This window comes from Ailuropoda melanoleuca, chromosome 2 (assembly GCF_002007445.2).
Source record: "Ailuropoda melanoleuca isolate Jingjing chromosome 2, ASM200744v2, whole genome shotgun sequence".
NCBI classification, from domain to species: Eukaryota; Metazoa; Chordata; class Mammalia; order Carnivora; family Ursidae; genus Ailuropoda; species Ailuropoda melanoleuca.
In genome coordinates, this window is record NC_048219.1 from 122,459,231 (window position 1) to 122,531,319 (window position 72,089).

At 39.1% G+C, this 72,089-nt stretch overlaps 2 protein-coding genes and 1 long non-coding RNA gene across 10 annotated transcripts in view; all 3 read right to left on the minus strand.

The window, feature by feature from the left end:
* Window positions 1–26,177: 26,177 nt before the first annotated feature.
* RBM43 (RNA binding motif protein 43) lies at window positions 26,178–40,053 on the minus strand. Of its 3 annotated transcripts, none has more exons than XM_034654563.1 (5): window positions 37,438–40,053; window positions 35,635–35,770; window positions 32,037–32,247; window positions 29,605–29,693; window positions 26,178–28,518 (listed from the first exon to the last, which is right to left on the minus strand). In XM_034654563.1, the coding sequence occupies exons 2-5, from the start codon at window positions 35,692–35,694 to the stop codon at window positions 27,769–27,771; spliced, it is 1,110 nt and encodes a 369-aa protein (XP_034510454.1). In that variant the 5' UTR covers window positions 35,695–35,770; window positions 37,438–40,053; the 3' UTR covers window positions 26,178–27,768. The 3 variants fall into 3 exon arrangements, with proteins under 3 accessions (XP_034510454.1, XP_034510453.1, XP_019659345.1); XM_034654562.1 differs by lacking the exon at window positions 37,438–40,053 and adding an exon at window positions 35,852–36,055; XM_019803786.2 differs by lacking the exons at window positions 35,635–35,770; window positions 37,438–40,053 and adding an exon at window positions 35,139–35,626.
* A 4,172-nt stretch (window positions 40,054–44,225) lies between these two features.
* Window positions 44,226–60,713, minus strand: NMI (N-myc and STAT interactor). Of its 4 annotated transcripts, none has more exons than XM_034654565.1 (9): window positions 60,414–60,713; window positions 56,352–56,386; window positions 55,472–55,561; window positions 54,141–54,236; window positions 51,733–51,895; window positions 48,689–48,795; window positions 48,415–48,601; window positions 45,408–45,514; window positions 44,226–44,645 (listed from the first exon to the last, which is right to left on the minus strand). In XM_034654565.1, the coding sequence occupies exons 3-9, from the start codon at window positions 55,553–55,555 to the stop codon at window positions 44,442–44,444; spliced, it is 948 nt and encodes a 315-aa protein (XP_034510456.1). In that variant the 5' UTR covers window positions 55,556–55,561; window positions 56,352–56,386; window positions 60,414–60,713; the 3' UTR covers window positions 44,226–44,441. The 4 variants fall into 4 exon arrangements, with proteins under 4 accessions (XP_034510456.1, XP_034510457.1, XP_034510455.1 ...); XM_034654566.1 differs by lacking the exon at window positions 60,414–60,713 and adding an exon at window positions 60,107–60,325; XM_034654564.1 differs by lacking the exon at window positions 56,352–56,386.
* Window positions 60,714–64,871: 4,158 nt separating this feature from the next.
* LOC117801076 overlaps window positions 64,872–72,089 on the minus strand; it is a 99,768-nt gene continuing 92,550 nt past the window's right edge. The window contains exons 5-6 of one of the 3 annotated variants that reach the window (XR_004623467.1): window positions 70,451–70,523; window positions 64,872–64,918 (exon numbers count right to left, since the gene is read on the minus strand). This is a non-coding gene — a long non-coding RNA (uncharacterized LOC117801076). The remainder of the gene's footprint in view (window positions 64,919–70,450; window positions 70,524–72,089) is intronic. The other 2 variants (XR_004623468.1, XR_004623466.1) reach the window with 2 other exon arrangements.

Genomic DNA, 72,089 nt, shown 5'->3' on the forward strand with positions numbered 1-72,089 from the left:
GTGCTCTCTCTGTCTCCCTCTCACTCTTTCTCTAATAAATAAATAAATAAATAAATAAATAAATCTTTTAAAAAAAAAGTAATTAACTCTTGATATGTAGTATCAGGACTGCTGTCCATATTCTTTAAATTTTTCTTGGCTCAGGATCCCGAGTTTCATTGGATGGATAGATAGATAGATAGATAGATAGATAGATAGATAGATAGATAGATAGATTAAAAACAGGGGCACCTGGGTGGCTCAGTCAGTTAAGTTTCTGATTCTTGGTTTTGGCTCAGGTCGTGATCTCAGGGTCATGAGATCAAGCCTTGCATTGAGCTCAGCCCTCAGCAGGGAGTCTGCATGAAAGAGTCTCTTCCTCTGCCCCTTCCTTCATGTGTGCTCTCTCTCTCTAAAATAAATAAATCTAAAAACAAAAACTCTATTGATATTTTCATTCAAATTCCTTTGTTTATAAATTAATTTGGGGCAGCTATCATATGGTATTCAATAACCTTACCCATCCACAGAGAGTGCTTTTCATTTATTTAGATCTTCTGTCATACTTTTCAATAAAGTTTTATAATTTTAGAAATAAGATCTTGAGTACCTTTTGTTAAATTTACTCCTAAATTCCTTACCATTTTTGTTGCCATTGTGTATGGGATCTTTATTCTAATTACATTTTCTAATTGCTTTTTGTCACTGAATAAAATGCCATTAGCTGTTTTATAATTTTATTGTATCTAGTAAAACTTATTGCATTTTCTTATTGGTTCTAATTCTCTTGGATTGTCTACACAGACAATCATATAATCTATGCATGCCAACCATCTGTTCTTCCTTTTCAATCTTTATACCTGTTATATCTCTTTCTTGATTCATGCAACAGCAAAAGACTCTGTATAATATTTATACAACAATCATTATCTTGTTCATAAGTTAATAGCAATACCTCTGTTATGAATTTTCCCAATGTATTATATGGATATATGGATAATATCTTGTATGAAATGTATATATAATCAGATTAAAGAATGAATTTAAGTTGGAATACTCTAAAATATAAGCAGCCTGTCTTTGTCTAAATGTCAAAACCAAATAGCTAGTACTGATATCTGGAAGTGCCTGAATGAACTGCTCGACACCTAGGAATAAACTATCTGTAGATCGCAGCTCTTCTGACATGAGCTGCAGTTTAGTATAAAAGTTTTCAAATATATAGCTGATATACAAAAGAGAACATTCTTCAATCATCCTAACTAGACCCCAGACAAGCAATGTGCTTGGCAAGTGGAGTGCAGTCTATTTTCTTTTCAGATGTATCAACACTAAGCATGATACTTGCTGTGAGTTTGACAGATTTTTTTTTCAGCTTAGGGAGAGTTTCTGGTTTAAAATTACATTTTATGTAATGTTAATGTCTTTTATTCCTGGAGTAAAATCAACTTAGATGAGATACATTTCAGATGATAATCACTTGCAAATTTGTTTGCTGATATTTTTTTGTATTTTTATATCTATGTTCAAAATTTTCTTTCCTTGTATTGTCCTTATACATTTTTTCTAAAGAGTTATTTATTTGAGAGAGAGAAAGATAGCAAGAAAAAGCACGAGCGAGGGGTGGGGTGGGGAAAGGGAGAAGCAAACTCCCCGCTGAGCAGGACCCTGGGATCATGACCTGAGCCAAAGGCAGACGCTTATCCGACTGAGCCACCCAGGTGCCCCTCTCTGGCTATCTTCTAGAAGAATGCTGAATTTACTTCTTTAAAAAAAAAAACAACCTCCTTTTTATTTATTGCAATAATTTGTATACAGGTATTCTGCTTCTGGAGGGTTGTTAGCATTCACACTCAAACCATCTGGGCCTTTATTCTGTACTTTTTATATGTAATGATTTTATGTTACTCGATGTTGTTAATGAATCTTCGTCTGTTCCAGTATTCTATTTCTTCCTTAATCCAATTTGAAAACTTTTTTTTTTAGAAAATTGTTCCTTTAACGTAAGTTTTCGAATGTATTGGTAGAAAATTGTTCATGATAGTCTCTAAACATTTGTTTAAATTTATCATGTAGTTAAATCTTCTCCCTATCCCACTAATATTGTTTTATTTTGCATTCTCTCTTCTTAGTGACATACATGTATCTTTCAGTATTTCTTAATAATGTTACAGGAGAATTAAATTACCTGAGTCTTTCTCTGAAAATGTCTTTACTTCACACTTTCTTGAATGAAAGTTTAGCCTGATACAGAATTTTAGGTTGAAAGCTTCTCTTAGCACTCTAAATATATTGTTTCACCATCTTTTGGCTTCTTTTTCTGGTAATGTGAAATCTGTTGTCAATCTACCTATTGTTCCTTTGTGAGTAATATTTTTCTCTCAGGTTGCTTTGCAGATTTATTTTTGTCTTTGATGATGTGCAGTTTTACAATAATATCTCTAATGAGAGGAAAAAACTTAAAAATTAGAAAAATGAAGGAGCTATATTCAACTAAAACAAAGGTAGGAAAATTTCTGGAACTGATAAAAGGCATGTTTCCTTAGATTAAAAAATATATAACAATGTCATGAACAGAATAATTATAAATAAATCTACTACATAGAATATCAAAATACATGGATATCTAAAGTTAAAAGTGAATAACAAAAGAACTTAGCAAGGTCACAAGATATAGGTCAATATTTTAAAATCAATTGTATTTCTATATGAGCAATAAACTTTAGAAAAATATAATTTATACTAGCATCAAAAAATATCAAATGCCTAAAAATAAATCTAACAAAAGATGGCCAAGACCTCCATGCAGGAAGTACCATGCTCATGGTTTAAAGATGTGCTATTATAAAGATGTCAATTCTCTCCAAATTGATCTATAGATTTAAGGTAACACCAATCAAAATGCTAGCAATTTGGGATAAGATAGGGGGAACTTAACAACCTGATCATAAAATAGCCAAGATGTTCAAGAAAAGGAACAAAGTAGAAGGACTTCACTGCCAGATATCAAGACATATTACAAAGCTACAGAAATTAAAATGTATTACTGGTACAAGAATAAACAAATTAGACCAATGGAAAAATGGAGCCTAGAAATAGACCTAGACACTTAGAGTAACCCAATTTATAATAAAGGTATCAACCATAATACTGGAGAGAGTGATCCTATCAATAAATGGTTCTAGATCAACCGGGGTGGGGTGGGGGAGGGAATGTTGATCTCTTCCTCACACCATATATATAAACACCCATTCCAAATGAATCACAGACCTAAATGTGAAAGGCAATGCACTAAACCTCCCATAAGATTACATAGCTCAGTTGGTTAAGTCTCTGAATCTTGATTTTGGCTCAGGACATAATCTTGGGAGTCTTGAGATCAAGGCCCCGGTTGGGATCTGTGATCAGCGGGGAGTCTGCTTGAGATTCTCTCTCTCCCTCTCCGTCTGCCCTATCTCCCTCTCTCTCTCCCTAAAGTAAATAAATAAATCTAAAAAACAAAAAAGATTACATAGGAAAATGTGTTCCTGATCTTAGCTTAGGCAAAAATTTTTTTCAAAGGAACACAAAAAGCACTAGTATAATTATAGGAAAAGATGAATAAACTAGACTTCATTTAACTTTACAGTTTCTGTTAATTAAAAGGCACCATTAAGAAAGTGAAAGACGGGGGCCCCTGGGTGGCACAGCGGTTAAGCATCTTCCTTCGGCTCAGGGCGTGATCCCGGCGTTATGGGATCGAGCCCCACATCAGGCTCCTCCACTATGAGCCTGCTTCTTCCTCTCCCACTCCCCTTGCTTGTGTTCCCTCTCTCGCTGGCTGTCTCTATCTCTGTCGAATAAAGAAATAAAATCTTTATAAAAAAAAAAAGAAATAAAGTGAAAGACAGGGCGCCTGGGTGGCTCAGTCATTAAGCGTCTGGCTTCGGTTCAGGTCATGATTCCAGGGTCCTGGGATGGAGTCCAGTATCAGGCTCCCTGCTCAGCAGGAAGCCTGCTTCTCCCTCTCCCACTCCCCCTGCTGGTGTTCCCTCTCTCGCTATGTCTCTCTCTGTCCAATAAATAAATAAAATCTTTTAAATAAATAAATAAATAAATAAAAATAATTTAAAAATAAAGTAAAAAATTTTTAAAAAAAGAAAGTGAAAAGACCAACAAACTTGGGGATTATTCCCATTACCATTATTATTACTATTGCTTTGTCTTTTTATGTTAGTCGCTAGTTCTCATTTTCCACTTTATATAAATAATTAAATTTCCTTCTGTTGTCTATTACTATGTCAAGTAAAAAATACCTAATCAGACTGTTACCAAATTTGGACTTATTTTTGGAATCACTTGGACATAAAAAAAATAAGTTATATGATAGTATTCATTAAATGTGTTTGGGGAGAACCTGGAGAGCACAGCAGAAATACAGACTATAGGGGCGCCTGGGTAGCGCAGTCCTTAAGCGTCTGCCTTCGGCTCAGGGCGTGATCCCGGCGTTAAGCGACCGAGTCCCACATCAGGCTCCTCCGAAGGGGCTTGCTTCTTCCTCTCCCACTCCCCTGCTGTGTTCCCTCTCTCGCTGGCTGTCTCTCTGTCACATAAATAAATAAAATCTTTAAAAAAAAAAGAAATACAGACTATAATTCTTAAAAACAACTGAAACTGAAGTATAAAACACTAACTTGCCTAATGGTCAATGAAAAAAAAATCTCATACATATTAAAATTCTTTGAACAGAGAAAATAAACTGTAGTTTCAAACATGAACTGTAAATTAAAAGTCATAAAGGCAAAGAGTATAAATAATATAGGCATTGGTTTGTGATGGGGCTGCTTGTCATGGGGGCAAACCCTATGAGTTGTGATCCAAGATGAGTAACAGCAGGGATTTATTCATTTGAAGATGATTAAAGATGTTCCCTGGCTGAGATGAGTTTACCAGCTAGTAAGAAAAATTTAAAAGACACTTTGCATTGTTGTATTTTTTCTAAAATGTAGTTTTCTTATTATTCTAATTTTTCATAATCTATACTGATACAGTTCCTTGCATTATGTTTTGCTCACAGTGCATAAATCAGACATCAGTAGTTACCCCTAAGAGTCAAATTCTTAATGTGCATCTTAAGAGTTTCATAAATTTTACTGAAAAGGATACCCCAATGTAAATGGATTTGGTTAAAATTAATTATCACTTAATATCCACAATAATGCAAAAGCAACATGCTGGCATTTCATTATAGCCAATATTTATATTCTTTGAATGTTTGAGTATTTCTGACTAAAAAATATGTGGAACAGTTCCATAAGTTGAGACTTCATGATAGAGAAAAATGAATTACTTAAAATGAATCAAAACACCTTTATGGAATATGCACATACATATATATACACACACATCCCATATCCAATACTCTATATATACGGTTTGTATATTTAGGAATCAATTACTATGTAAATAATCACACTGTCTACACAGGCCTACAGCCCCTTATATCATCTTTGGAGATCTGGGCAATAAATTCCTTCCACGTAAAGTACTACTAGTAAGTTTACCTTGAAATAGATCAGTAAGTTCCTTCCTATTTCTCTTCCATAGCAACGGAAGCAAGAAACAAAATAGGCCTATTTAATGTACAAAAGATGTACTTCGCTTTTAAAAGTTACTACTCGAGAAAAGAAGCCATTTTTATTTCAATACTTTCAAGTCTTAAAACATTTTCTTGGGGGGCCTGGATGACTCTGTCAGTTAAGCTTCTGACTCCTGATTTCGGCTCAGGTCATGATCTCAGGGTCCTGAGATCAAGCCCTGTGTGGGGATCTGCGTTCAGGGGAGAGTCTGCTTGAGATTCTCTTCCTCTCCCTCTGCCCCTCCCCCTGCTTACACTTGCTCACTCGCTCTCTCTCTCTCTCTTTCTCTCAAATAAATAAATATATCTTAAAAAAAAAACAAACATTTTCTTTCACTACTCTATATGGCAGTCTACAGTCTTCATATATCATGTCTGCCAATTACCCCAAGTGAATATAAACATATACCAATGCTTTGCATAAAGATAAAAGCAAATACCTTCAAGTCATACTAGATTTAAATCCTAGCTTCACCAATGTTCAGTCACTTGATTTTATATCCCTTAGTATACTCATCTATAAAATGAAGGCAATAATAATAATTGATAATAATATCTTTCTCTTAAGTTCACTACTGCAAACTGACCCAAGCCAAACTGGCCATTCAACAATCACCAGTTTCTTTTGGTAAATAACAAAAGCCTCTTTGATAAATTCCACAATTAAAAGTAAAGGGGAACATTTTCCCTCTATCCACAATTTCCTTCTTGGTAGAGTGTTATAATGAAAACAAGACTTAGGCAAAATTCCACAAAATGCATCAACAATTACTAGCAAGCAAACACAAAAAGGCCACATGGTCTATTGAAAGTTTGAGAAAGGCCCACTAACTGTGTTCAAGCCCTCCAAAAATCACCTTGCAAGAAAGGCTCACTCTGAGACCAATGCAATAATTGATAATTTCTAATGGTAGGATGCCAACCAACCGCTCAGAATAGACAAAAGAGCCCTCCAAAAATCAGAAGGATGCTGCAACATAGCACAAAGCTAAGTTACTCTAGGATAAAGTATGCACTGTATGCCAGTTAGCTTTTATAACCACGTTGAGAAAGTCTGGTTATAAAGACTGCAAATTACAGGTCCTAAAACACAAATGAGGAAAATGGTTTTACAGTGGATTATGGAATGGATCCATACAGAATCCTCCATTGTTTATTCAGTAGATATCTAGTTGAGATCTATTTTATTACATTCTAAGTAGAAGTTTTTAAAAGTCATGGACTAACAAAAGAAAACTCCAAATGAGGCAGTGAGTAAATATTTATTTAACATTACCATGTGCTTAGCACCATGCTAAGAGTTATTCAATAGGCAAAAAATATTTTTTCCTACTTTCAAATGATTTATAATCAAAATGATGCAAGGAGCAGTGCCTGGGTGGCTCAATCTTTAGCAGTCGTTAAGCATCTGCGTTCGGCTCAGGGTGTGATCCCAGGGTCCTGGGATTGAGCCCCACATCGGGCTCCCTGCTCTGCTGGAAGCCTGCTTCTTCCTCCCCCACTCCCCCTGCTTGTGTTCTCTCTCTCGCTGGCTGCCTTTCTCTCTGTCAAACAAATAAATAAAATCTTAAAAAAAAAATGATGCAAGGAAAACATTAGTGAAGTAACAGCAAAAGACTGAATTATATATATATAAACATAGATATAAAAGTTGTGTATGAAATCCACAAATGTTTTAGAAGGTCCTGAAGAAACAAAACAAAAAAAACAAAAGGCAGGGTCATTAAAAGTAGTCTCAGATAAGAGGCAAAATGTGAGCATGAACCTTAAATAATGAGTAGGATTTAGATGGTTTGAAGAGCAGAGATTCTCAGTAAGAGAACACAAACAAGGGCACACTAGTTTAACCAAATACAGCCTGCTCACAAAAGAGTTTAAATGAAAGAAAGAAGCTAAAATTAGAAAGAAGGGATGTGATGGGTAGTAAGGAGGGCACGTATTGCATGGTGCACTGGGTGTTATACACAACTAATGAATCATCGAATTTTGCGTCGGAATCCGGGGATGTACTGTATGGTGACTAACATAATATAATAAAAAAAAAAAAGAAAAAAAGAAATAATGGATTAAGCATTTTACTTATCTGAGAATGAATATATATTTCCTATTAATGTATTCTTCCACAAGTCACATTTTAATATTAAAACCTCACTGAAACTAAAAAAAAAAAGAAAGAAAGAAGGGATGTTTCCAAATATTAAGGTTTTTAAACATTAAACTAAATATGGATTTGATGTGAGAAGTAGGAAGCCAATGGAGATGGTTAGCTGGAGCCGTTTTAGTTAGTAGGCTCAATATGAATGAGTATACAGTAAGTTAATAATGGCCCACCAAAAATTCCATGTCCTAATCCCGGGAACTGGCAAATATGATACCATGAACTACAAAGGGAACTTTGCATATGTGATTAGGTTAAGGAAATTGAGGTGGAAAAATTACCCCAAATTATCCAGCAGGGCCTAATGTAATCACAGGGGTCCTTTTAAGAGGGAGGCAAGGGGGTCTGAGCCAGATAACTGTTTATCGGCATTACTGAGGAATAATGGTCAGAGTGATATGACCCCATTGGTCAAGTGATGCAGGCAGTCCCTAGAAGCTGGAAATGGCAAGGAATGGATTCTCCCCTAGATCGCCAGAAGGAACCAGCTCTGCCAAGACCCTGGTTTTAGCCCAGTCAGACACGTTTTGGGCTTCTTCTGACCTCCAGAGCTATAATACATCTATGTGGTTTTAAGCCACTAAATTGCTGTTAATTTGTTATACCAGCAATACAAAATTAATACAGGGCAAACACACTTCCCTGAACTCGGGAAGGCTAGTTGCAAGGCTTTTCCTTGTAATGTAGAGGAGACTAACTGAGAATTGTCAAGGTCTTGTCCCATCAGACACACACGTATTTATTCGTGCCCACCTTCTCTCTCAAGGACTGCATTCAGGATTTATCCAGAGAATTCTATTTCGGTAAGAAAGCTACTATCTCAAGTTTACTTGTTGCCAGAAAACTCAAAATCCTGATAAAAACCAACAAAAAAATCCATATACACTTAGAATTCAAAATCTTGTTCACATGAATATGCTTTGGGAAGTTACAGATTATTTCAGAGAATTCAAAAGTGTCTAGCACTGAAGAGAAATTATGCATGCAGTCTATAATCATGCAAGAGACTTCAAACATGTGACGACCTTAAAATTTAAGCACAAAATTACAAATGAGAGGGTTTAATTTGTCTTTCATAGATCTCTCCCACAGTCTAAAAAGAGTCTAAATTTTAGTTATACAAATCTACAAGAGTGGAACAGATTTTCATAGCTGAGCGCAGAACTGCAAAAAGGCACCATATCATACATAAAATGTGAGCATGTTTGTAAATATCTTTATATATGATGTGACATATTATATGACTTGTTTTTCTGATCACCATAAATACTGAACATAGGAAAAAATACACCAAGAAATTCACAGTGTCAGAGAAAATTAGGAGGATTGCTTTAGCTATAGCTTCTGGACTAATGGTCTTACCTGTCACTTTCAGTGGGTAATCAGAATTTAATGATACAAATAGCATGACAAATCTCTCCTCCCATTTGGCCTCAACCCCACCAAAAACGAAGTCCTAATCTAAATTTAAAAAGAATAAGACCGGGGCGCCTGGGTGGCACAGCGGTTAAGCGTCTGCCTTCCGCTCAGGGCGTGATCCCGGCGTTATGGGATCGAGCCCCACATCAGGCTCCTCCGCTATGAGCCTGCTTCTTCCTCTCCCACTCCCCCTGCTTGTGTTCCCTCTCTTGCTGGCTGTCTCTATCTCTGTCAAATAAATAAAATCTTTTAAAAAAATAAAATAAAAATAAATAAATAAAAAGAATAAGACCATTCAGCACCTTCTAGAACATAGTGGAACTTATTAGGACAGAGTCAATTGTTTGAATCGCAAAGAAGCTGAGTGTTCCAGAACTCAAACAACTGATCTCACTGACCCCCATTCCATGTTGTAACATATGGCAGTTACATGTCAAGACTTGAGCAAAAGAAGATGGTGACCAGAGGTTTACTTAACCCACATCTTCCTGAATTGTTTCCAGCCATATTGAAATGATTAAGTGAAATGCTACATGTAAAATAATTATCGCAGTGCTTGATACAGAACAAGTTTTCAATAAATAGCAATATGAAATTCGGTGATGACAATAATTACTGGCATGGAGATAGAATACTGTATCTGGGTCTTGAATAAACTAGACTTTCCCCAACAACCTACCTCCAGGAGAAATGATCTAAGTATAGAGGGAAACTTCTATGATGGCTATTGGTCCCTGGAGCCCAATTGAGCTTTTTCCTAAGGTAAATGGCTGCCCTAAATACTGTGATAATTGTACCACCGCTGTCCCAGGACTTGAGAGCTGGTCCAGGAAAAGCTTCCAACTCAATACTCAAAGGTTCCAGGAACTACAGACTTACTTTCTAATCTCTTTCACATTCACTGTGACCCAATACGTTTGATAAACACAAAGATGCATGACCCAGATTACCCTTCAAGGAAGAACTTCCCTTGTCACCAGCAGACAGCCTCCAAGGGTTGGCTCTTTCAGAGACTGCCTCAGCAGCAGAAAGCTGCTGTAGGCAGTGTCTATTCAGTGAAGGAATAAGGTGGGGTTATAAAACCTTGACCGTTCTGGCTCAACACAGGATAACTTTGATGGCAATTGGCTTTGAGTTGGCCACGGCTTTATCAGACATGCATCAAAGTCCAAGTTTTTTCTTTGTCTGTTCTTGCTTCCTTCCTCAGGTGTTAATCCCTAAAATCTTTGCATCTCAACCTGACTCTCCGTGCCTAATTCCAGAGAACCCAACCTGAGGCAGTTAAGATGCTATGATAAGCAAAATAAAAGTCCCCCAGAGATGTCCACATTCTAGTCTTCAGAACCTGTGAATATGTTACCTTACATGGCAAAAGGGACTTTGCAGGTGTGATTAAGCTAAGGATTTAAAGTGGAGAGACTATCCTGGAATATATAGGTGGGACCAGTGTGATCATAATGATCCTTATAACTGAAAGAAGCAGACGAGAGTCAGTCACAGAAGGAGATGTGACAATGGAAGCTGAGGTTAGAGCAATATGGTTGCTGGAAGGGAGGTAAAAGCTAAGGAATATGAGAAAGGAGCTTTAGGAGCTGGAAAAATTAAGGAATAAATTATCTCTAAGAGCACAGAAGAAATGCAGCCCTGCTGATTCTTCATTTTAGCCCCATGAGAGAGATTTCATACTTAACCTCCAGAACTATAATAAACTTGTGCTGCTTTAAGTCACCAGGTTTTTGGCAATTTGTTACAATAGAAAATAGATGCAAATTTTGGTACCTAGAAATAAGATGCACTGTTAAAAAAAAAATGTAGAAGTGGCTTTGGAACTGGGAAATGGACAGAAGCTAGAAGACTTTTGAGGGGCACGGTAGAAAAGCCTAAATTGTCTACAGACCGTTTATAGAAATATGGATGTTAATGATTCTGCTAGAGAAGTCTCAGAAGGAGGGGGGTGGCCACGTACAGAAAACCTAAATTGTCACAAAGAGACTGTTGGTAGAAATATGAATGTTAAAGGTACTGCTAATGAGAGCTCAGGCAGAAATTAGGAACTCATCATTGAAAACTAGAGGAAAGTGGATCCTTGTTATATAGTGACAAAAAGTGTAGGTGAATTGTGTCCTATGGTTATATAGAAAGCAAACTTATAAGTGATGAACTTGGATATAAGGCTGAGATTTCTAAGCAAAGTGCTGAAGGTGTGGCCTGGTTTCTTCTTGCTGCTTATAGTAAAATGCTAGAGGAAAGAGACAAGTTGAAGGAAGAATCATTCAGCCAAAGAAAAACTAGGCCTAGATGATTTGAAAAACTCTTAACCTATCCAAATATCAAAAGGTATTTGGAGATTTGAGAATCTCCTAATATTAGGAGATTCACTTGTTAGGAAATCATGCTCTAGAGAGAAAGCTGAGTGTATAGCTGAACAACCTTCAGAGAGATCAATAAGTCTGAGCGTTCAGTCCCAGAGAGTTCTTTGACTAGATGAGGCAGATAATTCAAGGATCCTCTCAACTATCTCAGCAGAAATCAGGAATGAGGACCAGAGATTGCGTTATCCAAGAAGTATCTACAGAGAAGCTTCCTATCTAATGGAGTAAATCCCCATGATATACATAGGAGATCCACAAGGTTCATGAGAAACACTGCCAGCTGAACTAAAGGGGATGGAGAGAAGATGAAATGAAATAAAGTTGTCAGATTCCCAAAATTCTACAAGCAGGAAACAGACTGATAAAACTACTCATTTGTAAACGCTCACTCTCCTTCATGAAGAAGGAAGGATGACCAAGGCCATAGTCTCCAGCCTAGGGGGTGAAACTATGAACCACAGAGGTTTGTTTCCAGGCCTTGAAACCTAATGTTTGCGCTGCTGGACCTTGAAGTTACTTGGGACTTGTGACTACTTCACTCTTTCCATCTTCTCCCCTTTTGAATTAGAACATCTATGCCTGTCATCTTGTGCTTGTCCCACCACTGTATTTGGGGAGGTGGTAACTTGTTTCTTGAGTTCCACAGGTTAACAGATAGAGATTAATCGTGCCTCAGAATTACCCAGAGACTCACCCATACCTGATGAGATGTGGGATTTTTGAGCTGACGAGATTTGGGACTTTCAGTTAATGCTATAATGGGTTAATACTTTTTGAAATGTTGGGATGGGGATGAATGTATTTTACATCTGGTCAGAAGTAAATCTTCATGAAACAGAGCATAGACTACGTTAGACAGAACAATGGACCCCAAGGATGTCCATATCTTCATCCCCAAAATTGTGAATATGTTATTTTATGTGGCAAAGTGATTTTACAGATACAATTGTGTTCAAGATCTTCAGATGGAGGGCTTATATGGATTATTTGGATGGACCCATCATAAGGCTTACAGCCACAACAAAAATGAATACAAGTGCCCACCAAGGATTTTTTTTTATTATAATATTTTTTATTATATTATGTTAGTCACCATACAGTACATCCCTGGGTTTTGATGTAAATTTCCATAATTCATTAGTTGCGTGTAACACCTAGTGCACCATGCAATACGTGCCCTCCTTACTACCCATCACTGGCCTATCCCATTCCCCCACCCCCCTCCCCTCTGAAGCCCTCAGTTTGTTTCTCAGAGTTCATAGTCTCTCATGCTTCATTCCCTCTTCTGATTACCCCATCATTCTTTATCCCTTTCTTCTACCGATCTTCCTACTTCTTATGCTGCATAGATGAGAGAAACCATATGATAATTGTCTTTCTCTGCTTGACTTATTTCACTTAGCATTATCTCCCCCAGTGCCATCCATGTTGCAGCATGTTGAGAATTCGTTCTTTCTGATAGCTGAGTAATATTCCATTGTATATATGGACCACAGCTTCTTAATCCAGTCATCTGTTGAAGGGCATCTCGGCTCCTTCCATGATTTGGCTATTGTGGACAATGCAGCTATGAACATTGGGGTGCATATGGCCCTTCTCTTTACTACGTCTGTATCTTTGGGGTAAACACCCAGTAGTGCAATGGCTGGGTCATAGGGTAGTTCAATTTTTAACTTTTTAAGGGACCTCCACACTGTTTTCCAGAGTGGCTGTACCAACTTGCATTCCCATCAACAATGTAGGAGGGATCCCCTTTCTCCACATGCTCTCCAACAATTGTTGTTTCTTTCCTTGTCTATCTTTGCCATTCTAACTGGCGTAAGGTGGTATCTCAGTGTGGTTTTGATTTGAATTTCCCTGATGGCTAATGATTTTGAACATTTTTTCATGTGTCTGTTAGCCATTTGTATGTCTTCATTGGAAAAGTGTCTGTTCATATCTTCTGCCCATTTTATGATTTGTTTGTTTCTTGTGTATTGAGTTTGGGAAGTTCTTTGTAGATCTTGGATACCAGTCTTTTATCTATAGTGTCATTTCCAAATATATTCTCCCATTCCATGGGCTGCCTCTTAGTTTTTTTGACTGTTTCCTTGGCTGTGCAGAAGCTTTTTAACTTGATGAAGTCCCACAAGTTCATTTTTTCTTTTGTTTCTCTTGCCTTTGGAGATGTGTCATGAAAAATGTTGCTTTGTCTGATGTCGTAGAGGTTGCTGCCTATGCTCTCCTCTAGGATTTTGATGGATTCCTGTCTCACATCGAGGTCTTTCATCCATTTGGAGTTTATCTTTGTGTATGGTGTGAGAGAGTGGTCAAGTTTCATTCTTTTGCGTGTAGCTGTCCAATTTTCCCAGCACCATTTATTGAGGAGACTGTCTTTTTTCCACTGGATGTTTTTTCCTGCTTTGTCAAAGTTTAGTTGCCCAAAGAGCCGAGGGTCCATTTCTGGGTTCTCTATTCTGTTCCATTGGTCTATGTGTCTGTTTTTGTGCCAGTACCATGTTGTCTTTGTGATCACAGCTTTGTAGTACAGCTTGAAATCCAGCATTGTGATGCCCCCATCTTTGTTTTTCCTTTTCAACAATTCCACCAAGGATATTTTTTAAAAATACTCTGAATCTGGGGCACCTGGGTGGCTCAGTCAGTTAAGCGTCTGCCTTCAGTTCAGGTCATGATCCCAGGGTTCTGGAATTGAGCCCTGCATGGGAGCTTGCTTCTCCCTGCTGCTCCCCCTGCTTGTGCACTCTCTCTCTGCCCATCTCTCTCTGTCAAATAAATAAAATCTTAAAAAAAAATACTCTGAATCTGAGAGCCTTGTGTTAAATAGCACTGTGAGATTAACTGATTTTTGGAATATGAGTCACATTTTTTCATAGAGCTGACTTTACACAGTAAAGCATTAAAACCTAATGGGTGCATTAAGATTAATTAATAGATCATATCTAGACAGAGAGCCTGTGTATATCTGAGACTGCAGTTTCTCACTCCAAGTCAATTCTTGCTACCTCACTAGCAAGCACCATATTACCTCTAGAAGGAGGCTAATTACAAAGCTGAACATCTCTACCAAAGGGGTTGAAATCCAATGTCTAAGAGCAAAAAGGAATCAGAGACCAATTCAACACGGAATCACTGTCAAGACCTCCCAGGAAAATAGCAGCAATTTATCTTCCTCTTCTATCCAGAATACCAAAGCCATAAGGGAGGGTAGAAAAAAATTTTTTAAAAGCTTAGTAAAGTAACTTTGCTTTTTCTTACAGTGCAGGAAAGAGACATGGCATTTGTTTGCATTTTCTTTTTACTCTGAGCAGAAGGTCTTGGCAATAAACATCTGGAAGCCTGTCCACTATAAATTGTTTGGTTTCTTTCCCCCTGTTTCATGAGGCCATGGTGATATTATACTCTTGGAATTCCTGCTTTCATCTGCTTCCTTTCCACTGACAGTTCATAAAGGATGGGCCACACTAGGAATGAAAGCTAAGCAGTTGTTCCTTAAAATACCACAAGACTTTAGGCTCTGTAGAGCTAAAAGTGAATACCAGAGAAAGAATCTGTTTAGGTGGTAGTAGTTTCAGTTTTCTGGAGCTGCACCCAAATGCCCATGAGGTCCTGTGAGACTTGATCTAATAACTTGGGAAGTCCTAGGGGAAGGACCTAATAACCAAATGGAAAAACTGCAGATCGTCCTTTTTTCTGCTTTTGTTATTCTTATTAAAAATGGTTGCCATTTATTTTTTCTATACAAAGGGCCCAACTCTCTTTGTGCATTTCACACACATAGATACATTTTAGATATTACTGCCTCTGCTTTATACATAAGAAAATTGAGGTTTAAAAACCTTATCAAATTTGAACTTGATCTCCACTTGAAGAACACAGAGGCAAAATTAAAACACTGGTGTATCTAAGCCCAGAACCCACATTCTTGACCACCACTGACCTACTGTTTCCCTAGTTCATTTCTGTATGAAAAGCACCAGGTAAGCTTTTAATTTAAATTATTTGACCAGGGCGGGGTGGGGGGGCGGGTGGTTGTGCCTGCGTGGCTCAGTTGATTAAGCCTCTGACTCTTGATCTTGATTCCAGCTGAGGTCATGATCTCAGGGTCCTGGGATCAAGCTCTGAGCTCAGCAGGGAGTCTGCTTGAGATTCTCTCTCTCTCCCTCTTCCTCTGCCCCTCTCCCAGCTCACACTCTCTCTCTCTCAAATAAATAAATAAATCTTTAAAAAATTAAAATTAAAAATAAATTATTCAATAGGATAACATGTTATTATATTAATTGATGAAAATGTTTCTTCAAAATTCCTGTTAACCCCGACCCTTCTCTGCATCCAGAATTCAGAAGGACTTTGGGCATGTTCATGCCATAAGCAATCATTATAGAAGATTGCCTACTCAGCCTACCCACCAATTCCAACAGAGACGCAACAGGCTTCAGGAAGAGATGCTGGATATTGTGATATTTCCTTAAGAAGGTGGCCTATGTATGTCCCCCTCTTCTAAGTATATCCCAAAACCCCCAGATTTGTAAAGGAACTTGAAAACAGAAGGTACCTTTGCCCTTCTCACCAAATACAGCCTAGGAAAGTGGCAAGTGTCCTAGAGAAGTCCTCCAGGGCCTTCTATAACAAATGTGGCATGGGAGTAGAGCAGAAATGACTAAATAAGCAGAGCTAAAAAAGCCAGAATGGGATAAGAAAACCTCTGGATGTTTTCCCTATTCCAAGAAAGGTCTGGCAATACTGAACAGAAGCCTTGCAGATGGGTTTTGGGCAATGCAGCTGTCATTTGCAGGACAAACTGACAGGAAAGAGGATCAAAGTTGTCTTTCTAGACTTCTAGACGTCTGACTATAGAGATGAAAACAATGGACCAGTTCTCACCTCACTACCACTACCTCTCACTCACTGGCTTTCACTATCACGTTTAGACCGTGCTGCGCCAGTGGGGTGGTAAAACCCAGAACTGACTAAGATGATCTTGAATTAAGTTTTTGACCTCGTGCAATGTGAGATTACTCTAAATTAAATGATACTTAATTTCAGATATGTGGAATAGAAACTCAAAATATAAATTAAATTATGGAGGGGGATGTAGGGGAGGGAAATTAATTTTCCATCTACCCTTCTGATTTCTTAGCTGAGACTCCTGTAATAAAAGACAGATTAACAAGGGAAAAACAAACAGAAGTTTATTAACATGGGATCCACACCCAATACCAAGAAAAAAATAAGTAATTCCTCAAGGTGGCTTAGAAACCAGGATTAAATACCATATTAATAGGGAACGGGGAGGAGGCATGTAGACCTTTTAGGGGAAAGTAAATTATTTTCAGGAAAGATAAATGAGCCCTTAGAAGAATAGATAGGAAGTATGATGATAGTTTGTGATGAAGTCGGTCTGGATGTGGTGACAACTTCTAGTCCCCTCTCCTGTGACAAGAGTCAATCTTCCCTGGCTGATGAAACTCGGGGGGAGGAGATTTATGACAACTGAGTTCCTTTTGGAGAATGTGTCTTTAGGCAGCTAGGGGATTTCAGAGAAAGCCTCTCCCTGCATTTGGTGCTTTTCAAGCGCCTTCAGCTCAAAATAATCAATATACCATAGCAGCATGTTTGGGGTGGAATGTCCTAACCTCCAAAAGTCACATTTTGGAGTGGCATAATCTGCTACCCTTCAGGGGAAAAGATGATATTTTCTTGCATACCTGACTTTGTAATCTAAGAAATACACATTAACAGTAAATGGTCATAAACTAAACCATAAGGATAAATTGTAAGAAAATACTGTGTTTTGTTTTGTTTTTTTACTTTTGATGGAAAACTTCAAACACTCAAAAAATAGAACAAGTAGTATAATGAACCCCAGTTCCAGCAATTATTAAGATGTTACCAATCTTGTTTCATGTACTAACACACACATATACACACATTTTCTTTATTGTAGAATATTTTATAATGAATTATAGGCATCATATAATTTCATGCAAAATTCCTCCATATGTATCTTTAATAGCATTTAAAGAGTTTTTTAGCATTACCAAGATACCATTATCATACCTAATAAAATTAACAACAGTTCCATTATATTATATTTAGTGCCCGTTCAAATTTCCCTAGTTGTCCCACAAACATCTTTTTAAGGCTGGTTTGTTTGAATCAGGATCCAAACAAGGTCAACAGATTGTATTTAGATAATAGGTCTCTTAAGTCCCTTTTAATGTGTAACAGTTGACTCTCTAAAATCTGCGGTTTTTAAATCTCAGATACCCATGTAATCACGTCTATGGACTGAGATGAGCACGGAATTCACAAGTTTACAAGCTGATCTAAATGTGGGCGAGGGTTGTGCTCCATCCTGATCGAGGACAAAGAATTATTCATCAGATAGGGGTCTGGCTCCCTCTAGTGCTTATTCAGACAGTAGCTGTCTCTGAACTCAAACCAACTATAACAGAAAAAAAATCCTGATGTAAATAGTTCCATTATATAACCTTGTAGCTGTGTATTTCTTACATCATACTACTCAACAGTAAAAGGGGAATTATTTTCTTCCTTTTAATAATGAAAGATAACAGTTACTGAATGCCAAGTACAGAGTCAGTTCTTTTTTTTTTTTAATATTTTATTTATTTATTTGACATAGAGACAGCCAGCGAGAGAGGGAACACAAGCAGGGGGAGTGGGAGAGGAAGAAGCAGGCTCCTAGCAGAGGAGCCCGATGTGGGGCTCGATCCCAGAACGCTGGGATCACGCCCTGAGCCGAAGGCAGACGCTTAACGACTGCGCCACCCAGGCGCCCCCACAGTCAGTTCTTCATGATATTTTCTATCATGGAATATGTCATAGTCCACCATTCAAAGTAGCATTACCATCATTTATTCCAGAATATCTAGCTGCTGTTTCCAAGATATCCCTACTGTTTTAATAGCTCCTTTATTTTAAACTGCTACTGTTACATTTCATCCATTACTGTATTTGGGAGTAACCAGGAGTTTCTCTAAAAGCAATCTGATGCCTTATAGTTGCTTTTGTCATTGCATAGGATGATGAACAATGGAACAGAAGAGCGAGAGAAAATGAAAGAAAAACATGTACACAGATAACAAAAATTCTTAAGACTAGGACATAGTACCAGGTAGCGAGAAAAGGTGGGTAGACACTATTATGTATAATCTACATATATTAAATTAATATATTTTAAAATAATAATTGATTATACAAAATGTTATGACTGGTATTTTAAAAAAGAAAGCAAGGGCAAGTAAAGACATACCTAATTAAGCAAGACTTGTTTGCCTTGAGTAATTTTCACATCTATGAATATATGGATATGCATGCATTTCCTGCCAAAATGCTTTAAAGATATTTTTGTTATTTATGTTCAAAAATTCTTATTGTTCTGTCACAAATCATTTTTAAAAGTGCATTCCTGAAAGAAGAAGTAAAGCTGAATTAAAGTGAAAAGGAGGCAGGATATAAATCGAATCCCATCTCTTAAATACTGGGTGAACACCCCCAAAGTCCCTCATACAGAAATTCTCAAAATAGCTGTAACTTAGTTATTCAAGACTGGTCTCTTACACATGTGAGAAATCTTTTTGACTATGTCAAAAGAATACCAAATTTAGGAAAACATTGCCACCTTCGAATTCTGCACTAAAAGCTAAGGTTCAACAACAAAATCCAATACACTTTTGATTAAACACGATTTCAATCTCCAGCCCAGCTCAAACCTGACTTGACTGCGAGCAGTGTTGATTTACTCCTCACTCCCCAGTGAAGCCTCAGGTTTTATTCTAGGAATGATATAAACAGGACCTAGAGAGAACTGTTTTTAATGTTTATATCACTCTCTATCAGGGTGACCTTGGCAACAAATGGACAGCTCAGATCTTAGGAAATGTACCAGTGTCCAATTGTTTTATTTTTGCAATTATACGTTGGAGGGATGAGAGCTAGACAGTAGATATTCCCACTACAAATCATTCTGAAGTCAGAACGAGGAATGTTCTGCATATCTGGCACCACAGGAGTGGGGCTGGTGGACGGCTGCATGAGGAGGCAAGGGTGAGTTGCACCATCACATCCTCGGATTATCACCCCCTTGCCACAGCCCCACCGCCCCACGCTGGCTAGTGGCAGCGACAAGGAAGACAGAGACCCCCTGTCGGTGCCAGCCCCTGGAGAACAGCAGGAGGGGCAGGGTTTTGGAAACTAGGTAGTCTGGTCCTTCCAGGTCTCACAGAACGACAATTTCTGACTCATCCTTCCCGGCATCATGGGCATATCCGAGGGAAACGGCTGTATATACAGTCAGTTCTCCTTACTCGTGGTGGCTATGTCTTACAAAGTCGCTGCGAAGACCGATTCTCAGTAACAGGGAGCCGTCGCTCCGAGGGGAAATTCAGGGTTGGGTTCCCGCAAGCCTCTGGTCACCACATTTTCCTCAACCCATCAATACATAACCTTGTTTTATGTAGATTTCCGCTTAAAGATGCTTTATTTCATGTGTACTGTTGATTTATTAACATTGAATTCATGTCCAACAGCACCATAACTCACTCCTGAATGAAGTTTTTCGCCGTGGCATTTTCTCGGCAAAGCACGTCACAGACTTCTCGCACGCACGTCAGACAGGACCTCAACACTGCATTCGGGGCCACTTTCAACAGCAAAATCATCGCCAAAATGCACAGAAATGTAAAAAACATGGCACTAAACACCGCGAAAAGGACACCCGTTTACAGCAAAATGCTGAAATATGCTGCCTTACATGCTGAGAACATGCCTGTCATGCAACTCAAATTTTTTCGACCTTTCGCTGAGGTCCGGGAATGGAGTTACAAATAAATGTTATCAAGTAGGGGAATTCACAAACACGGAATCCAACGAATACTGACAACCGACTGCATCTGTGAGGCGAAAACTCTGTCTCTCAGAGGAGCACCCCGGCGGCTGACGTACCCTGGCATGAGTACCGCTGAGTACAACACCGGGCAGAGTCTTCTTTCTTCACCTGCAGAAACTACTACCAGATCGGAGATAGATAGTCACAGGGCTTGAGCACCTGGCGGGTACAGACGCGGTTGGTGAAAGGGTTTCCATCGAAATGGAACCCAGCACGCCGGAAGAGTCTCACGCACGCGCCCTCGGAAAAACAGAACAGAACTGAAACTGATTTCCCGCCAATGCCTGATTTACAGAAGACCGATTCTTATCCCCTGACCAATGAACAGCCACGAAAAATCTCTCCCCATCATCAGGCCAATACCGGTACAGCTTGGACTCTGGCAGGACTTTGTCCTCTTGGCACTCCTTGCCCATAAATACCGCCGAACCCACAAGGGACTGTCCTGCAGCTTCCTTCAGGATGCATTTCCCAAATTGCAATTCCTCCACTATTCCCGAATAAGGTCAATTTCTAGAAATTTGACCTTGCCTTGGTTTACCTCTTTATTTAGGGTGACATAATGAAATGACACCACTAGAGGCAACTTGTTAACCAGGATGGGTTCCCATGGCAAACTGAGCAGGTTTACCAGGTTTCTTTCCTTCAGCCGTGACCTTTCTGCTGAGTAAATATCCCTAGCACTTTCAGACTTAAGAGAAAGAGAGGACCCAGGGAAAAAAGAAAGACCGTCTCAAAATGCATAAAAATAATGATAGGAGGCTTTCATTTAAATATTTAAATAGAATGTAATCTTACCTTATACTCCAAGGTGATAAAACATAATAGAGTACATAAAAGGGTTTAGAGCAATTTCTTGTGTGGCATTGTTGACCACAAAGAACTAACTACAGAAGTACACTCCACCCCCATCCCATCATGCTGCCCCAGCAAAAAAATTAAGGGTGGAAGTTGAAAACTACCAGAATTTAATCTAACCTGGTCCAAGTTATCCTGCAGGTAGAAAGCTACAGAGTCACAAAGTGTGACTTTAACATTAAGGCAGAGCTCAGCCCTTTGGGGATTAAGAGGTAGAGTCACCTATTGTCAAAAAATCACTGAACAAAATCACTCCTTCTTCCCCCAGAGATGAAAAACATCAGGACAAAATTCTGATATCCCCTTCCAAAGTTATTCAGTGAAACAATGAAACTGCTTCAGTTCTACCTCTGTACAAATGGGGATACCACTTCAGCGGGCACTCTCTTTTACAAGAAGTATTTTGTAACATCAGGCAGTATCTTCATTACCATGCTGCTCCTATTATTAATGAAGGCCTGAAGCAAAAGCAAAGGTAGTGGCATAAAGAATGGAGAAGAGGACACAAATCTGGGGAACGGTATGGAGATAGGATCCAAAATGCTTGGTCATTTATACAATGAGAGAAGGAAATTGTGCTACTCTTTTTATTCCTTTCATGAAATCACTTATTAATTTAAACAGATTTCTCCCATAACAACAAAAAAGCCTTTTTTATATTCTATATCCCTCTTCCCACCCAACCCCTGAAAGACCGTATTTTTTAAGTTAATACTCTTGTAATAATCTGAATCCATAAAATATTTGTTAGACTAATTTCCTCCAATATTAAATTTCATAGAAAATCAAAAGGAGGCATATTCCACTCTTACTGTTTTTCTCAGTATTGCTAGAAATATTATAGCTGCAGGATAGTCATGACACATGTACATATGCTATATAGTATACTGGTTAAATGTTTTAATATCTCAAGCATTAATGGGTAAACTGCTTATAAACATTGAGAAATCCCCCCCATTGACCTCCTAGTGCTGACAATAACCAGATACAAGAGTAGACAGATGCAGCAAATCTTCATAACTATCTAATTAAATTGCAAGAGACTTTTTGTCTCCTTAGTGAAATCCAGTCAAGAACTAGGCAAAGAGAAAGAACCATGCCAGGCACTTTTAAGGAATATGCTTAGTGCCTTCCTGCTAGGAGCAATTACTGACCAACCTGCATGAGAAGAATATAAAAGAGAGAGATACCTTGTTGCTTGACTTTCTCTTGCCAGAATTTCCTACATTGAAGGAAATAATACAAATAGGAACTGAAGGCACATTCTAAAGGGGTAAGAGATTAATATCAGTATTTTGATGTTGGCAAGGGGGAAGACCATAAAAAGAAAATTCCTGGACCAATGAATACACATTTATGAGATGCTTATTTCAGTACAAAATCCTGTATAAATTCTGTGGGGAGCACAAAAATTGTTCATATATTTCATAGGTATTTGTAGAATGTCTATTATGTGCCAGACACATAGTGTTATAAACAGAATAAATAAAGTAGAAATAGAAAAAATTCCTGGTCTCAGGGAGACCACATAGTCGGAAGGGAAGAGAGAAACTAACAAACAAAATGTACTGTGAAATGCTGTCACAAGAGAGGGGGGTATAGAGTTTACAACAGGGGCCCACACACAACACCAACTGTAAAGATCAGAGGATCCCAGGAACTTTTTTTGAAAGACAGCCATGTGTATTGGTTTCCTAGAGCTGCCATAACAAATTACCACAAAGTTGGTGGCTTAAAACAACAGAAATTTATTCTTTCACAGTTCTGGAGGCCAGAAGTCTAAAACCAAGGGGTTGGCAAGATCAAGCTCTGTTTGAAGACTCTAGGGAAGAATTCTTCCTTGCCTCTTTCAGGTCCTGGTGATTCCCAGTCATCCCTAGCATTCCTTGCCTTACAGCTGATCAGTCCACCCTCTGCCTCCGTTGTCACATGAACTTCACCCCTGTCTCCTCTGAGTCTCAGTGTCCTCTCCCTTTCTTATAAGGATACCAGTCCCTGGGTTAAAGCCTCACTCCAATCCAGCATGATGTCATCCTAACAAATCACATCTGCAAAGACCCTATTTCCAAATAAGGTTACATTCTGAATTTTGAGGGAATACTATTCAACCCACCAACCCAGGCAAGAAATTACATAGGCCTGATCTAAGGTAATAAAAAGAAGAGGGAAAAGTCCAAAACAATGCCTGGTTTTCATGTTGGTAACATGTTGGTGCCCACCCTGAGATGAGGCATTCCAAGCAGAGGAAGCTTTTCTTGGGGTCTTGGTATTATTAAGTTCTTAAGAATAATGACTACTATTTTTAAACATTTATTACCTACCGTGATTTCTAAAACTCATAATAACTCTGTGAAAATAGGTACAAAGTTCAGATTACAGCTAAGCACTGATGAGTAAGTAGGGCAAGGAACTGAAGCTAGAAGGGTAAGGAACTTTCCTAGAATCACTCAGTTTGGAAGAAGTGAAAGATGATAGAGAAGGGGTGGGCAGAGAATATGGAAGAGAGTCCATGAAAGAGTTTTCATTTGCCTAGACCAGTATTTACACCAGGAAATTGTCCTAGAGGAATGAAATCTAGGCACTGAAAGGTAAGTTTCTTTAATTACTATCTTTGGGAAAATCCATAATTGGTTTATATGGAGAGATTCACAAAGGAAATTAGACATTTCCTTCCCTCTACACTTTTGTATGTATGGCTCTCTTATTGAGGAATCAAGGAACCCTGTCCATCAAATAAGATTTGTAAAAACTAAGCTGTCAAAATTCAGCCATCCCTAAACTTGGCATTCACCTACCAAACCAAGTGCTATTTGCCCTCCCTCCTCATCTCTTCACTGGGCTAATACCCATCCATCAGCTCTTAGCTTCTGGGAAGCTCCTTCTGACCCCTGTTAAAGAAAATCACTCAAAACACAGAAATAAGGCAAAAAATAATTATGTGACCTTTTAATGTCTGGCTAGAAATGCTCCAATAAGCCCACTAGTAGGTCATCTCTTTTGGGGACTGTAACTTCGTTTCACTTAATACCACAATTGATTGGGGCACTGACATTTTACAACTCAGTACAGTTAGAACTTTAACTTCTAAAAAACATGATAAAGTATGATTATTTTTTTCTGTCTAGCAGAGAAAACAACCCCCCAAATCACACTTTTATATGCTCATTGGATATTGATCACATTTGTTTCTAGTTTAGCAATCTTTATGAACATGCTTTTCCCTACGGATTTTTAAATTCTATTTCTCTTGTTCTTTTTCATCCAGTATTGACATTCTGTTTGTTTACTCCTCGACAAGGCAAATAAAACTGGGACACATGCTCATTATCTTTTTCTATGAACATTATGCAAATAATTTAAAAATGGTTAACATATCCTTGCTAAGAATTGACAGTCTCCTCCACCTTACACCAGCTCCTTCTGTAGCAAGTACTAAGGTAATGGCTTGTTTGCCTTCTCTGCCAGACTAACCAGTGACTTCTAGGAAACCAGTGAACCTTTCTGTTGTACATCCCACAATTGTCTCCAGAACCCTGCAGAATGGCTGTCCCAGGGGATGAGCTCAACAAGTATTTCTGAGTGCATTTCTTAACTAAATGCCTTGGAACCCTTTCTCCCCCTCTACTCCTTTGTCTCTCTTGATCTGAATCACCTACATCTTCTTTTTTTTAACTGGATAATGGCCCTCTTTACTACCTGCAGCCTGTCTGAAAAACACCAACTTATTGTCTAATTAAATGATAGGTTTTTCTCCTGGGGCAGACCTAAAACAGGGTGTAGGCCTGATAACAGGATGGAATTTGCATCATCTGCCTAGGCATCGGTAACCCTAAAAATAAATTTTAATGAAAGTCACTACTGCCACTTTGGAAAAAATACCGGTCTTTATTAAACATAGAAATTGATTATACAACTAGATTATTATAAGGAAAGTGCTGTTAAACTCTAAAATGCACGACAATATGTAAAAACATCTGAAATACATCATCTCAATCAGAAGATGCTATATCCATACTTGTAAATCGATGTCTATCAGATCATGGAATGAGCCTCATTTTTCCAACCCAGCTCTTTGTTTAAAGACTATTCTGTTAGTATTAAATTTGTGATAATGATGAAAGCCTTAGTATGTATCAAACTAAACTCTGTCAGGCATCAATTTATTGACTCTGCTTTAAATTCATCCCATGTGCCTACTAGGTGAAAAATGAAACTGGGACCCTTCAAGGTTTTTCCTCTGTGGCTGATAGGATGCTAAATTTTCTCAGTAGAGGGCGCTGGAGAGACACTGCAAGAGGAGTCTTGTTCCTACTTTCAAATTGTTCAGTTGACAGGCTATTAGGGATCCAGTTTTTCCATAGAGGAAGCTAATCCCAGTACCCAGCTTCTGCAGCATGGGCAGCTTCTCCAACATTAGGCTCATGCAGCATGAGCAGTTGCTCACGTGTCCAGCCCCTGGCGCACAAGGCCTCCCCAGTATTCAGGCCTTGTAAGAGCATAATGGCCCGCAACACCCAGCCGCTAGCAGCTTCCCCCAGCAACTCCCTGAGGGCTTTGTGTAGTGGAATGTCTCTGGTAAGACAATTCCTCTGAACAGTTTCCTCCAGCAACCTAGAGGATGGATTTCCAGCAAGATCCCCTTACACAAACCTTCCAGCAAGTTCTCAGTCCTGGGACGGAGGGTGGGGGACTCTTCCATGGGTGCTCTATCTAAATTGCTTCTTAGATCTACTATTCCTATATTTTTTTTATTTTTATTTTTTTTAAAGATTTTATTATTTATTGACAGAGATAGAGACATCCAGCGAGAGAGGGAACACAAGCAGGGGAGTGGGAGAGGAAGAAGCAGGCTCATAGCAGAGGAGCCTGATGTGGGGCTTGATCCCATAACGCTGGGATCACGCCCTGAGCCAAAGGCAGACGCTTAACCGCTGTGCCACCCAGGTGCCCCATTCCTATATTTTTTTTAGAGTTCTCTTTATTTCTTACTAGCCAATCCCTCATTATTCCAATGCCCTTTTATAGTTAACAGTTCTTTATATTAAACTCTCCCTATTCAAATTGCCGTGCGCCTTCTCCCTCCTGATTGGACCCAGACTGAGACAAACTCCTCGAAGCAAAATAAAAATAAGCACCTTTTAATTTAAAGACATCTTATTAAGTACTTGATATAAACAGCAGCTTGCCGTGACCAAAAAAAAAAAAAAGTTTATTCAAACAACAATGAAATATCATATTTTAAAAGATGGAAACATTTGGGATTTAGATGGCTAAGAAAAATGAAAGCATATAGAGAGATTTGTCTTATGCTTTTCTTTTGATATAAACAGTTCACATCATCATGATCACATTTATTTACTGAGATGAGCAAGATGTATACATTTTATTATCCTAGGATAATATGCCCCAAGCACTTAAAACTATCCCATAAATTCAGGGGAGTCATAGACAACCAAATGACTTACAAGTTCTCATTTCCCTTCTTCAGTAATGAATTTTTAAATCCTTCTGTCAAATTCTTCTTTAAGGAAATATCCATGATTTTTTTCCCTCAAATGCTATTACTTTAACCACACAATTATAAAATAAAGGGGGGGGAGATAAAGAAAAAAGACACTATACTTGTAATTCTTCATAATTCTAACAGAAACAACATTTTATGTATGTACTTAATATGCAGCAATAAAAAGGTCCCATATGGTCCAGTGGTCTTGTACCAATTGGATTTAGTCAAGTAATGATTACATGCTTCAGAAGTACTTTCAATCTAGGGGCGCCTGGGTGGCTCAGTCGTTAAGCATCTGCCTTCGGCTCAGGGCGTGATCCCGGCGTTCTGGGATCGAGCCCCACATCAGGCTCCTCCAATGGGAGCCTGCTTCTCCCTCTCCCCCTCCCCCTGCTTGTGTTCCCTCTCTCGCTGGCTGTCTCTCTCTCTGTCAAATAAATAAATAAAATCTTTTAAAAAAAAAAGTACTTTCAATCTAAGTAGCTTCTCAAGCGAGTTTTGCCAACATTCTAATTCTATTTGGAGTCAACAAAAACTTTGTAAATGCTACAAAATTGCCAATGTCAGAATGATCATCCAAACTTCTTCTATGTTACAATTAAGGCTACTTCTCTTTCTAAGAATTTGGGGGTGCGGAGAAAGTGAGATTTCTTCAAATTTTAATGAGTTTTTTTCAAAGTTTAAAGCCTTAAATATTATTTTTGTAGTCAGATAGGCCGAGTTTAACCCCAGCCCCATTCCTTGCCCACTGGATAACTCCAGACAAAAGCTTTAACCTCTCCAAATCCTAGGTTCTGCCACTACAACATGAGGATAGCAACGCCTGCACTGAGGATGGTTTCGAGAATAAAAGAGATAATGTGTGTAAAGCTGGCATAAGACACAGCATCGTCACTACTCAATGAGGGAAAATAACTGCCATTGTCATTACTGCTGTTGAGATCTCATCACCTAACTTTTAAACCTTATTAATTCCATTACCTCTTTTTTAAACAAGGCTACGTCAGAAGAAGATCCTATAATGTCAATGTGTGTCTCATAAAAATGAATCAGAACCTGAGGGAACCTCGAACTTAGTTGTTCACATGCCAACTTAGTATTTCTTTTATCTCTACTTTCCTTCCCTTTCAAAATAAGTGTCTCCTTTCTAAGCTCAAAGTGAAGAGCTAGTGAATATTTCTCAAAAAGTGCTTTTACAACCTTTTCATTGTTTGGTTGAGAATATTCTTGAGCATTTTTTATACAAATTGTGGTAATTTCACCATCCACTCTTTCCTCACAGAAAACATGACAGTTTTTCAATGTGCTTTCATAAAATCTGCTCTTTTTGAGGTAAAGGAAAATATCTGTGTCGAGAACAAGCGTTTCTCCTCTCCTGGTGGCCTCAGGTACTGAGGACCCGAGCAATGCCAAGGAGTTACTTTTCTGGAGATGCCTTCTGGGGTCCTGCCTAGTCCACCTTTTCCCCTCACTGATACAATTCCTTTTTTTTTCTAAAAAAGAACTTGCTTTTAATAGCAAAGATTCTTTGAGCTTCTGAATAGCCAGAAATGATCCTTGGACGGAGATTCTTCCATTGGATTCCAAAGGACTGAAGCATAAAATTGGGATTTTCCTTTTCAGGTCCATTACCAGACTTTCTAGAGGGACTTGACTCCGAAAAACAGAAAGATCGAGGACAGCTTTTACAGAGATGAAGACCTAAAATTAAACAGAGAGAAATTAACACAGCACTGGCTAGTGGAGCGGACTACATAAACACATTCTTTTCCTGCCACGTTTTCTGTCTCCACAGCAGTTACCCCAAGCCAAGCCCCAATCGCCCAGCACAGACTGGTTTCTTGCGCCATAGCAGCCCATCAAAGGGATCCCACAACCCCATCAAGGCCACAATGTTCAGTTTGGGCTTGTCACAGTCCCTCATTGCATTTCCCAAAACAGAGATAGTCAATTATTTAGAAACAGAATGTTATTTGAAACAAAGCCTTAAGCAGAAGCCATACATTGTTATGATGTACAATTACACTCTGTTCTGACTCTTCTCTGTGGACAGGGGTCTCCCTAGAGGGCCCCTCTAGTGAAGTTCATCAGATGGCTGCCCAGAACCCCGAGTTTCTTAGTGAATAGTTTTAAACCAATGAATTTTAACTTTTTCCTGCCTCTTTAAAAGCTCCTTTTTCATGTTCATCTTAATTGGGTTTTTGTCCCCAAATAAGTCTTTAGGTAGATACCTGACATCCTCCATATGAGCATAACAGCTCCTTGTTACTTTGAGAGCACCAAGAGTAATACACAGAAACATAAAATAGACAAGGCAATAAGCAAAAAATTTCAAGACACAGATTTGACATTTAACACTGACTCAGGTTAGCAAGTTTGCATTTTCTTTGGTAGGAATCACGAGATGAGAGTGCTTTGTGTCTCCTATGTAGGGAACACACAGAAGAAACAGGATCCAGGGGCACCTCGGTGGTTCAGTTGGTTAAGTGGCTGCCTTCAGCTCAGGTCATGATCCCAGGGTCCAGGGATTGAGCCCTGCGTCTGTCTCCCTGCTCAGTGGGCTCCTTGCTCAGTGGGGAGTCTGCTTGTCTCTCTGCCCCTTCTCCTGCTCATGCTCTCTCTCTCTCACTCACTCTCTCTCTTTCAAATAAATAAATAAAATCAGAAAGAAAGAAAGAAAGAAAGAAAGAAAGAAAGAAAGAAAGAAAGAAAGAAAGAAAGAAAAAGAAAGAAAGAAAGAAGAAACAGGATAACAGGATCCAGGACTGTCACAGTATCACACCTTACCTTTTCACTGAAATGAGAGTCTGTGAACTGAGCAGTTCCAAACTTCTCTGCCTGACAGTGTTCTTGTTTTCTGTTGACATTCTCTGCACCTAAGTGGAAACACTGCCATCAGAAGTGTTTATGGGATGACACACTCATAATTACTTTAATTATTAATAATAGAAATCTTCAACTCTATTATTTCGCACACCTGATTTTTTCCCTGCATTTTTCCTTTAAATTCAACATTTAAATAGTTTTCCCTTGTACTTTAAAATTCATTTTATGTGTACATATGATCCTAATCATATTTTTAAAACACACAAATGTATACATATATATATGAGTAGAAAACAGAAACCTCAAAGAAAATTCTCCCTTTGTTAATTATGGCCATGAGGAGACCACCTTCTTGAATCCAGGATACCACACTATCCAGGTTTTCCTCAAAATTCACTGTGTCCTTTGCTAATTTTCTTTCTCCTTCCATTCTCTAGATGTTGGCATGCCTCAGGCCTTGCACCTCTTAACAAACATACACCCAGCCAAGGGTTGATCTTGACAATCCCACAGCTTTAGACACCATCTCTAGATGGATCACTTGCAAATTCTGTCTTTGGCCTTGACTTTCCTTTGAACTTCATTGTCCAAATAAACATCTCAATAACCAAAATTCAGCTCTTGATAACTATCCCCCTTCCAAAAGTACTCTTCCTCTAGTGTTCCACATCTTAGAATATGACACCTAATCTGTCAGCAAATCCCTAATGTCCACCAGTTCTCAGTCACCAGCCTGTTAACACCCTAGTCAAAACCAGCAATGACTACTGGCTCTGGCTCTCCACACCACTGCCAGAGTGATCACCTGAGAAAAGGCAGCCACACTTTGCCAGTTATCTGCTCAAAACCCTCCTTCTCACCCAGAATAAAATCCAGACATCTTGTCTTGACCTATAGCCTGCTTGATATAAACTGGCCCGTAGCTATCCATCTGACCACATCTCCTTTTACCCTCCCCCTTACTCGCTCTGCTCTGGCTACTCCGGCCACCTTGCTATCTTCACGATGCCCAGCATGCTACTTTCTCAGAGAAGTTTTCCCAGTCCTTCCCTTGCCCTACAATGTTCTTGCCCCTTATCTGCACATTCTCTTACCTCATTCAGGGCTCTGTTCAAATGTCACCTAAAGAGAATATTTCCCTACCCACTCTATCTAATAAAATAGCCCTCTTCAACACATTCTATCCCTTTATTCTGTTTTATATTTTTTCATAGCACTCATATTATATGTTAATATACAAAAATAAATAGATAAACATAAACAAATATGAATATACAAATAAGGTATAAACATACAAATTAATAAAACACCCAATGCAATATATATTCATTTATTTGCTTTTTTATTATCTGTCCTCCTGCACAGATGTATGCTTCAGGAAAGAAAATATTTTGCCTATTTCACTTACTGCTGTACCTGGAAGGCCTAGAATGGGGCCTGGCAAATAATAAGCACTTGCAATATTTGTGAACAAATGAAGGAATGAGCCTTCTCATTCTCTCTCTGAGTTACCAGTTCAACGTTTGAAAAATTAACTTCCAAAAACACTACAATCCCCGGGGAGAAATAATAAGGAGCTCTTCCTGTCATCCCTACCTAAGCATCCCCATTGAGAAGGAAAGGTGTTCTGATAATCCATAGTCTCTTATGTCTCTCTCTAGACCCTATCTTCCCTCGAGCAAAGCAAGGTCTTTTCTTCTGCTCCCAATACCATGTGGTATTTGACCTCCAAGATGCTGGCATGGAGACTCATCTTTCTCTGGCAATTTATTTTTGCCAGTCACTGAACTGTAAAGGAGACTGCCCCTCTCCAAAAGCCTAAAGGGATGAATATGTTCTACAGATCCAATGTCCTCACCCATGTCAGGGATGGAGGTGAGGAAGAGAATGGCTCGATCTGATCTCAGATCCAAGCCATATCTCCAGTCCAACGTTATCAATGATTAAGCCAATTCTATATTACAATATCCTTTCGTTGGTTTGAACAGAGAGAAGCAAATGGTATGATTATATTGCTGAAGCCACTTGAAAATTCCCAAAGCAGTCATCTTGTTTGTGAGATTATAGATTATTTTTATGGGATTTTTTTCCTATATTTTACAAGCTTTCCACAATAAAATGTATCACTTTTTTCCCCAAGATCTAGACAGATTCCAAATATAGAAGGAAAGAAGTCTTCAAGAATTTGGCAGTTACTACCAACTTTATCACGAACCATTTTCACATATATTCTTGTTAATGCAATATTGTACCACTTTTATATCCAGAATAGAATAATATTTTCAAAAAGCTACTTTAAACTTTACCAATCCCATGAATCATCTTAATGAAATTCAGTTTTTAATTTCATTGCAGAAGTATTTCTAAGATTACAAAATTTGATTTGGAAATACCTTTTTTTTCTTTGAAGGTCACATTTGCAACTCTCCTGCTTCTTGTTGGATATATCACATTTTCAACAACTCCTCCTTCATTCTTAATATCTTGGAAGTGAGTCTTCACTACTGTGGTCAGTAATTGATCATTAAGAAGGCTGACCGAATGACCAGTAGCTGCAGCTGTTCTTTCAGATGCTTCGGGTTCCTTGCCTTTCAAAACTGAGGCCTGCAAGAGAAACAGTAGGATACTTTTTAAATAGAAAAATAAGGTTCAACTTAATACAGACATCATCACACACCAGTGGGGGAGAGGCTATTTTATTCAATAAAGGTGCTAGTACAGTTGATTAGATACTTGAAAAAAAAATTAAGGATAGATCTTTGCCTCATGTCATATACCACATGAACTTGAGGGTTAAAGGTAAAAAGTGGACTCTTAATTTTTTTTTATAAATGGAAAGCACTGGTTAATATTTGTCTGATTTTGTAAAGCCCTAAAAGTAATGGCAGTCACAAAGGAAGAGATCAGAGATATAAATTTTAAAAATTTAAGTTTAAAAACAAATCAGGCTAACCACAAAACATGGTAGTTTGGAGATGGCTGTATGTTTTGTTGATTGTAGAGTCCCAAGTACATAAGCCAATAAGAAGCACATCTCCTAATTTTTTGGTCAGAATTAGAAAAAAGGCACCATAAAAAATATTAAAAAACCAGGAATCATACTGGGGCTGCAATGGAGTAAATCCTGCCTTCCTGCACATATTTGAGATGGAATTCAACTACGGGGAGCATATGCTATTGCAGACCCTGCCACCATACTGAGCACAGAGTACCAACTACGAGTAGATCCTTCCCTAAGCTCACGTTCTCTGAACTTATATTATCCAGCTAAGGGGCTTCTGTTTCAATGTTTTGATTTGTTCCCTGGCCCATTTGGGGAAGTGGACCCATAAGCTGCTCCCAGGGCTTACACAGGTAGTCCAACTGATTATACCATAGCTCAGACTCAATCTATCCTAAATTACCCCCAGGGAGGACAGGCTATCTCATGGGCCTGAGTTAGGGTTAACAGATCACAAAGATGCTTGGGGCTGTCAGTTCAGAGGACTCTGTACTCAGAATAGGACTTCACTGGGGACAAGCAGGCTACTTCTGACCTCCCAGGTCAAGAAAACAGTCTAGGTACACAACATCTTGTCCATCCCAGTGGCACCTTAAAATGAAAGTAAAAGGATGAAAAAGACTGAGGTCAAATTTTAATTAATGGTCAAATTTAATTAAAAATGCAAAAGAAGAGTTCACACCAACAGCAAAGGGACAGAAGGGCAGGGGATGAAAATGGCTCATGTTGAAACATACAAAACAAAGGGAGTGTCTCCTGAAAATGAAATTCATAATAATCTATTGAGTATTTGTTACAAAAGATACTTTTAAATGGAGGAAAACAGAGTTTCTTAACATATTCACAACTAGATTTTGTCAGAAACAGTAAAAATATATGTGTTCCTCCATCCTAGGATAGATCGGTATGGTGTAATAATCCCAAAACAGTTCTTCCTAGCAGAGGAAAAGAAATGACATGAGATTTTTCAGCAATTTTACTTCACAGTTTTGTCTCTATACAACACTGGCTATAATGGTCCACACCAATCTCAATGGTTACATGGTTAGTCAACTAGCTTTCTTTTTGCCTTTCATCAATGTCACAGAAAAACAATCAATTTAAATTCAGAAAATCTTACTCCACCTCTGCCCTCATCAATACTAATGCCATATTTCTTTATTCAAGTGTCTGCATTTAATTTATCTTTGAACTCAAAGGAATTCTTCCTGACGGCTATTAATCTCTTCTATCCAACATTAAAAAAGAAGAAGAAGAAGAAGAAGTCGTCTTAGAAATAACCCCTCCAGGGGCTCCTGGGTGGCTCAGCCGTTAAGCGTCTGCCCTCGGCTCAGGTCATGATCCAGGTCTCAGGGCCCTGGGGTCCAGCCTGGCATCCAGCTCCCTGCTCAGCGGGAAGCCTGTTTCTCCCTCTCACACTCCCCTGCTTGTGTTCCCTCTCTCGCTGTGTATCTCTCTGTCAAATAAATTTTTAAAAAATCTTAAAAAAAAAAAATAACCCCTTCAAGAGTTACCACAGAGGTACAGGGCTTTAAAACAAGAGCAGCATTTTGGCCAAGAGTTATTAAGGTGATGGCATTTTCCCAGTATCAATGATACATTTTAAGACAATTTTGACCATAGTGTCAGAAAGCAAAAAGCTATAAAAAAAAACAAAAAAAAAACAAAAAAAAAACCACGGTGCGTTTGTTTTTGTAAATAAGGCAAAGAGAGAACTTATTAGATTTATTCCTTGCGTTCGTGTATATCTCTTTTTTTAAAAAAAATAGTTGTTTATTTTCATTGACATTGCCTTTACTGCTGCCAATAAACAAAATCATACTGGAATCTCACGAATGCTTTGGCATTTCCGGGACCTAGCAATTAAAGGCCCTGCCACCGCTTCCATGGAAAGAACACGGAAGGCTCAATCTTGACCTTGCTCACGGTTCTTGCTAGCCAGCACAGATGGTGAAAACACAGAGCCCTTTGTGCCTGGAGAAAGAACTAAGGCCACAAGAGAGGAGCCCCACTAATGCAGACAAGACATCAGGATGCCTTCCCAACTTGAATCCTTGGCTCGAATCCTTCTTGCTGGCCCTTTTCAAAAGGAAACAGTGGCCTCCATTTCTGGGTAATTCTCTCGGCTCTTGTTCCCAAGAAGTGGGAGGCAACAGTTAAGCCTGTGAAGGGACTCCTCGACGTGACAGCTGTGTCCCTGACCATGAGACACTGGGTGCGGGAGGTCCCTGGAGTGGCGCCTCTCTCACACAGCCCACTATGAATTTCAAGCGCGCGCAGCACTGCCACAGGAGCAGGTGCGAGAGAAGTCAGGGCCAGGTCAGCGGCCGTCGGCCTCCGCGGCAGGTGGCTCTCCGCCAGCACCGGGCTCCTCCGCACGCCGCCCGGGACAGCTCCGCACCTCCGCCCGCCCCGCTCCGCGCCCTTCTGCGGGACCGAGGTAACCGGGCGGGAACGACCCTGCCCCGCAAAACGCAAAACGAAAGCAACTTGCCATGGCAGAGGAGAGACGCGCCTTCGGCGGCCGGGAGGGCCCAAATCTAGCACAGCGCGGGCCACAAGGCGGGCCCGGCAGGCAGGTTTTGCTTTCAGTTCTTGGCGGCCGCTAGCTTGGAGACATTGCGAGAAAAGGACGGCCCCTCCACCCCCTCCCGCTGCGCTCTCTGCGCCTCTTGGCCTCCGGGCTGAAGCTCCGATCTGGGCCGGCTGCTGCCTCGGTAGTTTCACAACTTTTGAAACAGCGCTGGAGAGGGGCCAGCAGGAATCCCCGGCAGTAATTCGGGAACTCTCCGGGTGCTGTGCCTGTCCCGTGCTCAGTGGCTATCTGGACCGTTCCTTCTGCGGCCTCAGCTCCCCAGTCGTGGGACTTCTCACCACACCACACCTGTTTCTCCCCTTTCTCGCCTGCCTGCCCAGGGCCAGGCGCGGGGCGGCCAGGCGCGCAGGGCACGGGTTGAAAAGCGTAGGGTCCCTGTCAACAGAGAGCTCACCATCTTGTCCACGTTCCGACTCCAGAGTCTGGCACCTGGGGGGGCACAAGTAATCTGCATACATGGCTTTGAAGTCAAGAGAGAGCATGAAGAAGAAAGGCAAATGGCTGGCAAATGAGGAAGCGTGGCTCCACTCCTAAGAAATACAAATCGAAATCATTATGAGATCCCTTTTTTCCACGATTAGATTGGTAAAAATTAAAAAGCGTAGTAATACCAGTGTTAGCCAGAGAGTGAGGAAGCATCCGTGTTGCTGCAAGCAGAGATAGATGCAAACATTTCTAAGGATTTTGGCCCCTTTCAAAATGTAAAGTGAAAAAGAAGTGTGAAAATGCATAGACTTAGCAGTTCCACTTTCAGAAGTGAAGTTATAGTGCACAAGTGGAATGAAGATATTGTACACAAATTTCAACCGTGCATTGCTTTAATATGTGTAATTTTTTTAAAAGATTATTTATTTATTTATTTATTTATTTGACAGAGGCAACCAGCGAGAGAGGGAACACAAGCGGGGGTTGTGGGAGGGGAAGAAGCAGGCTCCCAGCGGAGCAGGGAGCCCGATGGGGGGCTGGATCCCAAGACTCTGGGATCACCGCCTGAGCCCAAGGCAGACGCTTAACGACTGAGCCACCCAGACACCCCTAATATGTGTAATTTTTTATAAAGTTTTTTCACTCTAAGTTAATCCACGAGTAGAGCTACTATAATTACATGGCTGATGGCACATCTACAAGGTGTAAGACAATGAAGATTTTAAAACAGGATGAGGTAAATCGCTATGTAATTCCCCAGCTCAGACTTTATCTTCATATTCCTACACCTAAATGCCCACTTATATGTGTAATAAGCACATGAAATTTAACAAGTCCAAGCAAAACTCTCCTTCTACCCTTTCTTCCCTCTCAGTAAATAATACCACCACCCACCCAGGAGCCCAAGCTCATGACTCACTTGTCTTCAGTGATTCCTCTTTTCCTTAGTTAGCTCTGTTAGTACATCCCATAAACAGACACTCTCTCCAACTCCACTTTCACCAGCCAGATCAAGTCTGCATCCAGCCTTGTTCCCCTTCAATTCATTCTGGATACCACACACTGAACAATTCTTTTTTAATGTAAATCAGATTTGTTCTTGTTTAAACACTGTTGTTTTCCCATTGCACTTTTTAAAATACTGTACATTTATTTTATTTATTTTTTTTTTACTCTAAGTTCCCATTGCACTTTGAATAAAATTTACATTTCTCACCAGGAAACCAAAATGCCCTTGATTTGCTTTCTCTGGCTAGACCCCCTAAACTGTCCTCACTCCCCCTGTTCTGACCACACAACAAGCCATCTAACTGGGGTCTTTTCGTCCCTTTGTTGTTTTTTGTTTTTTTTATTTGACAGAGAGAGAGAGAGAGAGCACAAGCAGGGGGAGCAGCAGGAGAGGGAGAAGCAGACTCCCCACTGAGCAGTAAGCCTGACATGGGAGCCAAATCTCAGGACCCTGGGATCATGACCTGAGCCAAAGGCAGATGCTAAACCACCTGAGCCACCCAAGCGCCCCTTGCCCTTAGTTCTCTGTCCAGGCCTGTACATCTCCTCCCTGATCTTCAGTTTACTGACTCCTCGCTGTGACTGGAGCCTTAGCTCAAATGACCCTCTTCAGAGAGACCCAGTTTAAATTAGTCCCCCCAGTTTTTATACTATCACCCTGTCATTATGTCTTAATAGCATCACCTTTTTCTAAAAATATCTTCATATATTTATTTTTTTCTCACTTGTCTCCCCCCACATGGTAGACATTAGTACTGCTCACCAATGTTGCTTGATGTTCTCAATTCAGGTACCTGGAGGGATTGCCCTTCCTTAGCCTTTGATTTAGGCAAGGCCATATCATTCATTCAGCCAATGTAAATGCAGAGAACTGACATGTCTCATATTTGGGTGAAGGTATTTCACTGGCATCACAAGAGTCTTCAATGCTCTCTTCTTGGCCTTGGTACTCATAGAAAAATGCATCGAAGGAAATGTGCATCACTGAGCCAATATGCAGAACACATTTGCATTAGAGAGTTGCCTAGACCCATAACAAAATATATGTGAATGAAAAATAAAGCTCTGATGTTTTAAGCCACTGAATTTTGTTCAGCAATATCACCTAGCACACTCTAATATAGCCCACTAGAATCAAAGAACACCATGAAAATATTTGCAAATTGCATATCTAATAAAAGATTTTTATCTACAGTATACAAAGAACGATTACAACACAAAAATAAGACAACCGAACTTAAAAATGAACAAAAAATTGAATAATAGACATTTTTTTCAAAGAAGATACACGAACAGATAAGATGCACATGAAAATATACTCAGCATCATTAGTCATTAAAGAAATGCAAATTAAAACCACAATGACATGCCACTCCACACTGACTGAAATGGTTATAATCAAAAAGACAGATAATAACATGTTGTCAAGAATGTGGAGAAAGGAGAACTTTCATACACTGTTGGTGGGGAAGTAAAATGTTACAGCCACTTTTTAAAACAGTTTACCAGTTTCTCAAAAAGTTAAGCATAAATTTAGCACATGGCCAGGAAATTTCACTCCTAGATAACTTCCCAAGAGAAATGTGTCCAAGCATATGTCCAAACTAAGACTGACATGTTCATAATAACATTATATATAATGGCCAAGAAGTAGAAATAACCCAAATGACCAACAATTGCTCGAAGGATAAACTAAATGCAGTATATACATACAATGTAATACTACTCGGCAATAAAAAGGAATGAAATACTAATACATGATACAAAGATGAAGCCTAAAAACATCGAGGGAAGCAAAAAAACCAGACACAAAAGATCATATATTGTATACTTCTGTTTAACCAGAAATGACAAACATGAAGAGAGAAAGGAGAAAAGAGGTGCCTTGGGCTGGAGGTGGGAACAGAGATTAACTGTAAATGGACATGAGCACCATGATCCAAGCTGGGATCTTCTCCAGGGAATAAAGAAAGATCTAAGATTAGAGTCAGGAAGGCAGGTCTACCCATGTGTGCCATGGAACCTGACTTAGAATGACCCTTAACCTTGTATGTTCCAACTATTCCAGCTTGTACATGCTGACGGGGCGCAGGACAATACTACCCCCAAAATATGGCCGCTTGGCATACTGAATACTTCAAACTGAGGGATAAAGAGAAAGGACATGTGCAAGGACTTTCTGACGTTCCCCGGAAGCAGGTCATAAAACCCTCTTGTGTTTTATGTAACCCTCATTCCTCCCTGTATCCAGAAGAAAGGAATAGCCTTACCTCCAAAGACAAAAGGACACAGAAAGGAATCTGAATGAACAGGCCTTGCTGTTTCCCTTTGTTTACTACACTTAGCTAACACTCTTTGTCCTATCATCTCCGACTTTTTATGACTGTATACTCATCAACTTTAGCACAAAAGCACTCGGGTTTAAGCATTTTTTGGGTCTTCATCTCATTATAAAGGCTCCCATATCACATAAAATTTATATTAAATAAATTTCTATGCTTTTCTCCCATTAATTTGGTTATATCAGTTTAATTTTCAGGCCCAACCAGGGACTCTAGGAGGGTTAAGGAATATTTTTTCTTCCCCTAATGTGCCAAACAATCCTTGAGGAAGCATGACTCCAAATGTGGCCAAAATGATTCTAGCAGCTTATTGCAGAAACTGCATCCAAAAAGTATTTTAATCTCTTACAGCCCCAGTTATGAGGCCTCCCATCTCACTGTACTTTGCTCTGAATCATAGCTTAAGTAAAATCAAATTGGTTGACATTTTCCTGGATGTTTTTAATTTGTGATACTAAAAAACAAAAATAAAACCCATTACTGGATATTTCATCTGTATCTTGTTAATTATTTAATTTCATAAGATGTGGCATATATTGTGAAGATTTCTAAAAATAGCATAAGAAGAAAATCATTTTTAAAAGTAGTACTCAATGGTGAAAGGGAGCAATAAAATAGTCCTTACTATACCTATAATAAAAGTACACACTGATGCCTACCTTTCTGTAAAGCAATTGTAGCCATACGTATCAAGATCCTTAAAAAAATTTATATCCTTCACCCTATCAACCTAGTAATTATCACCTTGAAATGAGATTAGAATTGCAGAAAAAGATTTGTATTCTAGGATATAAAAGGGTTTATATATTATATACATCATAGCACATATAAATGTGAAAAATTGAAAACAATCTTAATGTCCTACAATGGAGAAATAATAACCCTAGAAATAGGTTATATTCACAAAATGAAATGTGATATATGGTTGGGGAAAAAAATTGGAAAGGAGGACATAAAAATATTATTATCTGGGTGTGGATTTTTTTTAAGACTTTATATATTTGACAAAGAGAGCACAAGGAGGCAGAGTGGTAGACAGAGGGAGAGGGAGAAGAAGGCTCCCCGCTGAGCAGAGAGCCCAATTCAGGACTCAATCCCAGGATCCTGGGATCATGACCTGAGCTGAAGGCAGGTGCTTGACCGACTGAGGCACCCAGGTGCCCCTGGGTGTGGATTTTTGAAGATTATTACCTTCATTATAGTTTGTGTATCTTTCAAGAATGAGCATCTTTTTTTTTTCAATACCAACTAGGTATCATTAATGCTATCCATCGTACATTTTTGGCTTCCTGCCTTCCAAGCATACCGTAGGATTGAACATCCAAGCTCCTTTATGGTTGGGTGGGGCCATATACTTAGTTCTGGTTGAATTGTGAATGAAAGGGAAACTTCTGGACCAAGAATTTAATTGCTATTTCAAGACACCTCAAAGCTCTTTTCCTCTGGCATGACATCCAGCAATAAAGTTGTTGGCTGCTGGGGTGCTTCAGTGGCGTAGTCAGTTAAGTGTCCGACTCTAGATTCCCACTCAGGTTGTGATCTCATGGTCGTGAGATGGAGCCCTCCATCCGGCTCTGTGCTGAGCAGAGCGTCTACCCGGGATTCTCTCTCCCTCTGCCCCTCTCAAAAGTGCTGTGTCTCTCTAGCTCTGAAATAAATAAATATTTAAAAAAAAAAAAAAAGTTTGTGGTTGCTGTCAGTCTGGGTCCCTCTGAGTGTCTACCCTGAGCATTCTTTTTGTTGACCCATCACGGACATGTAGCATGACCAAGGAGTAACATTTTGTTGTTTTGGCCTCCGAAATTTAGAGGTACTTTGCCACATTGGCATCATATAGTCTATCCTGACTGATGCAGAATTGGTATTCTGGACCATTGCTATAGTCAAAAGGAAAAAAAAAAAAAAGACAATCCACAACACAATCTAAAATACATGGCTTTAGTTTTGGGGCAAGTAATTAGAAAATAATTATCAGAGATTAGAAGGATGGTGATCCATATTATGTAGTGGAAAAACATTTGGTAAAACTGTGACATGTGATAGCTTGGAAGGCAGATAATGTACCTAATTAGTTTGTCGTTTTTTTAAAAAGGGTGTGAAAAACAAAATTAGTAGCATATGTCTGTTACTATTAAGTGCATTTGACAAAGCAATATAAAAAAGAAATGAGTTTAGAAAAGAATCGGCCAGTTGGAAAGCCAGCATGAAAGGGAAGACAGAAATCCAGAAATATGGGAACTTGTAGAATGGAAGAAACCATACGTCTCATTCTCAAATGCTAAAACTTTTAAGTAACAAAGGCTGATTAGAACTCTGCTCTATTGCAAGGACCACATCAATAATCAAGCGTTGGATCTCTGAACAGATTAAGGTCCCTCAGAACAACAACAACAAAAAACGGTTAAGGCTGTTGAATTCAATAAACCCGTTCAGCTAGACACACTGGCTCAGGGAAAAGAAACTAAAAGTGGTCTGATAGACCAAAGTATCTACAATTAAGTAAAGAGAGGGAGAGAAGAATAGGACCAAAAAAGCAGAGAATTATAGCAACGCTAAAAAGTGAGTCTAGAAAAAACTGTCGGTGTGGCTATCAGCACATGTAAGCTGACCAAAATAAAGTAGATTAGAAGCCTATTAAATGTGTGAATTATAATAGCTAACTAGCCACCAGCCAGAGTAAAGAGACTGGAATGGTTCAGAACTTTAAAAATTTTGGTCCCAAACGTTGATCATAGATAGTGTACTGAATGAATAAACTTTTCAGCCTCCAAGAAGGATATATATATTCTAGATTCGGAAAAGGAGAATAATGGAAAAAGAAGAATGCCCAGGAACTATACGGACAATGAGCAAGAGAAGAATTTCCAGAGTGGAATCACGGCCTAACCCAAGTTCCACACTCAGGGAGTATGAAGCATGTATCCACTCGGTGAGATTTCAGAATAGCTTTGGCCCAGAGACCACTACATGTCCCCCATTCATCCCTTTTTCCAAATTCAAGAATTTATCGCAGTTCTCTTGTTCCAGTCCCACTACTGTTTACCGTGGGCTGTGGTCTCTGCATAAGAGTAACATTCAGACTTGATACAGAAACTACCACATGCCGCCTAGAGTTCACGCACCTTGAATTCGATATCATGACTTAATGGAATTTTGGGTTTTCCTCGCTGGGGTATGGGTGAGTGTGAGTGTGTTTTGTGTATGTGGAAGAGTGATCCAAATATTGATGATCAGTAGGACAGAAAAGACCACGTTCATTAACATTCTGGCTCAACTATATCGGGTTCTCCGCATTTTTACAAGACCAAATTTTCCAGTCCTTTTTTGTTTCAGTGAGGTCAGATGACAATTTCTGGCCAATGAGATGGGAGACAAAAGATGTGGTCACTTCCGAATTACAGCATTTAATTCCTGGTACAAGACTGCAGACTTCACTTCTCCCCACCTCCATGTTTTTGGAAGTGTGTCCCAAGATGGGGCCTTAAGTGAGTAGGACAAAAAGACTCCCCTACCAACCCGTGTTGAAATTCAACATGAATGAGAATTAAGCTTTTGTTCTGTTAGGCCCCTGAGATTCGGGAGGTCGTCGTTACAGCCTGACCTAGGCTATCCTGACGGAGAAACCCACAAAGGGCAAGAGGGATTGTGATTCCACATATTCATCTTTCCTGACTTATATGTTGACAGTGTCTCTTCACACATTGAGTGGAGCTGTCTCATTCTGGACACACGATGTAAGGCTTCCTGACTTCATACGCCAGAGTCAACACAGTATCTTTTGGTCACTTTTCAAAGGCAACTTTACTCCTATAAAATCTCTAAAACTCTAGAAATAAGCAGGAGAGTCAGTGCTTGATTTCTGAGCTCTCGCCAGATCACACAAGGGTGGAATGGTGAGAGGAGCCTAATTTTCCACAATAAGTAATAATTATTAAAAAACCGTCGTGAATATTTAGAATTGAATGAAATTATCTATTTTACTGCCTGAAGAAGACCCCCAAAAGAAACAAAAGTGACTATTTCAAACTTTGTCCTAAATACTAGGAAAAAATTCTTTCTGACTGGCAGCCTGCCACAGACTAAAAATGACACCTTTTGTGCCAGTGAGACTGTACCAATCAAAACAAATAGGTTCTTTAAATTTTTCTTAATATTTTGAGGAGCTTGAAATCATCTTACCATTCCCAAAGAACAACTGACATAAGAGAGATTTTTTCCCCCTAAAACAGAATATGAAGTTGTTATAAATTGTCCAGTTTTTAGGCACCATCTCTCATTCTAAAGAGAAATGTGAAAGCAATGAATACTTCTGATGTCACGTAACAACTTTAAAACCTAAAAATAAAACATCAGAAGCAAACCAGGCTTCTTCTTTTTTTTTTTTTTTTTTAGCTTTCCTTTTATTTTAGATGGCAGGCAGCATTGGGTAGGTTTAGGTTTAGAATCTTTTCTAAAGCATTTCATTTCTGCCATCATTTTAATATGAATTTACTTCTGCCGTTGGCTCTTTATGGAACACACCACATTAGGATAAATGCTGTTCCGGTGTTCTTTACAAAGAGAATTTTACCTTCTCTGGGTAGGAACCTCGCATCTCACTGTTTAGTTTCTACAGCTTAGAACCAGTGGGATGCTAATGACTTGGGTGTCTTTCAAAGTAAAATGTAAGCCCCTGCAGGGCAGCTCCTCCGCTTTCAGCCTCAAGTGCTCCTTGGCATCTAGCCTGATGAGTGATGAGCCACTAGTTTTGCATTTACTCCTCCCTTTAAAGGGAGGACGCCATTCCGTTAAACTTATTCTTTCCATCTTAAGTGTGAAAGAAAGAAAATTATGATCTTCACAAATTCTATTTGGAGAAGATGTTTTGGAAAGAATCGGGACACTTGGCACTGTGGGCGAAGAAAATTTTAAGTAAAAAGACCACTCAGCTCTGAAAAATACCTCTGGGGCTGTGGAGGAAAATGCTACCACGAGGGAAAGTGGGAAATGGTTACTCTTGAAGTCCCTTGAAAGTCAAAGTCTACGGAAATCACAAACAGCTGAATGTAACATTTCTTTTGGGAAATGTTAAAGTCAAGTCTGCATATTGGTGGACCTGGGGCCAAAAAAGAATTGGCCCACATTCTCATGACCAAATAAGCCAACACAGCAGGGGGACAATTGCATCACATACGGTTGATTTCAACAGACATGGCACCAATCCACATAATTTATGAACAAACAAAATTGTTTTTAATACAGTGAGCTTACTGCATTTATAAGCATGCAGCGGACTTTGAAACAAAGAAGAATTCAAAAACATGGACATATATTTTGTATCTAAGAATGAATGGCCACTAAGGAATTAAAGTCTTCATTCTTTAAAGGAAAAGGATATTCATTTTTGTCACACAGTACAGTGATTTGGGCTCAGAGGCTCTACTATTCAGATCATTCTATTCCTCTCTTCTTCAAAGTATGCGATGCAAGGTTGACGTAGAGAACATTTGACCACTTCCACCTCTCCACCTCCATTCGTCTCCCGTTGAAAGTGAATGTTAACTAAATCCTGTAAAAGTTCTTCATCCGTCATCTGAAGATCTCCCATTCCAGTCAGAAGCACCGTCCTCTCCGATATTCCCAAAAATACCTAAAAAGAAAAATAAAAAAAATAAAGAGAGAATTTTCTGAGAGCTTTGAATTGCAAAACTTTAGACTTATAAAGCGCTGTTTCATATTTCGGACTTTATCTTAGAAGAGACGAGGAGCCTCAGCAAGACGTTTCATACAAGAGAATATCCGAGTCGGATTGGAATTCCAGAAAGATAACTCTGGTGGCATTATGATGAAGAGACGAAAGACAGGCATCTCTCTGGACAGAAAGACCAGTGAGAGAGGCAGTCAGAGATGCCAGGGACAAGAGTGAGTGATCAAATGAATGCAGAAGGTGAAGCAAAATGAAGAATTCGGCATGAGCTGTAGCTTTCCAGATGGTGAACTAGGTAGATGGGAGTGCCATTGAATACCAGAGTAGGAACAGAAAAAAGGACTAGGTCTGGGGTAAAGATCATGAGTTCAGAGAAAATGAGCAGGAAGAATTATTTTTAATGCCCAAGGATAGTAGACACAGGAGAGAAATATAGCTATGTCTCCACATACAAAAATATTATACCATTATCTGAGTAATTTCAGGTTTTAAACAGTATGTAAGAAATTAAATAAGGTACAGGTTTGCACTAAAATATTTTTTTAAAAGACAAACTGATTTTCCACCAAGCAGATATGAAGAAACTATTTTGATATTGCTCACTAATAAGATTCAACAGTAACAGACTCACAATTTTTTCTTTATTTTTTGTGGGGTGGGCTTGAGCTGTAAGTTCCCGAAATGAAAGAAAAGAGATGACTTTACCTGAAAATGTTTCAAGTGTGTTTCTGTGTATGGAGAAACAGTAACTCTATAGCAGTTTTGATTTATATAAAGCGGATAGTCTTTCTTTTTCAAAATCTTGTCAGCAACTGGAAGTAAATTTTTAAAAAATTATTTTCTTTTTTATATCATAGACATTTTTAACCAAAGTTAAAAGTTTCTTCAAACAGAACATCACAGTAAACAGTGAACTGAGTGGTTATGTTTTTAAAAATTCTACAATCCACTTCACAGTACATAATTTTGAAAAATACAAGACCAAACAATAATGGGGGTTAATAGATCCTTCTGTCTGAACTATCCACTGCAATCAATGCAGAGAGCTGTGATGTCCTCAGACAGATCTATCTTCAGCTACATAAAATGCAATAACCATCTGCAAAAAGTAATCCACACACCCTAAAAAGACTGTGAGTATCCCCATTTCTCCAGAAGTATAATTGAAAAGTACGATTAGAGGGGCGCCTGGGTGGCACAGCGGTTGAGCGTCTGCCTTCTGCTCAGGGCGTGATCCCGGCGTTATGGGATCGAGCCCCACATCAGGCTCTTCCACTTATGGGCCTACTTCTTCCTCTCCCACTCCCCCTGCTTGTGTTCCCTCTCTCGCTGGCTGTCTCTATCTCTGACAAATAAATAAATAAAATCTTTAAAAAAAAAAAAAGTACGATTAGAATACTATATATATAAGGACACCTGGGTGGCTCAGTAGGTTAAGTGTCTGCCTTTGGCTCAGTTCATGATCCCAGGATCCTGGGATCCAGTCTCACATCAGGCTCCTTACTCAGCGGGGAGCCTGCTTCTCCCTCTGCCTGCTGCTCGCCCTGCTTGTGCTCTCTGTCTCTGACAAATAAATAAATAAATAAAATTTTAAAAAATACTATATATATATAATATACACATACATAATAAATTACTGTAATATATATTTTATATATAAAATTACTTTGTTGTCCTGTAACTAATACATGATATTATTCAGTAAACTGATATAATGATGTTAACCAACATCGGGGGGAGGGATCTGAATGTCATCTGGAAAGTGAAGGCAAATAACAGAAGTTCATCAGTTTCCTCTAACACAAAGAATAACCAGATTTATTTTTAGCAGTATTTTTCTCCTACAGGGGAAGGAGAATATGTTTCAGATTGCAAAAAGTTTAACAGAGACAGTTCTTGAGAATATCCAATCACTTTGCTTTTTCTCCTGTCACCAGTCCAGCTTGAATGAGCAATATGGTGCAGTGGTTAAGAGTGCAGGCCCCTGTTAGTGAGGATGTGGAGAAATTGACACCTGGGACAATGCTGGTAGGAATATATAATGGTACAGCCGCTGTGCAAAACAGAATGGCCATTGCTCAAAACATTAAACATTAGGATGAACATATGATCCGGCAATTCCGGAAAGATCTAGAAAGACATTCAACTAACCATTCCTAACTACATAGTAGAAGGGAAGTTTCATGAAATGTTTCCATTTTTACTAAATTAATGCTCTTCTTTTTTATTTCAATTTTCTTTGAAAAGAATGTATTACTTTGTTATGAAAAAACAATCAGTCAATGTTTTTCAATTGTATAGCTGGATTTCTATTATATGTGCAAACCCAGGAGAAACCCTAAAAACTGGATTAACTAGAGCAAGATATTTTTACATTGAGAATCACTTGCACATATTAACAAAAGCAGCTGTAGAATTTTATATTTTTAACCATAAGAATGTAAACCCTCCTCAGATGATTTGGTAAAGATCCATTTCTATGTATAAAGGCAACAGATGTCTAGCTGTTCTTTCCATTCACCCTGTCTTGCCTGGAGTCTATTCCTTCCACGTAAGAGACCCTCATCTGTCAAAATAGGTGGGATGGAAGTGACAGTTTAACAGAGAAATCTGCCACATCCCACTGTGATTTTGGGTAAGTTATTTACCCTTCTCAGGACTCAGTTTCCTCATCAATAGAATGCAAATAGAGGAAAACACCTATCTCCAAAGTTGTGCTGTGGCTCGGACGAGGTATGTGTACAGAACACCTGGCTCCTTGCCTGGCATGTGAGGAGGACACGCGAAGATTGACGTACTTGTTATACGTAATATTATTCTCAGTAGCATTCACAGAAATCACTTTCAGGACTCTACCAGTTTATAAGGTTAAAAAAATCCCCTATTACTATGCTATCTAATAAATTCTAGATAAAAGAAGTAGAAAAGGAACACTTTCAGAAATGGCAGATCAGGTCAATCCTCTCAGGCCCCTCTCCCTCCTTGGGAGCTTTGTGGTATCACTTTGGTATCACTCAATAAACTTTGCTGAAAGAAAGAAAGAAAGAAAGAAAGAAAGAAAGAAAGAAAGAAAGAGAAAGAAAGAAAAAGAAAGAAAAGAAAGAAAGAAAGAAAGAAAGAAAGAAAAAAGAAAAGAAAGAAAGAAAGAAAAGAAAGAAAGAAAGAAAGAAAGAAAGAAAGAAAGAAAAAGAAATAGCAGATCATTGGGGCACCTGGGTGGTACTGTTGGTTAAGTGTCCCACTCTTGGTGTCTGCTCAGGTCCTGATCTCAGGGTCATGAGACCGAGCCCCACGACTGGCTCTGTGCTCAGCACAGAGTCTGCTTAAGACTCTCTCCCTCTGCCTCTGCCCCTCCCCCCTCACTCTCTCTTGCTCTCTAAAATAAATAAATAAACCTTAAAAAAAAAAAAAAAGGGACACGTGGGTGGCTCAGTCGGTTAAGCATCTGTCTTTGGGTCAGGTCATGATCCCAGGGTCCTGGGATTGAGCCCCCATGTTAGGCTCCCTGATCACTGGGGAGTCTGCTTCTCCCTCCGCCTCTGCTCCTCCCCCTGCTTGTGCTCTTTTGCTCTCTGTGTCAAATAAATAAAATCTTAAAAAAAAAAAAAAAAAAAAAAAAAAAAAAAAAAAAAAAAAAAAAAAAAAAAAAAAAAAATGGCAAAACGTAATTTAAATGGTGAAGTATTTTTTAACCGCCTAAATGGGTGAATACCTCCAGTTTCCACAAACGTGATCACGGCACTCCGGGACTGCTTATCATACTGCACGCATAGCACTTCCCCGCCTCCGTTTATGGACTTAGAAAAGCTCAGCTCTAGCTTGTCTCTCATCTGATCTTCAGGCAACACGTCAGGAATTTCAGTAACATTGATCTTCACCTTAGAGTATTCTTCAAAAACCTGGGATATCATTTCATATTCAGCAATACAGGTGAGAAAAGTGTTCACACCCAACAGAATTCTAAAAAGCTATAATCACCATGTTACCTGGAATCTGATTCCTGAGTTTAACGGAACTGGCTGGGCCAAAACCTCCACATCTACATCATTTATCTGCACATGATGCTTCCCCATCCTGATGATGTTTTGGGCAACTGAAAAATAATTTGGGAGTATTAATTGCCAATATTTTAATAAATGTTTTCACTTTTGGTTTAAGAACAAATTATCCTAAATATTTAAAATTTTCTTTAATTTTAAAGGATCTAATTTTTTAAAATTTTCCTAGGACTTCCAGGTGTTATTGGTCTTGCCACCAAAGTGGGAAATAAACATATTAATGTCGAAAATGTCAAAATACATCAGCAAGAATTGCAAAGAAGTCAAAAGGTACAAAAAATAAGTACCAGGGATATAATGTACAACATGCTGTGTGGTATACAGGAAAACTGTTAAGAAAGTAGATCCTAAGCGTTCTCATTACAAGCAAAAAAAAGTTCCCCCCCCCTTTTTTTTTTGTTGAATCTATGGGAATCCTGTTTATTGAACCTATATGAAAAGGATGTTGGCTGCACCTGCTGTGGTCACCGTTTCACAATATGCGTAAATCAAACCATCATGCCATACACCTTAAGCTCAGTGATATGCGTCGATTATTTCTCAGTAAAACTCGAAAAAAACTATAACGTAGAAAGTCTCATCAAGTACTAGATTCATCTCTTAAGAGATAAGCCTGGAGATCCTTCAGAAACTCATATATTATTTCAGCACAGCCACACACCCTTTAGAATTCCCCTGTTAACAGAATCATGAGAGAATTCCCTTAGTACATTAATTAAAGCACAGCCAGAAATTTCTTCCATGTTGAGTAAGTAGGAAAAAGTTGTGTGGGTCAGTGGCATTCTGACAATCTTATTTATCATTTGTCATTTCTCTTTAATATGTTATAAACACCAAAGAAATAAACACTCATTTTTGTCTTTCCTAAGGGTGACATATTAAAGACCACATAGGCTTGAATATCAAAGTGTGAGTTTTTTTTATTTTTTTGCTGTATTTAATGAGGAATTCTACTTTGCTAAAATGCTCTTGAGATCACTTTATTAAAAAGATGATAGCCTATACCAATCACAAAACTATCAAATCTAATTTATTTGTGCAAATGGGAGAGGCTCAGTAATGTAATTATGCCAAAAATCATTAGAACTCCAGACAGCAACTATTTTCAGTTTAAAATGCATGTGGGTGTGCATTTATTTTTACTTGTGTGACATGAGAGTTTATAACACTTCAGTTGTTAACACAGAGCCGCTTATTCTAATTTGTCATAAAGATAAGAGATGCCCACTCCAGGTCTTATAAATCTCACAAGTGTTTATGACAACCAGACAGCACACACATCACAGCTGAAGGAAGAGAGAAACAGGCTAAAAGGCAGGGCGTTGTCATGTGGGAATTCATACTCATTGTACTGTGATATGACTCGATAACTTGAATTACAATTTTTTTGTGTGTTAATGACAACAGGCAACAATAACAGAGAATGTCAATGAAGTAATCCTTAGATGATGCCCTTTCCCTCCCACACCCCCCACCCAAAACTCCAACATCTGGTGATCTGGCACAGCTGAAAGGACCACTTGCGTTTCAGCTTTTGTGACTCTATCAAAAGCCAACTCCTGTTTAATTGTGTATAAGCCCAAAGTTGTCCCAGGAGAGGAAGACCTCAGAGCCATGCCCAGAGTGGGAGCAGCGATGCAGCTGCTTCTGAAGCCAACCCTAGTCCCAGCACTCCCGGGTCATTCCTGCGCAGAATCCCTGCCTCTCAAATCCTCGTTTCTGTCTTTTGGTTTTATCTCCATCACCATTGCCAACTGCCAACACAGGGCTCTTGGCCTCCTCCTCTGCCCTCAGCTCAGGGGTAGATCCAGGGTGGACCCATGGTGAGCCAACAGTATGTGCATATGCTGACCAGCTAGAATGCCTTCCTTTTTAATATTTATTTTCAGGCTAGAGTGACGGACCAGGTGTAAGGGGATACAAGCTATAATCCTAGATTCTCAGAATCTGAGCACTGGAAGGGCTTAAGACCATCTGGTCCCACCCCACAACCAGATGAATACAAGAACGAAGGCCTGGAAGAGTGGCCTGCTCCACGAACTGTTGGTCCAATATAAGGCACATGGATATGCATGGGTTTGGCTCTCAGCTTTGCAATTTTTAACTGTATGGACCTTGAGCAAGTTCTTGTATCTTCTTTAAGTTTCAGTTTCCTTATCCGGAAAATTCCTAACGAGTAGCAACAATGACAGCTAACATTTATTAAGTGTTTATTATGTGTCAGACACCGTGCTAAGTATTATATCAGCATTTCTCATTTAATACTCAGCCCAACCCCATGAGGTAGGTATACCACAAAGCCTGTCATAAAAATCTGAGATTTAGAAAGAACCCAACCCAAATCACATACCTAGAAATGGGCTAAGTTGGCACTGAAGGTCAGATTTTCCTAACGTGCCCCCAGTTCTGAACAGGGTCCTACACCATGTCAGACTTAGCAAACATCAGGTCCCATTCCCAAATCTCTGAGTCTTGGGCTCTTTCCATTCACTTGTCATGTACCCTTAGGTAAATCACTTAAACACCCAAGGATCTGTTTTCTTAGTAATAAGATGTAAACAGTAATTCTCCTATCATATTGCTGTCATAGAGTCATGTGAGTATAAAATGAGATGTCTGTGAGAACTCTCTGAGAACTGTGTAGAGCTCTAATGGCTTAAGACATTATTACTAGTATCATTTGGAGGTAGCAGGTGGAGTACAAAGACGCTGGTATTGGACATCACAACGCCTGCACTTGAGTCTCAGAGTCGTCATGTTCTGAACAAGTGATCATATTCATGCCACTTAATGTCTCAGTTTCTTATCATAAAATGGGGATAATCCTATCTGCCCCAAGGTGCCACTATGAGATGAAATGAAATGATAGATATAAAAACTGCAGAGCAATAGCCAAATATCTAAGAAAGCTCTTTGAAAGTCTCAGTGCTTTCCAAAAGTAAGACAGTCAAATTTTTGAACATTACTCATACCTTCTTCTTTTTCAAAGGTGATAAGACCTTGTCCTTTCTGTAGCTCATAGAGAACTTGCGAGCTCACTTGAAATGAACAGGAGATATTTGAAAACTGGCTGTCATTCTCCGGATTCTCTAAAGATGTGAATTTCACCTTTGTTTCAGGAATATCCTCTTTAATCTAATTTAAACAGAAATGTTTGATTAAAATCAAGACAAGAAATAACTTAAGCCCTTCTTGTGATAATGTGATTTGATCATCCAATAATTCATTCTCCACTGATTTCAGAATCTGATAGAATACCGAGTATGGTCTTATTTAATATCTTTAGTAATTACTTCTTCCTAGGTAAGTACTCAGTAATGTAATCAGATGCTGATCCTTTAATATTATTTCCCAGGTGAAATTATAAATATATAATCTCTCACTTTTTCTAATCAATGTTTAAACTAGCCAATATTGTATGGTGTTCAGTTCTAAAGCCTACATCATTCCTGTAGATAAGTACCTTTTAAACAACTGTACCAATAATAGGCTATCCTACAAGGGAATCATTAGACAGTACGTTTACTCTCACTACAAAACAGTATAAATTAGAGTTGTGTATATACCATGTTTATTTTGATACCAAACCCAGATAATTTTATCCAAAAAGAAAGACTCCTAAATTATATGATTTAACATTTATCAAATTTAAATTCCCCTTTCCCCAATACCTGCCCAACTTTTTAATCATTCTCAAGCTCAGGTTTATAAAAATGTGAAGGGACACTATCAACAAAATTCTTTTTTTTTTTAAGATTTTATTTATTTATTCGACAGAGATAGAGACAGCCAGCGAGAGTGGGAACACAAGCAGGGGGAGTGGGAGAGGAAGAAGCAGGCTCATAGCAGAGGAGCCCGATGTGGGGCTCGATCCCAGAATGCCGGGATCACGCCCTGAGCCGAAGGCAGACGCTTAACCGCTGTGCCACCCAGGCGCCCCTATCAACAAAATTCTTAACCTGAAGGATAAAGTTACTGGTTATTCTTAATCTGTTTAAAATCATCAGGATTAACGGGCATATACAACTATACATAAATGCACAAATGAATCTGTTGTTTGCATTTCTATTTCCCATAAGTATTTTACATGCTGAAAGAAAATGTCTGTGTTATCACAAAGGGTTTAGAAATATTCAATATTCTATATCTTCACACATAATCTCCGTAGAGAATTTCTGATTACCATAAATCCAATTTCAAAACAATTGGCAGTGTCTGAGAAAAGGCAGAGTGTTTCCCAATACTGCGGAAATACCCAATATAATGCTGAAAAGTCTAGAGCTTTCTGGAATGAGAGTGCTTGATTCTGGTCTTGGGCACACTTGGCCAGGAGCAACTCACCTATACTCTCTAGACCACAGTTTCAGTCCTCTGTAAATTGGATCAGCTGAGCTGGCTGGGCTCCTAAGACCTTGTGAGTTGTAGGACTATGTGATTCCTCTCCAGACTGAGAAGTAACCAGAACTGTAACAGAGTGTTCACGAAGTCCCATAAACATGGGGAACCCCACTTCCTGATATTCAATATCCTACCCTTCATTTCAGAAACAAAAGGTGACAATGTTTTAAGTATTTAAATTGTTTAAAGACAGGATTTTTTTTAACAATATGAGTTGTTATGAAGAAAAAAGGGGTGAAAGTTATGTCTAACTCAATTACGGGAAAATTTAGGAAAGAACTTAAATGGTGAAGATATATATCCAATTTTTTTTAACTGTGAAATTCATTTGAATTACTTGGATGAGAAGAGAAATAAAGGAACTTTGTGAGAAGGCCAAGAATTTGACCCAAAAGTGACTGATAATGACTGTAATTTTTGTGTTTTTCCATTAACATATACACACATGGAAAATAAAAATACATACGTAAATTTAAAGTGTATTATCAGAAATGTACAGCCAGATGAAATTTTACAAAGTGATCACACACATGTGACCAGAACCCCGATCAATAAACAGAACATGACCAACACCCCAGAAGCCTCCTTGGGCTCCCTTCCAGTTCCTACCTGCCTCCAAGGATAACCAGAATGCTAACTTCTAACAGCCTGCTTTTGTGCTTTACTTAAATGCAAGCATTTGGTATGCCCTCTTTTATCTTTTTTGCCTCAACACTGTGTTTATGAAATTCATCCATGTGGCTGCATATAGTTGTAGTCTGTTCATTCTCATTGCTGTGTAGTATTCCGTGTGTGAAGACACCCCAAATTAATTAATAATTCATTTTACTATGGAGGGACAGTTGAGTTGTTGGGGCTATTACAAACAATGGTGCCGTCAATGACCACATTATCTTAAAAGTGAATTTTGTATAACTAAATTGATTTTTCTAAAAAATAGTATCAGTTAAAAATGTGATACATAAAATAATGAAGCAGGTACCTGGGAGTTTCTGATGGCCTCTTGTAACTCAGCTTCAAGCCTTTGGATCTCTTCCTTTAACTGAGTATTTTCCTTTGCAATTTCATCAATTAATCTCTAAAAAAATCAAACAGCACCAAAAAATTCAACAACCCCTGACCTCATTTTTCAAAATCAAATAAAGAAGCGATATTTCTAGCACCCTGATAAAGGCAAAGAAAGATATCATTACCTGTTGATTCTCCTACTTTTTTTTTTTAAGTTCTTTTTTTTTTATTTAAGATTTTATTTATTTATTCGACAGAGATAGAGACAGCCAGCGAGAGAGGGAACACAAGCAGGGGGAGTGGGAGAGGAAGAAGCAGGCTCACAGCAGAGGAGCCTGACGTGGGGCTCGATCCCCGTAACGCTGGGATCACGCCCTGAGCAGAAGGCAGACGCTTAACCGCTGTGCCACCCAGGCACCCTTCTCCTACTTCTGACAAGTATTATTATCTCCTTTACACAAGCAGGGAAACTACCTTTCATACGAGACCAAAGTCACAGAAATTTTTGCAGTAGAGCAAGGATTGAGAGCCAGACCTGAATCTTACCAACTCCCTTTCTGGCTATTTGTGACAACAGTATGACTTTGAAGTTGCATGGAGGGGTGCCTGGCTGGCACAGTCGGTGGAGCATCTGACTCCTGGTTTTGGCTCAGGTCATGGTCTCCAGGTCATGAGATTGAGTCCTATATCAGACTGCGCTCAGTGTGGAGTCAGCCTGGGAGTCTCTCTCTTTCTCCTCTGCCCCTTCCCCCACCTGGCTCATGCTCACACTCTCTGTCTAGAATAAATAAACACATCTTTAAAAAATAAATAAGTAAATTGCACTGTAATTGTGGACATATATTACTTGGGGGTAATTAAAAAATTTTTTTTTGCTGTGGTTCCCACAGTACAGCTGCCTTGACATGCCGGGCATATGGCCCTGGGTAAGTGGCTTAAGCTACCTGATCCTCCATTGCTCTTGGGTCTGATCTGATAATTGCTAATTAAGCTCTTAACTTCAGGGTGCAAATCAAGGAAAGGAGGGAGGGAAGGAAAAAACAGCTAATGTTGTAAGCCTTGTAAGAGAAAGAATAGAAATATGACTTTGTAAGGCTTGAATAATAAAGAAAAAATTTTTGAGAACCTTAATATCTTTCCAAATTCAAAGTAATGTAGGGCAAAAACATATAAAACATGCCTCACTGCAAAACTAATAGATATACATTAGTAGATGTAAATACATTTTAAATAGGTGTAAATTATTTTAATAGATATAAATTAATAGATATAAATTAATTTTTAATAGGACCCAGTAATTTTTACCTCTCTTTGTTCATCTTTCATAAATTCTTCATCTGACTGAGGCTCCTTAAGAACTTGTTTTTTGTTATCTTCATCAGCTGCCATGATTACCTAATTATTACAAAAAATAAATATTTTTTAAAATAGTACATATGGGGCGCCTGGGTAGCGCAGTCGTTAAGCATCTGCCTTCGGCTCAGGGCGTGATCCCGGCGTTCCGGGATCGAGTCCCACATCGGGCTCCTCCCCTGGGAGCCTGCTTCTTCCTCTCCCACTCCCCTGCTGTGTTCCCTCTCTCGCTGGCTGTCTCTCTGTCACATAAATAAATAAAATCTTTAAAAAAAAATAGTACATATATACAAATTCAAGAAGAAAGAAATAACTTTTACCCTTTTAAAGAAGAAGAAGCATCTCTTCTTTGCTGTATCTTTTTCCCTATCATCAAAGTCTTTATTACCATGTGGTTTATATTTGAACAGAGTCTATATTTCAAATAACTTTCACACCTATAAATATATAAAAGGGTTCTAAATATCGTTTTCTTTTCAACACAATAATAGAAAATAATAGGTATTAACATTCCCTTGAGGTTCACATCTTAATTATAATACGGTGCCCCATTTTAAAAGATTACTATTTTGGTCTTTTCGAAGGTTTTGATTTAAACATCCAATTCTTCTTATTGTACTTCCCAAAGGTAAATGGAATAAAAAGCCCCCCCCCAGACACCTCTCCTCTAGTTCCTTTAAAAAAATTTTTAAATAGGCTCCACACCCCAGCATGGATCCCATTGCAGCGCTCAAACCCACAACCCTGAGATCAAGACCTAGGCTGAAATCAAGACTCAGATGCTTAATCGACTGAGCCACCCAGGAGCCCCTACATGTACAGCAGTTCTTACCTGGAGTTTTCACAAATCCTCCCTAGTCCATACACCTGAATAGGAAAAAAATTACATCTTTACTTCTAATAATCTCTGACTGAAACTTAGCATTCTCTTTAAATATGAGTATAGGCAACAAGCCACATAGTATTTGCAGCACCTGTGACAAAAGTCACCAAGAAGGCACAAATATTTTCATAAAATGTTATAACTATTGCAGATATCCTGAAATACTGTTTGTATAAAAGCTTCCTTCAAAATTATGGTAGTTATTAAGCTCACTACTAGGTCTTATAATACACTGTAATATATTGATACATATTACTATATCAAAGACTTACTTTTTTAATATTCTGATGATCATATTTCAATATAATTGGTTTCCTTTGTAATTCTATATATCTTATTTTATACATTTTAAAATTTCTTTTTTAAAGGCCCATAAGCTTTATCAGACTGGGAGAGAAACCATGGCACAAAAATGTAAAGAACATTGCCTGCATATGAATTTGCTGAGATGGAGACATTCCAGATCAAAAATGAGACAAGGAATATCATAACTGTTTTTATTGCTTTAGAGGCACATTAATAATCAGTTTGTGATATAATTTTCTAAAATTTCAAGTAGCTAAATTCTCATTATTCCTGTAGAAGAATCAGGAAAAACATTTATTCCTCCTTAAAAAAAAAATAGAAGATTGGCAAAAAAAATTAGTGTAAACACAAGCAGTGTTCAAAATGGGGATCATATAGCACCTAGATCTTGGTTTCTAATCTATTCTCCAGTAAAGGAACCAGGGTTCCCTGGAGCAATGGCTGATTCTATCTATGGGGCAGGAAATATACACTGGAGCTTCCAGTGGCCAAAAGTACATAAAGAGGATTTTCCAGTAAGTAAATATATAGAGGATAAAAGGAGCCAGGTTTTTCATTGCTGGACAAGTTAATTATAAATTACATTTATAATTATAAATATAGAAAGACAGAAAACTAGAATGAATGCTATGGATTGGAATTGCAACTATCAGTGTAATCTCATGATTTCCAATAGAATGAGAGAAAGATACAGAGATATAAATATAGATATAAGTGTGTATGTGCTCACACATACATACATACTGTACATATCTATCTGTATATATATTCCCTAGCTCTGTCCGCTCAGAAGGTCTGGAAGAAAAGACAATAGCAATGAGCACACCTAGTATTCAGAATTTGGTTTCTAATACCGTTCTCCCTTACAAGGAACCAAGGTTTTGGTCGAGAAATGGTTGATTCCAGGACTGGGACAGGAAAAATACAAAATAAGCACCTTATAGTGCCAGAAAGCAGAAAGTGCTCAAAGAATGATGGCAGCATGTTAAAAAGACACAGAATCCAGCCTGAGAAGGTTCTCACTGGCCAAGTCAAAGAATAAATTCAGCATAAAAAAAATAATGACAGTAATGATTAAATCCACTGAGTAAAAAAAAACCAAAACAAAACAAAAAACAACTATGAGTCCATACTGACATACATACACACACAAATTGAAATTTTGGTGAGAAAAGGACCATCTAGATAGTTTCAAAATACTTCCCTACAAAATACTTACTAATTTCAAAGGGGGGAAAGTAGCTTTCCATTGAAGAAGCCAGGCAGATGCCACCATAATAAAATAATCAAAGTAAATAAAGAGATAAGTCAAAATCATCTGCCATCTGATAGAGTGCCCTTAGAACACAGCATGACTTCTATGATATTCCTGCCTAAGATACATAATCTGAATCTCAGCATGAGGAAACATTAGACAAACTGGCTTGTTCTCTTCAAAAGTGTTAAGTTCATGAAAACCAAGGAAAGGCCGAGAAACTCTTCCAGGCAGAGGGAGACTAAAAGGGACATCACAACTAAATGCAGTGGAAGACTCTGAATTGGGTCCTTTTGCTATATAGAATATTATTGGCACAACTGTCAAAACGTGAATTGGATCCAAGGATAGATGGCAGTAGTGTATCAATATTAATTTCCTGATTTTGATCACTGAATTTTAGTTATGTAGAGAATACCTTTTTTGTAGGAAATAGATATTCAAGAATTCCAAGTTAGAATCTTATTCTCAAATAATTCAGGAAAAAGAGAAGCTGTTTGTATTGCACTTGCAACTTTTCTGTAAATTTCAGATGGTTTCAAAAATATACCCGTAGCTCCCTATTGCACCAACTGCAGAGTCCTTACAAGTCATCCAAAGTCTTACACAATCTAACCAAAACTTACCTTCTAGTCTTATTTAGATAACTTCTAGACTAAGTACCCTAACCACACTAAACACTCAAAGGGTCCCTCTTCTCCCTCCTGTCCCTTAATATGTCACATCCTTCCTTTCCTCCCAACCTTAATGAACTTATACTGCTCCTCAAGGTCCACCCCAAGTTTTTAAAGCCTTTTCTGATTGCCATACAGGACATTACTTCTCCCTCTTTTAGCTCTTTTGGAGAGCTTTAATTATTTGTGTACCTGCGTCATTTTCCATGACTAGATGGTCATGACCTTGAGGCCAAGGACCATGCCCACTCCTTGCATCCATTCAGAGCACAATATATAAGCACACATGCCGAAAACAGTCAATATTTACAGAAGTGCGTGGTATCTTGACTAGTACTTATTCTGCTCAGGACATCCCATACATACAAAGTTCTGTTATATTTCCAGAAAGCAGAAATGGCAACATTTTTTAATTGCTTTTTAAAAAAACTCCATATTCTTAAGAGCTTGTAATGAAGACTCTCAATATATGTAACTCATATAAAAGGTCTGCTACATAATACTCGCAGAACTTTTCTTGGCAATTTAGGGTCTGGATACTTTCCTTCTTTGCATAATTGGATGTACAGTAACAGGCTTCCTTTTATGCCATGATATGGTAGGCAAAATGATGACCCTCTCAAAGATACCCACACCTAATCCCCAGAATCTATGAATATGTCAGATTACAGTTAAGATTGTAGACTGAATTAAGGTTGCTAATCAACTGACTTTAATATGAAATCATCCCGAATTATCCATAGGGCCAATATAATCATGAGGGCCCTTAAAAGTAAAAGACGAAAGCAGAAAAGCAGAGTCAGAGGGAGGTGTGATAACAGAATAAAGGTCAGAGATACACAGTGTTGCTGCCTCTTCAGATGGAAAAAGGCATCACTAAGCCGAGGAAGGTGGGCAACATACAGAAGCTGGAAAACAAAACAAAACAAAAACCCCAAGAAAATAGATTTCACCCCAGTAGCCTCCAGAAAGGAAGGCAATCCTGCAGACACCTTGATTTTAGGCCAGTGGGAACCAGGTTGGACTTCTAACCTCCAGACTGAAGATAATGTTGGTTTTTAAGCCCTTAAGTCGATAGTCACTGTAAAGACAGCACCCACCTATGTTATCACCACCACCCACCTATCACCTGTTTTCCTACTATACTCATATCACTTTGTGCCAGGCCTGACAGAATGGAGTCTTTCCATATGCATGCCTGGCAGCAAAAAGAAAGGAAATGAGGGGATGGAAGAAAGGACGGGGTGATTAATAAAATAGTGATACACGTCTATAGTTTTTTTTTTTTAAGTATGCATGTTCTATAGACAGAAATACATCGTATTCTCCTTTTGATGTCTCTTTCGAGAAAATCCCTGCATATTCCGAAAAGTGAGGCGCAACTGCCAAACCCTGCACCTGCCAAGGAGAGTAAATTTCCCTAAGAATTATCTCGAGAGACACTACGGAAACAGTGGGGAAACACAAACCATTTCAAATTGTGGATTTCCGAAATTAAGCAAACCGCACGAAGAAGACGAGGTGAGAGGCACCGGCTGCGGTGGGGGAGGAGGGCGGGAGGGACCGTGGAACCGTGACGACAGACGCAGTCCGCCTCACCCCTGCCTCCACCCCCACCCCCACCCCGGTGGCCGCGTCCCGTAGCGACCCGCGAGCTGTCCGCGGGGCGCTGCCCGCCTGGCAGTCGGAGGCCCCGCGGAACGCGCCTCCCTCCCCACCCGGGCCTCTCGAGGAGCGGCGATGGCTGCCAGGGAAGCCGGCAGGGCTCCCACTCACCCGCCTCGCCGGTGGAACGCAGCGCGGCGAGCTCGGCGCGCCCGCCCTTCCGGGAAAGCTGGTTGGGCGGCGCCCCGAGCGAGCGCCCGCCGGAGTGGCCGGGAGCCCCGCGGGCTGGGCGGGCAGCCTGGGTCCCCGAGGCCGGCGTGGCCTAATGCCCGAGTGCCCGTCGCTCAGATTAACAGCTGGGTTCCTAAAACAAAAAAAAAAAGAAGACAGAGGGGGAAAAAAGGAAGGCAAGGGAAGAAAAAGAAAGCTCTGCTCAAATGGGGATTTTCTTTAAAACTAACCACTGTTTGGAATACCAAATATGGTGTCTCCAATGAATGATTACTAACGAGTTATAAGTATTTTCAGTTTCGATTTTTAAAACACGTCTCTTGATATAGAAGATAAACTGTTGGGTACCAAAGCCGGGAGGGGTTAGGGCGAAGTAGGTGAAGGGGATTAAACAGGTACAAACTTCCAGTTATAAAAGAAATTAGGAACAGGGATATAATGTACAGCATAGGGAATACAGTAAATACTGTAACAACTGTATGGTGACAGATGATAACTAGGCTTATCATGGGGGTCATTTCCTGGTGATGTATAAAAATATCAAATCACTATGACGTACACCTGAAACTGATAGGATATAGTAAGTCAACTATACTTGAATTAAAAAATAAAAGTGGTTTTTTGTTTTGAGAGCATCTGTCCAAAAAGTATTCCTGAAGTTTGCATAAGCACTAATTTCAGGACATGTTTTTAAAAACCACTCCTTTTATGTGTATATTACTGGGCATATTGTTGAAGAAGTGGATAGAAACCAAATAAGGTCAAAGTGGAAGTCTCTCTTCAAGATAATAACTCACTGTAATTTATTGGTCATTTTAACCTCAATCTACAAATGTTTACAGCCAGCACAAGGTCAATTTTTGTCTTTTGCAACATCTTCTAGGCTATGAATTTGGGAAAGCTGTGGTGTTCACTTGGCTTCTATGACCCATGTCCCTTGAAAGTTTTCTTATAATCTTCTGTTCTGTTGTGAAGTTGTAAATAAATACTTCACTAAGTGTGATCTTTTCCTTTGAAAATAAAAACATCTGGTTTATTTCAAGAACTGCAGTGTTTCTTAATCCTACACAAAGAACCACCTCACAGCTGCACTTGCTCATAAATAGAGGTCAGGGAGGAGATGTATCAAAATGATTTCCAGGCATACATTCTAGGATATAGTGCTACAGAGTTATATATAATAATCGATACCGTGGTCTCAAATGACAGGTTAGCGAAAGTCAAATTCATTTATACCAGGAATACTGACAGAGGGGCACCTGGGTCGCTCAGTCAGTTAAGCGGCTCAGATCATGACCAGGGTCCTGGGATTGAGCCCCACCTCGGGCTCCCTGCTCAGTGGAGAGCCTGCTTCTCCCTCTCCCTCTGTGCTCTCTCACTTTCTCAAATAAATAAATAAAATCTTAAAAAAAAAAAAAAGGAATACTGATGGGAATAAAGTTGCTTTTCTAAGTGAAAAAAATAAAGTAGTGCATGACAAGGACTTTTGTTCTCATCAGCTCAGTTAGAAGAACAAAGACTCCATCTGTTGCAGCTTGAGAATTACTTCTGTTCAACTTTAGAATTTTAGAGAGCGTGAATTCTAGAGGTTATCTAGTTCAACCTTATTTCTTCTTTGTCTTATTTTTGTTTTTCATAAGAAGATGATAAGCAGTAGGACCATGACCAGAAGACGACTGATCAAATATTGACTCAGATCCTGTTAAAGGGCAAAAGATACAGGTAGTAGGGAAGCCTTTTTTGGCCACCTACATGCTAAAGCTGGGTTATGTGTAACAGTCTTCAGATCCAGTACTCTGCAAAGTGATGGGGGTTCTAACGATGAGTAGTCAGCTGCTGGACGTATTATTATTAACAATCATGATTGTTCATCTACAGAGGACTCCTAGACATTTCATAACCTTTTTGTATTTTGCCAACAATATGAAATACAGGAATTACCTGCATGTGCAGATGAGGACACTAAGGCTGAAAAAGGTGATGAAAATCAAGCAATTAATATATGATGACACTGATACCATATTTTACTCTCGACCATGAAATCAAGTATCTCCACACTGTGTTCTATGGTGCCTGGAGAAGAAAGAATTCCATGGCCAAATATGACTGGGAAATGTTGCGTACTGGATTCACTTTCGGAGATTCACAAAGCGCATCAGCACACGAAGAGTTCTGAAGGGTACTGCAGGAAAAAATTAAAGCACCCATTAAGACGTTTAACTTTATTCAACCTTGAATTTATCAAACTAATTTGACCACTAAATTCTTTTTCTCACGGAGCGGCTATTAATATCTCAAAGAGTTTCTAATAGGGCAGTTTGGGTGATGCTTCACTAGTGACAGGGCTCAGCACATGCTGCTTCAAAATACGGCCTATTGAATATTGTAAACTGAAGGAGTTTGAGAAAACAGTAGAAGCAAGATCATTCTGCCCTTTCCCCTACCACCGTGCTTCTCCTCTAAGACAGGTCCTAAAACTCTGCTATGAGAGGTGCCTTCCCTATACCTGAAGAAAGGGAGCACTCTCATCTCTGAAGACAAAGGGACACTAAGAAGAATCCTAACAAGCAGGACTTACTAAGTTTCCCTCAGTTCACTATGACTACCGCACACTCTCTGATCTAACATATTTCTACATGACTGTTCAGTCTTCATTAAACCTAGCATACAAATGCCAGGCCTCACTGTTTCCTTGGGTCTTCATTTCCTTATGAAGGTTCCCATGTCACATAAAACTTGTATGAAACACAGATTACATGCTTTTCTCCTGCTAATCTCTTTGTCAGTTTAATTTTCAGACCCAGCCTGGGACCCTATGGACATATTCATCGAGTGTGTTATAGACTTTCAATAATTTCTATATTAGGAGATGGTATAATTTAGTGTAGGGAATTTTCCTGAATATTACATCATGCATGAGATGCCTTGGACATCTCATGTAAATCTGCACTGCCTTGATATGAGACATATACTACATTATGTATTTATCTCCCCCACCAGATGGCAAGGAGCTCCTCCCAGACTTTTCTATAAATTCACACAAGCACGCGCACGCGCGCACACACACACACACACACACACACACCCCACTTATGTGGTACAGTATAATGTGTGCTATGAAGAGGTGACAGACAGGAACCAGAAAAACACAAAGGAGGGAGTGGTGGCCACTATCTCAGGAGGTGAATTTCCTCTATAGAAGAGATGGAGATTGAGTTGACTCTTAAAGTTATAGGAGGCAGACTGAAACCAAGGGTCAGGTGAAAACACCCAGAGGCATGAAACAATTGAGGGAGGCACCAAGACTTTTGTGGGTATGCCAATGAGGAAACTACCTGAAATCCACTATATTATGCCCTTCCTTTGAGAAAAGGCCTTGTACCTCAAGCTTATACTGCTGTTGCCGAGATTCTGATGACCTGGTTTGCAGTTCCTCCTTGGGGAAGTTAGAATACTTACAAGGCTCCCAGCATTGTGCAAGATCCTGAGGGATTCAAGAGGTTTGCAACTGAAATATATAAAAGTAAAGGGATGTTGCTAAAGAAGCCGATCTTAAATGTATTCACCACCAAAAAGAAATGGTCGTTATGTGATGTGATGAAGGTGTTAAGGAAAACACAGTGGTAGTAATCATTTTGCAATATATATCAAATCAACAAGATGTACACCTAAAACAGTGTTATGTGCCAATTTTATCTCAATAAAGCTGGAAAGAATAAAATAGTAAGCAGCTGATTTTTTTTAAAGTAAAGCAAAATAAGTATCCCATCCCTTATTCTCTGTCAAGCAAGAAATACTACACAGCTAGAGCATGATTTTGATATCACATGGGGGTTTAAGTACCAATGTCAAGTTACTGAGGTCCCCGCCCTCAGTTTCCTCATCTGTAAAATGGAGCTATTGTGAATGAGATACATGGTACACGTCAAGGGCTAAGCACAGTGCCTTACCAATGGTAAGCTCAGTAAATAGTGGCTGTTACCATTTTATACACTGGAGATTTTCTTTTCCATTTTTTTCTTACACATTTCTTCTCCTTTGTCTTCCTACCTACAGAACTACTTTTAGGACAAAGATAATTTTTTTTTTTTTTTGCATCACCTACAGTTACTAGTCCAATGCTATACAGCTACTTATTTCTTACTAGTGGTTAGATGCAAGAGGAGAAGTCAATACTCTGGACCCAATGTTATAACCCCTTTGTATGAGTTTTCATATTAATGTGCATGATTCAGTTGATATAAGTGAATAAAATATTGTGAGATAGATCAAACATTAAAAAAAAAGTTAAGGGGCACCTGGGTCGCTCAGCAATTAAATGCCTGTCTTCAGCTCAGGTCATGATCCCAGGGTCCTGGGATCAAGCTCTGCATCGGGCTCCCTGCTGAGCAGGGCTCCACCTGCTTGTGTTCTCTCTCTCTCTCTCTCTCTCTCTTTCTCTCCGTCTGTGTCAAATAAATAAATAAAATCTTTAAAAAAATAAAAAAATAAAAGTTAATCCAAGGAAAATAATAATAAAGATTAAAGGACATTATCTTCTTGACTCTTCCCTGGGTCACCACTCATTTATCATGTAAACATAACTGATTAGTTAGAAAATTCTATTTTGTTAAAATATTTAGAAAATGAAGCTACTGTCTTTGACAATGCTGGAAAGGGAAACAATTAAGTGTTTTGCTCATGAACTAGAGGTTCAAAAATAAACATCAATTCTTAATATCCAAGCCTGGAAGACAGCAAGCAGTAAACCTCAATAGTGTATTAAGGAAATTAAAGAAATCTGAGAATAGGGGCGCCTGGGTGGCACAGCGGTTAAGCGTCTGCCTTCGGCTCAGGGCGTGATCCCGGCGTTATGGGATCGAGCCCCACATCAGGCTCCTCTGCTGTGAGCCTGCTTCTTCCTCTCCCACTCCCCCTGCTTGTGTTCCCTCTCTCGCTGGCTCTCTCTATCTCTGTCGAATAAAGAAATTAAAAAATCTTAAAAAAAAAAAAAAAAAAAGAAATCTGAGAATATTGCTGAAGTTTTCTTGCTTTGCTTGTCTAATTGCAAACTGAACCTAAGAACTCTCTTAGGCTGAACTGATGAAAGAATTAACCAAACTTAGGCTTGAATTTAAAAATCACGGGAGAGAAAAAACTCAAAAAATCTTGAGATTCTCAGGGTGTTTAAAAAGAACATAGCCTCAGAATGTTGGGGAAATCAAACATTAAATTCTGATTGTGTTATCACCAAAATTCCCAAATGAGAAAGAATCAGGCACAGCATCCATATAAATTAATGTAGCTTCTCAGGGAGATCAGTTGTTAAAAGAACATGCATAAACATAACGAAAATGGCTAAAAAAATGTTAGAAGAAATTTGTTTTGCTTACTATCTTTGCTTTTGATTTGGGAATTTCTAGTTTGTTTTTGCCTGAGGGGCTATATGAGGAGTTCTAGAAATTGCCAAGAAGCAAGATTTGGGTTGGTGGTTGAGAAAGTTGTTTCTGATTATTTCTTTGGTTTAAATAGTAATCCACAAGAGTTGTCAAATCACTGCAACAAGGTAGTCACTGATCTATTTGGCATATTAAAAACGTATCAGGCAAAAGAGTTCAACTTCCTGTTCTAAGTTGTTTTCCTGGTATAGTGAACCTAGTTAGATGTAAGAATATAATTTCCACTAAGATGTATCTCAGTATAGTGTATGATTTCTGTTGATTTTCCTTGCAGTGTGTGCCAAAGTTATAAGAAAGAGAAAACATGTTTGCAGACAAAAGGACATCCTGTAGACTAGTACTTCTCAACCTTCGATGTGCATTTGGATCTGAGAATCTTGTTAACATGCAGATCCTGGTTCCACAGGTTTAGGGTAAAGGCTCTGTGTTTCAGACATTGCTAGGTGATGTGATGATGCCGGTTCTTGGACTATACTCCGAATAGCAAGGCTGTAGACTAACCAGTTCACTAAAAGAGCAGAGAGTGACCAGAAATCGTCATTCCAGTGGAAGGGTGCTGTGTACTGTGGGGCTCTCCTTGTCCCGGCTTAGCCTGTTTGCTAGCCTGGTGGGTGGGTCCATGGATGGAAGGCAAGGCATTTCCAGGAGCTCACGGTAGAAAGAGCAACAGCTGTTCCTGTCTTCCACGCCATATCCTTGAGAGAACAACGGCTCCTTATCGGCAGCTAGGCTGCCAGCACAGCTATTCTAAAATGGAAAGGAAGGACTAAACCATGAGGGTGAACAGGTCAAGATGATGCAAAAAATGGAAAGAGGAAGTAAGAAGTCAGTAGGGTCGGGAGTAAGAACAAGACTAGTGTATCTGGAAAAAAAAAACTAGTGTATCTGGGAAACTTGAAAGAAACATTCTTTCCTCTTCATTAATTATTCATGTCAATTTATTCTAAATACTTTGTCCTAGTATACAATGTAACAAGATAGAATGGTCTCACACACAACATTCGTTTTAACAACATAATACCTACTGGGGCATTTTGATGATGTTGGAACATAAAACGAGAGGTAATTCACCCCTTCAGCCCTTAAACTTCTCCAGAAAAATTGCAAATAAAAACAGGCTTCATCCCCAATAAAAATAAAACAAAAAAAGTGTCTTTTGGATCTTATTGCTTGGTTGGTCCCTTATTGCTTATGAATTGGAATGGAAACATTAATGCCTTTTGGGAGGCTGACCTCAGCTGTTTTTCAACCATTTGGAGAATAAGAACTCTAGTTTTGGTGCCAGTGCTCAAAGCAAAGTTTTCTCAGGTGGATGAACAATGGCTGGTAGTTTGCCTGTCACCATCTTAAAATCCCCAGGGGAACAGGCTAAGTCTCTGCTCTGACCCTTACTAGCTCTGTGAACTTGTGCATATATAATGGATCTGGCATATAATAGTTGCTCAAAAAATGTGAGTTCTGACCTCATTCCCCTTTAACTTTCTGAAACTCAGTTTCTCAGTTTCCTCAAATGCGAAATGAAGGTAATAATGTTTACCTAACAATTATAGGGTGTTTTGTGAGGATTAAATGAACTAATAAACATAAAAACGCTTTTTGAACAGTAAATGCAAAGTAAAATAATATTATTAATATTATCTTCTGGTCTTAAGGTCCAATTAGAAGAGTTGACTTTCAGGGGTGATTGTGGGATAGGAGAAAATAACTAGACAATTAAAATGAAATTTAAGATCTCATGGGGTCATGAAGGCAATTGCATATAACCACATGGAATGTATACTGTACAAGGCCTGCTGGTGTTCCCTAGGATTGTGCAATGTGTGCTAGGGAGGGATTCTGGGCTGCCAAGAATTGCTTCATTGCTGGTCTAGAATTGGATCGAACAAGTAAGAACAAGTCAATCAAATAATAAGTCTAAGATCCATTCATTCTCTGTCTCAACTATTTTTGTCATATTATCTTATGAACTTTACATAAGAAAGACATCATTGCCGAGAGGCATTTTTGTGATGTAGTCTCCATCTTTTAACCCTGAAGGTACCCCACGCAACAATACAATTTTCCCTGCTCTTCACAGAGCTCCCTTCTGTGGCCACTACCCTGATCTGCCCTCCACCAAGGGACAATGTGACAAGATGGCCCAGGTTTCTTAAGACTCCATTTCAAATGTTCTTTATTCATGTGCCATAGCCAGTGTCTCTTTTCCTCCACACGTTCTTGCATTAAAATTCACAGTGGATTGTTTCAATTCCATAAGACTTTTCATGACGGCTAATTTACATTTGAAATTTACCTTGCTAATGATTCCCTTTGTCCTTTCATCCTGAACACCCCTGCCAGATTATTCTCTTAAAAGCGTTACTTTCATCATGTCATTCCACACCTTAAGCACTTGTAGATGACATCTAACATATACGGCCCAAGCTCCAGAGTGCAAGACCTACTCTCCCTTCCATGCTCCCCACCCCGAACTGTTTGCGCAACAAACTGGCTATAGCTTTTCTTTTTAACTTTAGTATTTATTTCTCCCCTTCTCTGTATCCAACTAATTACTCAGCTATCCAACTCCAGGATGGTCTTATCAACAAACTGGGCTTCTTCTCCCTCTGACCTTCCTGAGATGTTTTCCCTCTCCTTCCTATATTTCAGTCACACAGTCATACGAGTGAACTTCCAACAAACACATATTATAATTTAAATGCGGTGGTGATACTCAAAATATTAACAACTGATCAGTGTGGACATTGAGCCATCAGAAAGGCTCTAGCCAAAGAGCTGGAACAGTGTCCTAGAGAATTCTTTCTGAGCCAAGCATTAGTCGTGCAGTTGTTGAATCCTAGGAAGGTGGGAAGAGAGGGGGGGAATTATTGGGAATTCCTGATGGAGGGACAGGTATGGCCAGGGCAGCGGAGACACTGGGGTGGGCATGGAGGAAGGCGGCAATCAATTGGCATAAAAAATATTTCATTATGTAACATCAGAACACGCCAGAGCATACTGGTTGGACACGAGTCAGGCGTTGCTCGTTCGTCTCCAGGCTCAACTTAAGCTCCTGTCCAACAAATCAAAGGACAGTGATACCTCCCCACTAAATCATTTTAGCATGTTTTGCCCATTCCACTTACTAGGCACATTTACAACCTTGCATCATTAATTGGTTTTTAGTGACTATTATGCAATTTTCCCCAAGAAGTTGGAAATCAAGAGTTGCACTATATCTTTGTCTCTCCCTAAACGTCAAATACAGTGCCTCTCTTAAACAGTCACTTATCCTACATTTATTAATGAACATCGGTTGACTGAATAATTGAGAATAAGCGAGAACAAGAGAACTGAGTTATATATCTCATAACTCAGTCATTTCAAACCACTTGGTGAGGGAGTGACAGACATCTTTGAGACTCTGATAAGAGCTAGAGACTCTCTTCCCAGAAACCTCTACAGCCACACAAAATTATGCATTCAAATTCAGGTATCTGACTTATCCCCTAAGCCATTCATAGATTCCTGGGAGTTCATGGATCCTAGTTTAAGGACCATGGTTTCAATGAAATTTTAAATGAAACTAGAACACTAACCTAAAGAATTAACTGTGTGTGTGTGTGTGTGTGTGTGTGTGTGAGTGTGTGTGTATGTGTGTATCCTACAGGTACACTTATTCATGTCATGAAGGAAACAGCACTTGTACCTACAAGTATACAGCAACGTCCCGTGTTCCCATTTAACAGAGCTTGCTTAAATGCACAGCCAGGCTGACGTTTCATCTGATCGGGGCTCCAAGTAAAGCTGTTCACGATGACCATGAGCAGGCCCAGGACTGAAAGTTTTCAGAGCTTTACTCCTTTTATCAATACTCTTGACTGTATAAATTATGAAGACCATCAACCCCATTCCTACCCAAATCTCTAGGGAAACTTGAGTATGGTAGGTCTTCATGGAGGATCCAAACATTTTTAATAAGCATCTTGGCACAAGACAAATGGCCTAGCCCACACCAAAGCCCCACAGCCAACTACTAAAGATGAAACTTAGATGTTTTCTTGGCATTCCAGTAAGGAAGAGACTTCAAAAGAGCTCATCCTTTTTCCATCCTCGTCTCATGGTATCTAAGGGTTTATTTCCTTACCTCTACCCGGAAGGCAGAAGAACAGCAGGACCCACATGCTCGCTGTTGTGGGCCAGTGTTCTCCAGAAATGTTATACTACCACCTGAGGAGTTCAGCTAACGCGTGCTAATTACCGGTTATACTTGTAGATGTCAAGTAACAAGTGCCGTAACAATCTCAAGTGACAGCGTCTTCCACGGGTTGAACTAATTAACAAGTACCACATACCGAAGTGTGAAGGGTGTGATTCATGTTTAACTGGAAGGGAAACAGGACATACGAAAATGCAAGATCAAGTGTGTCTTAGACAGGACTTTGTTCATCAGGGAAAGCAACCTTGGTACATAAATTAAAGTGTAGACATGAGGCATAAGATAGTGAGATCATCGTCACTGAAACCCTGTGTGGAATCGACTCCCACTGAGTTACGCACCATGACTCAAAGAGGTGGACTTCCATCAATTCCCCAAGGTAGTTAAACTAGCTTCCTTGCAATAAACTTCTCTCTGGAAGAAAAAAAAGAACTTATTTACAAGGGAAGCTCCCTGCTATGGCAGAGACACTAAAGTCTAGAAAAATTACACTTTCTCATATTTCATACTGATTTGTTTCGTTTCTTGGGAAAAAGTACAAAATCTTTTATATACTATTAATCTTTGGATTGATTTCTATTGTCTGAAACTTCTTGGCACGCACTACCAACCCAGAGACATTAAATATGGAGAGCGAGGAGAGCCCCAGAAGAAAATAATAAGGAAAAAATAGTTCCATAAATGCTGATTAAAATTAGAGCCAACCTATGCTTTTATGGCCACAAACCAAAGTAATATTACTGGGAAACACCAAAAAGTCACTGTTTTCCAAAAAAAATCTTTGGAGAAATTACATCAGTTCTCTGGACTCATGTAAGAAAGGGTGTGCAATGGGGATGGTGTGACTCAGCAGCAACCCTATTTTTCATCTGCTTTGACAACTGTGATAACACGTGGAAGTGTCTGAAAGGAGAAAATTAATTCTCACTGCGTCATTCTGTGTGGTGCAGTGCCCTGCCCAACATATGGATAGGTCCTTACCGAAAATACCATGATGGTAACAGGAGATTCAGGGGAATTCATGGGGTGCAGGGAAAGAGCATTGGAAGAAGCAATCTCTCTGATCCTCTTCGGCAGCTAATTGATGACATGTTCACAAAACCAAGCTATCAAAGCGGGGTTGGGGGGGAGGAGGGGGAGACCAAAGAGTTACTTGACCATCTTCTGCTGTTTCTTGATTTATGACAATACCTGTGTGTGAGTGAAATGCACAACTTTCCTTCAACATCTACTTGGCTGGGCAGCACAGAGCCTCAGTAGTATTAAGCCTACTGTTTGAGCACGGATGTCCACTCTCTCCACCAAGTGGGCATCTGGCCATTGTGGGAGGAGTGACCACCGGAGTGACTAAGGTGGTACCTTCAACAGAGGAATGACCTGAGACTATTCATGGAATAAGGTAATATGAACCAGTTTATGGGCCTGACCTCACTCTTTTCCTATTTACACCACATCTCTGGCCCTAAGATGCCCTACTTCCTGGGAGAACAGCAGCTGTATCTGAGAATAAAAAAAAAAAATTTAAGAATCCCAAAAAATTCTAGGCTATCTCATAAAATCTAGAAATGTTGGGAAACTTTCAAGTGAAATGGTGGTAACTTTTCCAGGGTCCAAAAGCGGGATGATGGAATCCTATAGATTATAGGATTATCATTCAAAAACTTTTAGTGAGATGAATGAATAAGCAAAAACAATATATATATATATAGTGTGTATATATATATACACACAATGGAATATTATTTATCTCTAAAAAGGAAGTAAATACTGACATAGGCTATAACATGGATTAGCCTTGAGAACATTATGCTAAGTGAAATAAGCTGGTCAAGGGGTGCCTGCCTGGCTCAGTCAGTAGAGCATAGGACTCTTGATCTTGGGATTACGAGTTCAAGCCCCACAATGGGTGTAGAGATTAAAGTCTAAGAAAGAAAGAAAAGAAAGAAAGAAAGAAAGAAAGAAAGAAAGAAAGAAAGAAAG

What these genes read in the sequence shown, in the direction of transcription:
- NMI (XM_019803781.2), bottom strand. An exon ending in ACTCAGGAATCAGATTCCAG is followed by an intron (nt 48,602 to 48,688) that starts GTAACATGGTGA and finishes ATGATATCCCAG; the next exon opens with GTTTTTGAAGAATACTCTAA. An exon ending in CACGTTTGTGGAAACTGGAG is followed by an intron (nt 45,515 to 48,414) that starts GTATTCACCCAT and finishes ATTTACTTCCAG; the next exon opens with TTGCTGACAAGATTTTGAAA.
- RBM43 (XM_034654563.1), bottom strand. Translation starts at nt 35,694, where the DNA reads ATGCAGATTACTTGTGCCCCCCCAGGTGCCAGACTCTGGAGTCGGAAC. An exon ending in GTCGGAACGTGGACAAGATG is followed by an intron (nt 32,248 to 35,634) that starts GTGAGCTCTCTG and finishes TTTCTCTTGCAG; the next exon opens with GCCTCAGTTTTGAAAGGCAA. An exon ending in ACTCTCATTTCAGTGAAAAG is followed by an intron (nt 28,519 to 29,604) that starts GTAAGGTGTGAT and finishes GTTTAATTTTAG; the next exon opens with GTCTTCATCTCTGTAAAAGC.